The sequence below is a fragment of the Clarias gariepinus genome, chromosome 2 (genome assembly GCF_024256425.1).
Source record: "Clarias gariepinus isolate MV-2021 ecotype Netherlands chromosome 2, CGAR_prim_01v2, whole genome shotgun sequence".
Taxonomy (NCBI): Eukaryota; Metazoa; Chordata; class Actinopteri; order Siluriformes; family Clariidae; genus Clarias; species Clarias gariepinus.
In genome coordinates this window covers 17,421,970-17,482,866 of record NC_071101.1, presented here as the reverse complement: position 1 = coordinate 17,482,866, position 60,897 = coordinate 17,421,970, and the positions used below count along the sequence as shown (strand labels likewise).

At 36.1% G+C, this 60,897-nt stretch overlaps 2 protein-coding genes across 5 annotated transcripts; both read left to right on the top strand.

The window, feature by feature from the left end:
• Positions 1-3,690: 3,690 nt before the first annotated feature.
• tcof1 (treacle ribosome biogenesis factor 1) lies at positions 3,691-18,189 on the top strand. The gene is made up of 8 exons (XM_053491143.1): positions 3,691-3,898; positions 7,484-7,539; positions 7,659-7,699; positions 10,535-10,590; positions 10,676-10,859; positions 11,999-13,480; positions 13,589-13,668; positions 14,392-18,189. Exons 1-8 carry the CDS (start codon positions 3,782-3,784, stop codon positions 14,428-14,430), a joined length of 2,055 nt encoding a protein of 684 aa, XP_053347118.1. The 5' UTR covers positions 3,691-3,781; the 3' UTR covers positions 14,431-18,189.
• Positions 18,190-22,669: 4,480 nt separating this feature from the next.
• On the top strand, positions 22,670-43,380 carry adad1 (adenosine deaminase domain containing 1 (testis-specific)). 4 transcript variants are annotated; one of them, XM_053484317.1, is made up of 13 exons: positions 22,670-22,781; positions 24,069-24,156; positions 24,481-24,680; positions 25,707-25,841; positions 27,882-28,049; positions 30,104-30,145; positions 30,277-30,399; positions 32,096-32,219; positions 37,785-37,955; positions 38,553-38,785; positions 38,909-39,140; positions 42,600-42,732; positions 43,008-43,380. In XM_053484317.1, exons 3-13 carry the CDS (start codon positions 24,503-24,505, stop codon positions 43,119-43,121), a joined length of 1,653 nt encoding a protein of 550 aa, XP_053340292.1. In that variant the 5' UTR covers positions 22,670-22,781; positions 24,069-24,156; positions 24,481-24,502; the 3' UTR covers positions 43,122-43,380. The 4 variants fall into 4 exon arrangements, with proteins under 4 accessions (XP_053340292.1, XP_053340307.1, XP_053340282.1 ...); XM_053484332.1 differs by lacking the exon at positions 24,069-24,156 and having other exon boundaries at positions 30,107-30,145; XM_053484307.1 differs by lacking the exon at positions 24,069-24,156.
• Positions 43,381-60,897: the final 17,517 nt, after the last annotated feature.

Genomic DNA, 60,897 nt, shown 5'->3' with positions numbered 1-60,897 from the left:
TATTTATTTCATGATTTGTTCTTCAGTACATTTTTTTTATGTTGCAGTGATGTAATGCGTCACATTTTCTGCAATCACATTATCAAGGTTTGAGTTTCTGTTTTTTTGGTCTCCAAGGATAACCTAGAATAAGTCATATTTATGTCGCACCTGCACTCCAGTAACCTCATGTAACCTTGTTTTAATTTCTCAATTTATTTATTTTTTACACAGGAGATATACTACGTGGCCCATAAGACTGGATGCAGATGTTTTTAAGCATTTAAGCATCTAGATTCATGTGATAATCATTTACCAATAAAATATACAGGGTGGCCAATGTATGTCAGGTAGACATAAATTACATGGCAAATACTTAAATTGACAACCTTTGACTTCATTCCTGTGTATACACTGAATACAATGCTTAAGTTTCCTAATGTTTTAGAACCGATGTTACATGTTAAGATATTTTCTTATAGCTCATATAAGGAACAGTGCCTAGGGGTCCAGACTTTTGGGCCACCATGTATATCCCTCCAACTTAGATTAGGGTTACTTGAATTGCTCTTGTATCGGATTCACTGAGACTATATTTTTCTCTGTGCCATAATAAACACTGTTTTGAATGTACCGTTGGACTCAAAATCTTCTTCGGGGTGGATTTTTCTTTACCAATGCTGTTGAAATGTGAAACTCCCTCTCTTTCTCTCTCTCTCTCTCTCTTTGACATTTTTGCCCTAAATTTAGGGCATTGACTTAAATGCCCTAAATGTGTGATTTTTTTTTTTTGTAAACTGTTCTTGTTAAAAATCAGAATTAAGTCCTGTTAAAAAATATTTGTCACACCTAAGTGACTGGAATAATCAAACATTTGGTGTAAAACTAACTCAGCGTTTCATTTCAAAAGAAAATTATACCAAGAAGTATTTTGTGACCTCAAGCTCGAGCGGGGCAATGATCTGAAACATACCAGCAAGTCCATCTCTGAATAGAAAAAAAAAACAAAAGCAAGGTTTTGGAGTGAGCTAGACAAAGTCTGGTCTTAAATCTAATTGAGATGCTGTGGCATGACCTTAATATGTGCCTATGGGGCCTGCTCGGGCCGTTCATGCCGTAAAAAAAAACTTTAATGCGGCTAAATTAAAACAATTCCGCGAATATGACTGGGCCAAAATTCCTCTACAGCTATGTGAAAGGCTCATTGGCAGTTAACACAAATGCTTAATTGCTGGTGGCATTTAAATTGGGGGCAATTATTTGTTTTACATAGGGCCAGGGAGGTTTGGACAGCTTTTTAAAAAAATTTAATTATCATTTAAAAACTGCAATTTGTATTTACTCAGTTATCTGTTTGATTGTAAAATTAGTTTGATCAGGAAGGGGCAAATACTTTTTCACTGCACTGTACAGTGCTGAATGCTTATACTGCAAAGAAACAATTACAATTGTATTAAATTATATAACATTTTGTTTCTTTCATTTCTTTTATACGTTTTTGCTCTTACACTATATATACTCAGCAAAAAAAGAAACGTCCCTTTTTCAGGACTGTGTATTTCAACAATAATGTTGTAAAAATCCAAATAACTTCACAGATCTTCATTGTAAAGGGTTTAAACAATGTTTTTTATGCATGTTTAATTAAACCATAATCAATTAATTAACTTGCACCTGTTTAACAGCTTACAGAAAGTAGGCATTTAAGGTCACAGTTCTAAAAACGCAGGACACTAAACTACCGACTGTGAAAAACACCCAAAGAAAGATGCCCAGGGTCCCTGCTCATCTGCGTGAACGTGCATTAGGCATGCTGCAGGGAGGCATGAGGACTGCTGATGTGGCTAGGGCAATAAATTGCCATGTCCGCACTGTGAGACGCCTAAGACAGCGCTACAGGGAGACAGGAAGGACACCTGATCATCCTCGCAGTGGAAGACCGCGTGTAACAACACCTGCACAGGATCGGTACATCCGAATATCACACCTGCGTGACAGGTACAGGATGGCCACAACAACTGCCCGAGTCACACCAGGAACACACAATCCCTCCATCAGTGCTCAGACTGTCCGCAATAGGCAGTCCATGAGGAGGAGATGCACTGCAGTACTTCAAGCAGCTGGTGGCCACACCAGATACTGACTGGTACTTTTGATTTTGAGCCTTCCTTCATTCAGGGACACATTGTGAAAAATTTTTAGTTTATGCCTTATGGTGTTGACTCTTTGAGTGTTCATACAAATATTTACACATTAAGTTTACTGAAAGTAAAAACAGTTGAAAGTCAGAGGACTTTTCTTTTTTTGCTGAGTATATATGCACTCATGTACATCTCCCACATGTTCCAGTAATTTCATTCCAAGTCAGATGGATTCAGGTGCCTCTTAAGTGTGCGCACACACACACACACACACACACACCTCAAACCCCAAGGCAAACACACTTGTTTCTTTTATTTTTAGACAAGGCTACACGGGGAAGCTTAGATCTCTAAACCTGTTGACTTGAGATTTCTTTATGTGGCTTTTCGCCCCCACATCTTATTCAATACCCAGCAAACTCCGATCTCTTTGTAATTAATAACAGTAATGTGTGTGTCAGCTCAGTATTTTTAGGTAGCATTTAAAAACAGGTTAATGTGTCAGAACAAAGAAGGCTAAGAAATCTTAAAAACCTTTGAGGAAAGGACAAATAACTGTTTTTAAGCAGTAATACAGCATGTCAAGGTAACTGTGGATAAAAATAATTAAAGAGATAATAATGGCTAAAAAAACATTACAGACATTTGTTTAAAAGGACATTTAAATTGATAATTTATAGATGATTAAATATATTTAAACATTTAACCATTATCTCTTGAAAGAGATAATGTAATTGATGTAATTTAATTAAGTACTCAGAGCACAACACACTTTTCCCTATCTATAGTATCTACTGTATATATATATATATAACAACTACAATGCCTGAAAAAAAAAAAAGGATTTTATCGAATCACCTTTAGTAGCCAGTTCATGTGTAAAGCTTATTCTGTTTCACAATTTGAGTCCTGAAATATGCATGTTTCATCATAGATTTGATACCCTGATTATTCAGTACATTCAGGTAGTCATCTGACTTTATTTTAATGCCACACTATAGGTTACTCGTGACTCCCTGGTACATCAGAAGTTTCCTGATTGGCAGTGTTTGCATACCCTATCCATTTTCCAATAGCTACTTTGAGATATAGCCAATAGTCCTTTGCTGGGTTGTATCTGTAACACGCTTACAGTATGAGATAAAAGTTGATGATAAAGCTGACACAGGTTCGACTACACGAACCTTCCAGTGTAGATAATGTTGTATCTATATATAAATAATGTTGCTGAGCCTAAACCTAACTAGCTAAAGCAACCTCAGATCATAACACAGTTATTTATTTATTTTTACCATGTATCTTCACCAAATGTTGCTAACATATAGTTAATGGTTTTGACAGTGTTTAGTTTTTTAACCCAGTTCCAGTAACTTTAAATCTTCTTAGTTTTCTTTGCGTGATACAGTCCAATAATTTTACACCTCTGTAATGGCGCCTCTTTTTTTTTTTTTTTTTGGCCAGGCCGTTAAGTTTAGCGAGAATGGAATGAGAAACTACATTTCCCGCAATGCAGTACGTGTGCAACGCATTCGCACGACGTCACGCCGCGTCACTAGTTCAAAGGTGAAATCAAGCATGGTGGTGATAGGAAGAAGCTAACAGAAAAATACAAATGCGACAAAGTTGATAAAATTTGTGTTTTTGTTGCTTTTTTTGCAAACATGACTTCAAAGGACTCTGGCATTTCTGAGCATGCGCTGACTGATCTGATTTATCGGCATTTAAAGGAGAAAGGATACAAGAAAGCCGCCAGCGCGCTCAAAAAGCATGCTCCTCAGGTCTCTGCCGTTTACTTTCAGTCTCTCTGTACTTCATTGTAATAGCGCTGGAGCTCCACAGACTGCAGGGACACTGTGTGCAGATGTTCCAGGGGTTCATGGTTTTGAAACTTTACTAGTGCAGAGTAGCATTAAACTTAGCAAGCAAGCGTGAATGCCTATGCGCGCGCATGTATGTATGTATGTATATGTATGTATATGTATGTATGTATGTATGTATGTATTTGTGTGTGTATGAGAGAGAGAGATGAAGACAGAAAACAGTCCATTTGATGTAGCTCACAGCTCCTGCACATTTAAGTTCTTTAACACCCCCAATTAAACTAATGAATCCCCTGTCTTGATGTTGAAGGGGGTGTGGTCAAGCTGGGTCAGGGGTGTGTGAACCTGTAGTGTAACCCATGTTTTAGAAAACGGGGTATTTGCATTTATGGATTTTGGCAAATGCCCTTAATTTTTTATTATATATAAATATTTTTGAATCTGAGCTCAGCATTGGCATCTTGTCCTTTTTGGTGTTAGACCCAGGGACTTTCCGATCAGTATTCCTATCCCTAACCACTGAGCTACCCCCCACCCCCCTGCCCTCCAAGTACATGTAGCTAATTTGTTCTGGGCACAGTGGTTATCGCTGTGACCTTAAACCCCCAAGGTCGAGGGTTTGATTCCCGCCTCTGTTCTGTGTGCGTCTTCTCCTTATTCTTTGTGGGTTTCCTCCTACATGCAAATTAGGTTAATCGGTATTTCCAGCTTGCCGGTGTGCGTGTGTGTGTATGTGTGGCCCGTGATAAGTTTGGCATCCTGTCCAGGGTGTACCCCACCTTGTGCCCTAAGTCTCTTTGAGGCCCCTGTATACAGAATAAATAGTATAGAAGATCAATAAATAATTAATTTATTGTCACAGATGAATGTTAATGCTTCTGTTCTTTTATATTACTGTAATTTCATATATGATCATATGATATTGAAGAGCATTCGGTAGGTAGATTTAAATATGTCCCTTATCCTTTTTTTTGGTGGTGGTGTAAATGTATATTTTCTAAAAGTTTTTTACTTTATGGCAGACTGTGGTTTATTTACCCTTCAGCTAACTATTATGTTTATTATTATGTAATTATTATTATGTTTCTTATTATTTTTATGTTCCTGAGAAATATATTTATAAATTGACCTTAGGATCCTAATGTCAAACATTCATTAGCTATATTGTTAAAACCACCTGCATTATATTGTTTAAGTTCCCCTTGTGCCACCCAAAAAGCTCTGACCCTTCGAGGTACTCTACTAGTCCTCTTAAGGTGCACTGTGATATAGTGACCCAAGCCATCAGAGACGTCCTATAAGTTACGAGTTGGGCCCTTCATGAGTTGGGCTTTTTTTTGTCCAGAACATGCCACAAAAGCTTGACTGGATTGAAAATCTGTAGGCCAGGTGAACACACAGAACATTTTGTCATGTTGCTCAGACTATTTGTGAACCATTTTTTCAGTGTGGCAGGGCACATTATCCTGCTGAAAGAGATCACTGACATTAGTGAATACAGTTGCCCTCATGCCGGGGTTCTTGGTCTGCAGCAGTGTTTAGGTAGGTTTGTTTCATGTTTAGGTAGGCTATATGTATTAAAGTAACATCCACCTAAATGGACACACAGTTTGCAGCAGAACATGTTCCAGAGTATCACATCTCCACCGGGCTTGCTTTTTTTCACTGGGTCTATCGCTCTCCCTGGTAAGCGACTCACATAATGTAGATGCCCATTGGAGTTTTTTTTAGCGGTGGACACTGGCCAAAATGGACATTCTGACTGGTCTGCGGCTGCACAGCCCCATACTCAGCCATACTTTTCCAGCAATTTATGCTACTGTACCTCTTCTGTGGAACTGGATGAAATGGTTGGTTTTGCTTTCCACACGCATTGGTGCGGCTTCACTACCCATGGGCCTGTTGGTACTTCACTGGTTTTCTTTCTGTGGACCACTTTTAGTAGGTACCACCCACTGCAGACAGAGAACACCAAAATATATGCCATTTTGGAGTTGCTCTGACCCAATCGTTTGCTTATCACAATTTAGCCCTCATCAGTGTCGGCCGGATCCTTACACTTGCCTATTTTTCCTGCTTTCAACACATCAGCAACGAGAAATGACTGTTTACTTGCTGCCTAATGTAATCCCCACCTTGACGGATGCTATTGTGATGAGATAATCAGCATTGTTCACGTCTCGCTGTGGTGGTTTTAAAGTTTTGGCTGATCGATGTAGGTAATTTTTCATTAGTAGTCTTTATATTTTAAGAAAAGGTTTTTGTTTCAAACATCAGAAACCACAATTTGTACGGGTTTAAATATATTAATTCATTTATTGCATTTAAACATGAAAATATATACCTTATTTTAAGCAAATGAGACTTCATATAGCTAAATAGGTGTACATTTACATACTTAAAAGCAAACTTAAAATCTAGCCCTTCGATATTAGACTTCTATATCAGTGACTAACTGCAGAGCCACTACTGCCCACTACTGCCCAGCTGCCTCAAAACTTTATTTTAGTCTCTAGAGGGAAAAAAACAGAACAGTTTGTTAGTTTATTTAAGCTTAACCAAACCAAATCCACAGATGTTATTTTATGGCTCTGCAACCAAGTGGCTGAGGCATTCTGTTTTTGTGTTGTCTGTTCATCTGTTTGTTTGTCTGTCTGAGATATTTTTGGTGCCATAATCTCAGGAAGGTGCAATTCCTGTCTGTAGGATTTATATAAACTTACGTTAGATTTTGGAACTGATCTAAATTAATGAGGTCACAGCAGGGTCAAATGCCTAAATGTCTAAAATATTTTTTTAATATAAATTTCTATTATTTTAATTCTTTGTGGCATACGAATTAAAGAAATAGCCCAAACCCCAGCCACTGGATCAGTTCCGTTCCCAAGCTCGGATAAAATGGGAGGGTTGTGTCAGGAAGTGCATAAAACCTGTGCCAAGTTGTGGTGACCCCTCAACGGGAGCAGCCGAAAGACTAACAACAACAACAGCAACAACATTTATTAAAGGGACTTCTTTTTAGACATGATTCAGACATTTGACATTGCAGGTAATTTTATAAAGGTAAAAAAGGAAAAAGAATCACTTTTCGGCTATACAGCTTTATTCTGTATACAAAGTGGCGGGTGGTCTAGAGCCTGTCCCATGAGACTTGGGGGATAAGGCGGGGTACACCCTGGATGGGGTGCCAATCCATTGCACTGCACATACACACACTACGTTCAATTTGGGAACAGTAATTAGTCTAATTTGCATGTCTTTGGACTGTGGGAGGAACCCGGAGTACCCGGAGCAAACCCACCAAGCACAGGGAGTATATGCAGACCTCCTTGCACACAGACCTGAGGCGCGAATCGAACCTGGACCCTGAAGGTGTAAGGCGACAGTGCTAAACATTAACCCACCATATTGCTTCATGATGTTTCTTGTTATTGGAAAATATTTTTGCACAATCAGATTAATTTATCATTATTTTTATTTCAATCAAACATATAGAATGACTTTTAATGAATGACCAACTTTAATTTTCTTCTAACTATGCAGGTAGAATCTACGAATGTGAAAGTGTCACTTGATGATATATTCAAAAGATGGATGAGGTAAGAGAATGATTAAATACAGTGGTGTTAAGTTCTAGAGTTTGCACAGTGCATATGGACTGGAATTAGAACTAAATCTTTCTAAATCATGTTATAAAATTAACATTTTATCTTTGCAGTGAGAAATGGGAACAGAAGTGCAGTGAAGGAACATGTTCAGGTACATTATATGAAACATTTACATTCAAATAAATGTTAGACATTAATATTGATTATCAATCGTACACCAGTAAACTAGTGACAGGATCATGGGCACTCAAGGCACATGCTTTTCAGAAGCAAAGGCTAGTTTGTTTCGTCTGATTTCACAGAAAAGCCATGAGCGAGATAAAAGGAATAGTATTAACACTAACGTTCTGGTGCCAGACACCACAACAGACTCCCAGAGGCTTACGGGAGCCCAAGCTTTACAGACGGCAAAAGGTGAAGCTACACAGTCCTTGGCATAATTTTTGCATTATAATGGTTGACTGATCAGTGTACAGTCAAGTGCATTTGCAAAACCCTTCAAGCACCGTGATGAAACATGATGTCTCCGGAATCCCAGGAATGCAAGACCAAAACTTAGAGTAAACTAAAGTTCATTTAGAGTTACCAGCCTCAAGAATCACCAATTTTTAACACCTCAGATTAGAGCTGTTATAAAGGCTTTACAGAGCACAAGTAAAGCCAGCTGTTCTGAGATTATTGCATATTTTGGATGCCCTCAGCATTGTTGTACAAGGTAGAAAGAAATAAAAATCAGGAATGACCATGGTATTATAAGGGACGTCCAAACTTTTGACTAGTCATGTGTATTTCGTGCCACATGGATGTTTGGCAGGGGCAATAAGCAATACAGCATATTGTTTCATTTGATTCAAGATGAAACAGTATACTCAACTTAGTGCAAAATAAAGTAGGCTAGTGAGATTCTAAAAAGGTAGCTCCCTCTTTGTCTAAAAAATTTCATAAGCATGCTAATGTTACTAAGCTTGTATTACCCCACTAAATATTTATGTTAAATAAAATATAATATTGAAGAGCTTCTAATCTGACCACAATGCAGACTTACTATTGACCATATCAAATTTGTGAAACAGCTGTCAGAAATCAAGGCAGGTTGCCTTGTTGGAATTTTTGGAGGGCATCAGTAAAGCATTTAAAGCAAATCCCCTCCACCTGGGTTGAGGTCCAACGTCTCTCAGACAGGTAACGACCTTAAGAGCAGGAACTGGCTTCAACAACCGAGCAATTCCACAACTACTGAACCTGTCCATTCCTTAGAACCGTATGTTGTGATGATCATAGTTCTTGACAGATGCAGGCCCGAAGATCAGCATCTAAGGCTCCTTCTTATTTGTGGATAGAAAATACCGCACATTAGACAGAGAAATTAAACTGACACGATATTCTCATTTTACAAGATTTCTGCCTGGCTGTACTTGTATTCAGGTGATGGATCTGTCTGGTGTCACTTTAGATTGACATTTGGCTCTAGTGTAACACCGCCACATGCCCTGTACTCTCCTACTGTAGCTTATCTGACTGCTGTAAAACTTTGAACAATAGTTTTTATTCTCATACTTCCTTTAGTTATCTTAAGTTTTCTTGTGATGAAATTTGGCTTTTTTATTTTCCTACAAAATGCATGTAATGAGAATTTAATTGTACTCAAAATGCAGAGAGACCATGAGGGTGACCAAAGTGGTAAGAACTAGAGAATGTTGTACACAGCCTGATTTAGAGACTTTCATGTGAATCTCTGAAACACATCAAAATCTCACTCGGATAAATCAGGAATTTTGCATTTATCTTTTCCTTTGAGGTTATCAGACCAAGCACTGGGAGTCACATGTAAATTCTGTTACTTGTATGTAGCAAATAACAGCTACTGTAGTGCGCCTATTTTATAAAGTTAAATTCTGATTTAATATGAGATTAACTTTCTTTTTCACAGAAGCCTAAGTTGCCCTACTGTATATATAGCTCTATAAATAATTTCCCTCACAACTATTTGAGTGTTAGATTTATTAAGGTTCGTATTAGTCTAAAAATGGTTAAAAATAATTTAATTACTATTAAATAAAAATGTTAGTGGTAATACATATGACAATGGCTTGTACTAATTCTGCAGTTGTTTAACATTTGTGTATTTTTGGGATAAGATAGTGGAAACCAGACGTATAGATACTATCTACAAGTTATTTGATGTCCTTTATCTTTGACTTTTGTGGTATTTACTGCGGAGTGAGAATGGAAGGTGATTCAAAGAAATATAGAAATGTCGCTGGAGAACTTGACTTGTTTGTGTGGGCGTCTCTGTTTTATTTTTGTCACATTTTGTATGACTCTCATATGCGTCCCCAATCAAAAGTAAACCGTGCTAATAGCCACACCCCCAAATTCCAGTATCAAAAATCATCTAACTGGATGCTGATGGGAAAAGCACCCTTCTGGTGCCAAAAGTTGAAATATGTTGTGTAGACAAAAAAAAGCTGCTTGCACTTACTATTCTGCCATTTGTGCTGACTGATTCAATGTGTTATCAGGCCAAAAGCAAATTAGCTGTAGAGAAGTTTATTACAGGTATTAGAGAAGTTTAGGTGAATGTAGAGTATTATAGAATCGTATGTAGAGTTCCTTCATGTTTGCGAGTAGGATTAAAGATACTTGTGTAAATGGAAAAATCTGAAGGCTTACATAACGAAAACTGAAATTATTGTCTTACTCTGCTTAGCGTGACTTTTGGTTTCTTTCTATTTGAGTGTAACCAAGTGTGTGTTTTGCATCTCTGTTTTTGTTCCCCAAAAGTAGGAAAATACCACCGTGTAGGATTTGCCGTCATTGTTTTTCTGATATCATGCTGATCTAAAACCTACAAAAAAAAAAGCAATAATCATAATTTTAAAAATCTCTTTTCCAGTGACCTGATTTTTATTATTGTTAGTACTTCAGACATAACAAGAACCTTATCCGTCTTTTTTGTTTTTCTTTCATTCAATGTCTAAACCAGAGTCAGCCACAAGTGCAGCATGCAACACCAGTTCTGGGAAGAAGGTGAAATCCCAGGTACAATGTAAATAGCATGTCCAGTTTATTTATTTATTTTACTCACATCTTTTTTTAGACATTATTTTTATCTTTATCTTTTTAGACATCATCTGCAGCCAGAAATCAGAAAAAGAAAAGAACTGAAATGAAGACGTGTAAAACTTCCAGTGGTGCGGAAATTCAGAAAACAGAGCAGAGCTCTACAAGTCGAACAACAGGGGAAGACTCAGACTCGGACTCCAGTCTTGATTTTGAGAAATGGAAGAGACTGGCTTTACAGTTATCAGGTTAGAGAGGAAAAACAAATCAGGTTATGAACATAGTATTTTGACTTTGTAATTCTCTTGAGCAGTAGTGCATACTGATTCAGGTACATCTTTTGCAATCTGTTGCCATGCAGTGTGTAAGCTCCCCTCTCCTCTGTACTATAATGCTCAGCGAACATCTCAGCTGACATCACAACCAGTGGTGCACCATTCTCAAAACAGAAATGAGACTAGCATGGAAGTGACATTATGATGTGTTTGTAGTAGTGATACAAGTGTATCAGGTACCTGTATATGTAGTGTAGCTACAGTTTCACTCATACCAAAACCATGTGTGTGTGTGTGTGTGTGTGTGTGTGTGTGTGTGTGTGTGCTGTAAATCGTAATATATATATATATATATATATATATATATATATATATTAAGTAGATGGTGGTCTGTTCTATAAATGAATCAAATAGGGGGTGAGGTTGACAAACTACAGCAGTTAGTAATTATGTTTTCTGTGCACCTGTATGGTGGGTTTTTTTTATGCCAAAAAACTGGGTACTGAATGTAAGCTATCAAAATTCATTAATTAAAAAGCCCAAAATCCTGAAAACGTTTCAGCTATTGGAATCTCTGATCCTTAATGATTAACAGATAATTTGTTTCCAACTTGTGGAAGAGACACACGTGTGTGGAACACAAGTCGTTCACAAACTTCACTTTACACATTATAGGAACTCAGCCCTGAGTTGCCACAGCTCTGTATAGTCCTGACCTTTGGGTCATTAAAAGGGGTTCATGGAAAACCAGTATTTCAGGCGTAAAGCAGACAGTTAGATCATGGCTTCGGCGTACCAAGAAAAAATTCTACCTCGATTGTCTCCAAGCACTAGTGAAACTCTGGAATAAGTGCAGTAGTGTAGCAGGGTATTGTATAGAGAAATAAATGTAGTTTTTTGAACTGGTCTTAGATCTAAAGTCCAGGTTTGATTTTAATTCCTCTCGTATATTTCATTCTTAAATGATGACGTACATGTCTGTGATGAGAGGAATTTCTGTAAAGTTTATTTGACATGTCCAAGGTTAGGGCAGCTGATAACTTTGATCAGTACAGTCATCAGATGTATATAATATAATATACAATACTATATTCTTACTTTTTTGTTGCCAGATGCTGATATTGCAAAAATGGATGTTTTGACATCTACTGCAAGTTCCACAAAGAAGCGAAAGCCAGCACAACGTAAAAGAAAACAAGACCAAACAATAAAAAGCAACAAAGCTTCAGCCAAGAAATCTAAAGTTAAAACCACCACCAGCAGCAGCACAAAAACTGACAAAGTTGGAAGTCCCTTAAAACCAGCAGCTTTAAGCATTTGTGAATCAGACAAAGTTCAGTCTTCATCTAATACAGCCGTCTTTACAGAACCTAAAGTAAAGAGTCCTGAAGGTAAAATGACTACCAGTCTTTCAGATCAAGCGATGACCCCTAAGACAGGTGTAAGTAATGGATTTTCAGAGAGTGAAAAAATTACTGTTAAACGCAAAAAAAAACATAGCATCTCAGAATCTGAGAAAACGGATGATAACTCAGACCCCAATGCAATAGATACACCATGTAAGAAAACAAAATCAAAGAAACATGCCAAACCTGGAAGTTTAGAAACTCCTTCTAGGGTTACCGATCCTGAAGCCACTGTTCAAAAATCTCACTGTGATCTAGATTCAACTGAACTTTCCGAATCTCACAGGTCAAAACAAACAGGCAATACTAAAACTAAAAAGGATAAATCTAAAAAAGATAAAATTGTGGCACCTGTTCATGTGGACATTCCTATACAAACAGACACAGAGGATGCCACTGGCTCCCTAACATCAGACGAGTCAAAAATACATCAGATTTCAGATGTTAACTCGGCTCAGACTTCCCCCAAGAAAGCTAAGAAATCTAAGAAATCTAAAAAATCTAAAGAACTTAAAGAAGCTGAAGATGTGGCCATGCCTTCTGCAGAATGTCAGCTCGAGAAGAACCACTCCAAGCCTCAACAGGCAGAGTCCCTATCAACAAGTGTTGTGGAGTCGGATTCAGTTGAGAAACGATCTAAGAAAGCTAAGAAAAGTTTATTTAAGTCAAATGGAACCGAAAAGCCGTCTGAGAAAATAGAAATTCAAGCTTCGACTGCCGTTTTAGAACCATTCAATTCAGAAACTCCATCTAAAAAGACTAAAACCAAGAAAGCTTTAGAAGCCAAACAGGATGATTCTCCATCTAAAAAGGCAGTTGTGGAGGAAGGGGGAAAAGGTGAGGCCACACAAAGCAGTTCTTTAATATTAGATCCTACTGGCAGCCTTGTCAAAAAGAAGAAAAGAAAGAGGGCTGAAAGCTCTGGGGAAAACGTGCCTTCTTCAGTAACTGAACATGTCTCTAAATCATCAACTGAATTAAAAAATTCAGAAGCAGACAGTGGTCTCATACTTGAAAATCAAGGCCAAGAAAGTTCTTCAGTGGCGGAGGAAGGAAATCCAGAGCCAAAGAAGAAAAAGAAAAAGAAAAAAGATAAGGAGATGAACAAAAATGATGATAATGTTGAAGAGGTTGCACCAGCACCAACACCACCAGAGGAATCACTGCCAAGCAGTCAGAAGAAAAAAAGTATGACTTACATTATTTTATTTAAAACACTGATGCTAATCTTTTGGTACATAAACAATTGCTCTTTATTGAATACCTCTCTATGTCTGTTTGAATTGTGACGTTCAGAGAAGAAAAAAGAAAAACATAGAGATGAGGAGATGCTGTGCGTGTCCACTCCTGCTTCTGAAGAAGTCTCACCAAAAAAGGTAAATCATGCATGAGCGAACAAATGTTGAGTCTTTGGAATTAGTGGAAATTCTTATGTCTGCTTCATTTCCAATACTTTCCAAGAAAACAGCCTGTTTCTGTAGCCCTTCTACCAGACAATGCAGTGTGTGTGTTCGTGTGTGTACATATTTCCCATTACTAAACTCTCCCAGATTAAGGTTCAGTTTAATGGTAAAAAAAAAGTGGTAGTTTAAAAGTCGCTATACCTTATGAAGGGTGCATATTTGGAATTTTTTTTTAAGTTAGACAATATTTACTGGGATCACAAAAAAGGAATAAAAAAAATGAGTTAATGAATTAGAAAAACATTGTTAATGAGTTAATTAATTAGAAAAAGTGAATTGTAATTGTCAAAATCAAATTGTGATCGCTTCCAAATGAAAATCTTCATTAACCCCATAGAGCTTTTAATTTGTGAATAATGGCTATTAGAACATGTTACCTGGCTTTAAAAACTATTGTCTTAAAGTCCACTTTAGGAAAAAATATATTTAAAAAGTGAAAGAAACTTTAATAGGGCAAAAAACGTTTTGGTAGAAAAGAATCATCATCATCTTTGGAAATAATGCTATAATGGATACAGTATAGGCTATAATAAGTGTCATCTCTTCATGCACTTTTGTATACTGTCGATCTCTATTCTGGCTCCATTAATGAAAAGCTCCAGTAATAATCATCAATGTATTGTCTTTATTGTTCAGAAAAAGAAATCGTCAGAAAAAGGAGAAGAAACATGCTGATCTGTCAAAACAGGGACTAATTTAAAATGAAGACCTGATTCAGCCTCGGAAAAAGATGGACAAAATTAGAAATAATGTTATCAAAAAATATTGTAAATTCCATCCTGTATTTGTTTATGGTGAAGGTTTGTGATTTCTGCAGAGGCCAAGTTTGTGAAGTATTTTATTGTTTCATGTCAACTTCATTTTAAATACCAGTTTTTATATAAAGGTGCCTTTTTAATATGTAAGATGAAAGTTTTGCCATGCGTTGACACTGTTTTTTTTTTTTTTATTAGAAAAATGATCATGGAAACGTTTAAGCAATTCTTTAATGATAAATAATCAGACTATATTAAATATAAATGACCTGTTCCGATGCATGTTACTGTACATGTGTTCTATATTTTTATAAAGTTCATACTTTATTCATACTTTACAAAAATTTGTGTTCTTGTATGATTTCATTCATGCTGATTTCAGAGTGTTAATCCCAAACCATTACAGTTCACGGCATTCTTGAAGTTGACTGACTAGGATGAGCTTTCAATTAGTCACAAAAAATGTTCTCCAAATCAGTGTAGTTGTGACATGCAACCTTTTTACAAGCAAAATACTTGAATAGCTCAACTTAATTACAAGCGTCAATGTACAGTGTGACGATTTATTTCTTTACATGTGATGAATAATAAAAGAGCTGCATACGTAGATCAGGATTTCAGTTATATTACAGTAGATGTAAGCCTGTAACTGCAGTGTAATTTTGTAATGAACGTATAGGTAGTAAAAATTGCAGAGACACAAACTTTTAGTTAGCGCTTGTCCACACTATCATTTAAGTAATAGGGAAGTTGAAAGAAACTAAATCATTTATTCAGTCCATATGTAAAAAAAAGACCAAGGAATTATTGTCACTAACTAAAGAAAAAATCTCCACTCCTAAAAAAAAAAAGGCAAATTATTGGTCAAAGATTTGAAATTACCGGAACTGTATAGTGATTTGTTGATTTGTGAAGGATAGTGCTGAACCATCAACTTTCTGGAAGAAATGTGGTTGGAGTAAACCATGACTGGAGATCACTTAAACACTTGAGGTTGCATCAACAGTAAAAACCATAGCTGTGTTTAATTGTGAAAGTAAGAGCATTTCCATACACACACAATGTGATGAGAACTCTCAGGATTGGAACTAAACAGTTTTGGTGCCCTAAGAAAACAACTTGTAGTGAGAAAACATGTCTTATGTTTGATACAAAAATAAAGATTGGATTTTGGAGCAATGGAAAAAGGTCATGTGATTTTAAGTTCAGATTGATCCTTTTTTAGAGCTATAGGTGTCACGTGTCACGAAAGAAAGCAGCGCATGAAGTGATGTGTGCATAGTGACCACTGTACAAGCCGGTGGAGGCAGTGTTAAGAGCTAGGGTTGCTTCAGTTGGTCAGGTCTAGACTCAGCAACGTTGTGTGGCAGCTAACGACGTAAATGTACTGAATGACCAGATCATATAAATAAAGTTTTCCTACTCTTATGGCACAGACATAAATCAGGATGCAGACTATGAAAAAGTTGTGCTGCGAGCGTGAGGAATTATTTTCACACTAGAACTTTCGAAAAAAGTACTGTTATGGGACAATAGGTAAAGACTGAATGGTGTGATGTGGCCCTACAGAAAGTAGAGTTACCCTTACTACCTAAACATGGCATTGTTTTCCCACAGGGTTTTATGAAGTCATTAACATTAGATACCTTTATATATTTATTTATATTTTTATGTTTATTAAACAATACAGCTTACTTAAAAAAAATTGGTCACAGTCAATTCCCAACAGTCTCTCTGTTAGGGCTCTCTCCCATCAAAGTCACAAGTATCAACCAGGTCGGGTAAAAACTGCTGCTCATGCAGTGATGGGGACAGCGTAATGCGCTCAGAGGAAAGCGCTATCCGCCCCTTCCACTTGCATGAGCTTACAGAGACATGATGGGCTAGCTAGAAACTGTTGAGCTTGTCTGTGCAGATGATTTCCTGTTACAGACAATTCTCACAAAAAAGTTTGGAATCCTACCAAAAATATTTAACATTTATCTCTATCTGATTATAGAATGAGCAGTTCTTATAGAAAACTAATCTATTAGTATGTGTGCATTAGTATATATCTGTGAGGTAAATTACACAGCACCATTGTCAGTATGTAGGGCTACTATAGAAAACGAATTAGTGCGTTTTGACCAATCACACTAAAGAATTTGGCAGCACTGTGGTATAACTTACTTTAATGTATAGCTATATACTATTTTATGTCATCATCCAGTCATTCTGACACAGTCGATTATACACAGTATTAGTATTTAATTTGCTGTTTCTCAAGTTTACTGTTCGCTAGTGCTTGTTAAAGCATGACACTTTACTAGAAAGAATTACCCATTTACCACATACAGTCAATTTTCTTAGAATCCTAAAATAATTCACATATGTAGTTAGACCCATATCAGGCAAAAATTTACAAATTAGTTATTATTAAGAGTGAGTAGGGGAATCAAGGCTCGATCAACACACAAGCAATAAATGGAAATAAAATTTTATTTTCCGCTTAGCGATTTCTGATGGCAGAGTAGATGATTCATCATTTCTTTAAATGTTCCCATACGGAAATGGAATGTATTATACACCAACCTAGCCGACCTAAATCCTCTTATGACTAAATCGTCAGGACAAATGTGAGTGAAAATAAAACCATTTAGGGGAAGAAGGGTAATCAACTAACTATGGTTGCATGCCACACAACCACAGAGTTGTTTACATCAACAGTGTGTAGATTATTAACACATACCCAGTCCCTCACTGATAGAATTATTTATGAGCGTTGGATGCATGTACAGTAAAATAGGACAGTGAGACCAGAGCATCATCTCGGTTGATAAGTTCAGACGTAAATGTTTGTGTATGGAAACAAAACACGTCACATTCGTATTGAGGTTTTTCCAGGCACTGATATTAGTGCGTATGCACATGTGTGGGCTTTCTGCCATTGAGGTGAAAAGTGCTTCCGTTGTATGTTTCTTTCTATAAACTGAGCACCCCTATTCGCTCATTACAAACAAATTCTTGTTTGTTAAAAAACCCACCCAGACAATATACATGAATATTCTTTTAGAACCTCCAAATATGTCCACAGGGATGCCTATTTGGTATACAACACATGAAGTATGAGGGGACTCCCCTGCTGAGCACTGAAAAGCGCTTAGGGTAGTGAATAGTTGGTCTTCTAGCAGTGGTTGATAATTGTTTCCATAGCTAAGGGAAGTTTTGCATCTATCAAATTCACCACATGCTTTCCATTTTAAAGGATTGTATTTACCACTGCAGGATAAAATCTCCATGGCAGATTATGAAAAGAAAATCACTTTCCAAATGGAATGATGGTACACAATACATTCTAATAATAATTAATAAAAATAAAATTCATAACATTAAAAAAAATCGGTTTTGATAGTTCACATAATCTAAGACTAATCATACGAAATTTTAAAGAATATTTAATTTGTTTTTGTCCTCAGATTGAAAAACTAATGTATTATATATGTATTCATTGCATGTATGTTGGCCAGATTGCTGTTGGAAAAATAAAGATAAAATCACCTGGCCTTTTTGATTCCTCTTTAATAAATTCTGTGTAAAAACCCCCACCGTTGGCCTTTCCTTACCTACAGTGAAGGCCTCACTTTTCTGCATTTACTCAGACCACCAACCCTTTCACTTTTATTCATATGTCATTTCCTCTCATACTTATGGAGGCATAGTTCTTACTTATCCAAGGGGGTGCTGCATGTGCATAAACCTCAAGCACCAAATCGAAACTTGGCTGATTGTATAGTGCTTTTTTCATTTAAGAATTGCTCTGCCTTTTGTGAAATTGAGTGGAAGTTTCCACTGGTGAATCTTATAGTCTTTTTTTTTTTTTTTACTGTGTTCGGGCCTCTAAATGTAGAACAGTGACCAACAGAAGCAGGGAATTTCCAGCCCCTCTAATCATAATGCATACAATAAATAATGTCACATTCTTTGAAAACAGGCTGGTCTCTTTCATGTGGGTTAAGAAATTTTAGCTAGCCAAAGTCAGCTTTGCTTCTGTTGGCCTCCATTAAGATTAATAAATATTTTACCTGCACAAAACAAAGGTTTGCCACAAAAAAGTCACTTTTTATGTCAGGTTTTGACACTAACAAGACCCAAGAAGGTAAAAAGATAAAGTTCATACAGATGAGGGTATTATAAAAAACAAACCAGATTAGAGCTGCTGTTACAGAAAACTGTATTCATAAATTCCAAAATATATCCAAATCATATTGGAGGGTCGATTGGCTGCTCCTGGGTGTGAAAAGTATAGATAACTACACATCTTTACTGTAAGTAAAATATGGATCAAATCAGGGAGACCCAATAATTTGGACAGCAACTTTCTCAATTTTCTTTCAGCGGTTGAAGAGCGCCATACTGCCCTTTCATTACCATCACCTTTTTCAGGGAAATGTTTGGTATGGAAATAAAGGAGTTTTAGTCCATAGAATCATATAGTAAATTATTTATTTAATCCATAATAAATTAATATTTACATGTATGGCACTTCACAGATGCCATTATACCAAGCAACTTACAGAAGTGTCTTGGAATAACTAACAAATGTGTATTTTTAGCTAGCTCAGGGGTTTTGAGTACTAAGAAAACAAATCACCAGATTTTTAAATGAATAACAATGTGTTTGTTTAAGGGTGTTGCTGAAGTGATAGATAATATCTACTCTTAATCTAAACACAATCAGAGTTAGTTCGCTGTAACACCCAGTTTTGCTGACAGTTGCTAGTCTTCCTTGCGAGATGATAGGTCCAGGCAAGCAGAGCTACTATAGCGTCTTAAAGAAAGCATGGTGAAGAGCGGGCTGCAATAAAAGATCTAAAACAGGTGAGCGTTGGTCCGTTGGAAAGCATCAGTGTTTGAATTCTGATGCAAGTCACTACAGGATGTCAGTGAATGCAATGTGGCAACGGGGTGGTATGGGTGAGAACTGGATGAAAAGTTGTGCAGCTACAGTACATACTGGATCAGTTCCAATAATTGGATGGTGTTCTTTTGACATTGATATGAAGTTGAATGAATAAAAACACCACTGAATGGTATAATAGCTAGGTAAGAAAAAAAAAAGAATCTAATGCCATTTGAGATTTTTAACCAGTTTTAAACAGGCGGTCCAAATGAAAATGTGAGGAAAGAGTTATGTTTGTTTTCCTGTTGGATATTCCAACATTCTAAAATTTCGGATTTGTGTGTGAGTGTGTGTGTGAGAGAGAGAGAGAAAGAGAGATAGAAATTAACTAATGTCCAATAACTGCCTTACACACAGGACTCTGGCGATTGACTCAAGACTAAGGAGACTTAGGGTACAAGGTGGGTTTCCTCCTGGTACTCAGGTTTCCTCTCACAGTCCAAAGACATGCAGAATAGGCTAATTGGCATTCCCAGATTGCCCATAGTGTGTGACTGTGTGTGTATGTGTGTGCCTTGCGATTGATTGATACTTTGTCCAGGGTCTGCCCCGCCTCATGCCCTAAGTCTTCTGGGACAGGATTCAGGCCCCCTGTGACTGATTAAAGAATAAAGCAGTATAGACGATGAGTAAGTGAGTGAATGAAAAGCTTCCTATACCCCTTATTGTGCAACACTTTCTTTACCCTGAATCCAGACATCCAAACAGCTCGTGTCTGCTGAAAACTTTTTGTTGAACTTGAAAATACAAATGTATTTCCTATCATCTGCCTGTCACTGGGTCTTTCTATGACTTCTGATGTTCGGGACATATGTGGCACAGGGACCTTCCTAAAAATTAAAACCATAATTCAGTATAAGGTTTTACAAGGAATTTGAGTCCGGCTGTTTGTGGCTCTCTCAAAGTAAAGGCCAACATAAAACAAGACACTATACAAGATACCAGGCACTGTATGTGCACATCATCCAATAACTATACAACTTATATATCAACTTCTTTGCTTCATTGTTATGCTGACGAAACACAGTTATATATCCCAGCAAAACCAGATGAGCAAAACCAGCTTACTAACGTTGAGCAATGGGCGCAGGACATACAGTAAGGGATTGGATGTTAATCAACTTTATTTCGCTTTATCCTTTATCCAGAAGTTCTAGTCATAGGACCACATAAAGCTAGGAGTAAGATTTTAGATCACACTGTAACTTTAGATGGCGTTTCTGTTTCATCAAGTGCAACAGTAAAAGACCTTGATGTGATTATAGATCCCAGCCTTTCATTTGAAGCCCATGTAGATAATATTACCAGGATAGCATTCTTTTACCTCAGAAATATTGCCAAGATAAGAAATATATTGTTGCTAAACAATGCAGAAAAACTAGTTCATGCTTTTATCACCTCTAGGTTGGATTATTGTAACGCCCTACTGTCTGGTTGTATAACTAGGTGCATATACAAGCTTCAGTTAGTCCAGAATGCAGCAGCGAGTGTTCTCACTAGAACCAGAAGATATGAGCACATCACACCTATATTGTCTTCACTCCATTGGCTCCCTGTGAAATTTCGAATTGATTTTAAAATACTACTCTTGACATATAAAGCATAAAATGGTCTCGCGCCGCAGTATCTGAGTGAAATGCTAGTGTCTTATGATCCGCCACGCCTACTTCGATCAAAGGATGCAGGCTGCTTGTCAGTACCCCGTATTATTAGCTTTTTCTTACAAAGCCCCAAAGTTATGGAATAGCCTTCCAAATAATGTTCGGGACGCAGACACAGTCTCATTGTTTAAGTCCAGGCTTAAAGCCTATTTATTTAATCAAGCATTTTTATTAACAGATTTTTCTTGGGTAAAGGAGCAGATCTTTGGGACTCATGGACATAGAGTATTATAGTGAACTGGTATGTTTAGATGCTGTCCTCCCCACTCTCATTGATCACTCAGGTTTGTTTGGAGTCCTCATTTCTGTGTTTCCTTCTGGCTCTCCCTTTTAGTTATGATGTTATAACTAAATTAGTCCTGCCGGAGTCTCTGCTTGCACTCTACACTAAATATACATTCACATTATGCATTATGTGACTGTGACCAGTCCTAACTGTTCTCTCCTCTTCTGCTCTCCCCTCTCCTGTTCTCTTTCTCTTCCCTCTCTCCCCTTCTCTCTCCTTCCCTCTCTCTGTCGAGCTACACATATCGTTCCTGAGCTGCCAGTGATCCAGACTCCCTCTGCCCTCCGGACCTGTCTGACCCATCGTGGTGCCCCGCTTCTAGTTGGAGTTCTCGTTGCATGGATGCCCCGTGTGCCTCTTTGGGATGAGTCTGGTGTCTGGGGACGGTTTCACTCTACCATGAAGAGGGTTCTGGTCTCGACTGGTGTTGACAGCTGTTTCTCTAAGGACTTGACTTGGCTGTAGTTGCTCGATAGTTCAGGACTGGAATTTCCTACAAGTCTACCTGAGTCTCCAATAACTACCTGGACTCCATATTACCATCAATTAATATCAACTGTTATAGCTGAACTGGCTAACACACCTAACACACAGTATGAAAGCAGAACAATTCCTGCTCTCTGTTTTACCCAAATGAGGATGGGTTCCCTGTTGAGTCTGGTTCCTCTCAAGGTTTCTTCCTATTACCATCTTGGGGAGTTTTTCCTTGCCACTGTCACCTTCTGCTTGCTCACCAGGGACTATCCGACCATTTTGATTTATACACATTCACATTCCATACAAACTTAAATAATTATTTTGATTGTGTAAAGCTGTTTTGCGACAATGACAATTTGTAAAAGCGCTATACAAATAAAATTTAATTGAATAATAAATAGAGATCTTTAGACATCTTGTGTGTGTGTTTTTTTTTCATCTCTCCCAGTTCAGGCTTAACCGGTAAGTGTATCCAGGTGTTTGGTGCAGATACAACAATATACAATAATTCTCCTTCTTTTAAATCATCTTGAGACCTAACAATTTAGACACTCTTCTTTTTAAACCAAACAGTTAATAATAATAATAATAATAATAATGTTCCCACTACTATAACAATACAAGGAATCTTTGCAACCAGAATTTAATTTCTATTTGTTCCAGTTAAACGTCATATATTTGAACACTGCTACCTCACACATTCAGCATACAAAAAGTCACAAGCTCTACATCCAATCGACTTTAAGGCACAATGTCAAATTGATGTCTATTCTCTGTACAAGCACAATAACGTGACCATGCAGTGCGTCCTTCAGAGTGAATGGAGTAATTTGGGATCGAGCCTAAATTAACCGACGCTCACAAGTGCATTTTACACGACAAGAAAAAGTAAAACAACTATCTATACTGTAAGCAAACAAACAAAAAAGATTAAGATTACTTGATAGTTATTGTAATGCAATTGAATTAATGCTTCTGAGACAAATCCTTATTATATTTAAACTTGCTGGCTAGTAGCTGAGCTAGACTAGCACAGAAATTGCGTTCGGCTAGCTAGCTAATTAATTACACCATGTGCTATAACTTTAACGCGCTGTGTGAGCGTTAATACTTGTCAAACGGTTTTAAAATTGTGTAGATTTTGTTAGAGCTGGTTGTATGCTTAGAATTGTTTGCAGTATCTGTAAATGTTTAAAGGCTATTTAGTTTGGTCGCAGATAATTAGCAAAAGGAATTTGCAAGCTAGGCTTCGGTCCAAACTGAGAGCGCGCTGCGGGAAGGTTCGTTAGACGGTTGATGTTCGTTAGATATTTGGCTTTCACGGATTTTAAACGGAAATGAATCCTTATGAATTATTGTAGCACAAGAATAATGTAAATAAAAGAGGAATTGTTATATTTCGAGATGTTTGTAGTCGACATAACAAAAATATTAATTAATAATCTCGTGATGCGCTGCCTGTCTTAAGGGCCGAGTACAAATGACATGCACTCTGTGAAAACGTAGGAAAAGTACGGTCAGTGCCCGAGAGATATTGGCAGGTGCTATTAATACTGCATGAAGTGTAGCTGAAGTATATGCATAATAAATTACTTACTCTCAGCATGTCACAATAACTCTTTCCCTAGTCAAACTATTTATAATTTCACCATTGCAAATTTTCCTAAAGTTCCTTTTGTGTCAAGTCTCTCTCGCCATTCTAGCAACATGTCACACAAGCTTTTTGCCAAGTTAAAACTCTCTATTGAAAGTTATATTCAGTTACTGTTAAATTACAGTGCAGTGAAAATGTATTTAATTTTTTTTGCATATTTGTTATAATTCAATGATTCAGATCATTAAACAGATTTTAGTATGATATAAAGATAACCTGAGTAAATACAAAATATTTTTTATGATTATTTTATTTAATTAACACAAATGTGTTAAATAACCAAGAATATGTTTTATATTTTTAATTCTTTAAAGTAGCCACCTTTTGCTTTGATGACAGCCTTGGCACACTCTTGGCACTTTCTCAGTCAGCCTCATAAGACAGTAACCTGCAGTGGTTTTCTAACAAATAGCTTTTAGATGAATGTGTTTTCGCTTTACTTAACACTTAGTTTTTTCCATAACATGGTTTTATACAGACGTTGTAGCAACACTTATAGGGCTATTGATTCAGTACCAACTCTTTTTTTTTTTTTTTGTAGAAGACAACTGATCTAAAAGTTAAAAGGCAAGGAATGTTACAAATGAACTCTTAAGAAGGCCCACCTGTGTTGAAAACCATTTCAGCTGGTGAGAGAATTTCATGAGTGTGCCAAGCTATCAAAGCTAAATGTAGCTACTCTGGACAATTTAAAATATAAAACATATTATTTTCTTTTTACTACATAATTCCATACATGTTTTTTTTATATAGCTTGAATGTCTTCAGTATTAATTTATAATGTTGAAAATAATTAAAATAAGGAAAACTGCTGGAGCATAAGGTGTGTCCAAACCTTTTCCTTGTTTTTTAAAGGTGTAAATAGCCAACATGGCAAAAATGAAAACTTTAATAGGTTTTTCTTAGTATACAGAAAGTATTTATCCAAGCTTCCATTTTTTCATCATTTACAGATTACCTTCCAGCAGCTAGAGGATGTTGGGACGAGGAGGAGCGTATCGTGTGTCCAGAGGGGCCAATTTTGCTCAGATTGTTAAGAGCAGCATGGCACCACTGGCCAGCTTCAATGCTTTAGTTCAGCGCCCTGCTTCTGAACCCACCAATGCATACCGTGGTTCACTGGATCAAGCCTGTATCTCCCCGCCTGAAAACAGCTGAGTCATGAGAAGCAGATACTGTTTAATAAATAGAGTTAATTGCGCTCCTGAGTATTGAATTTACTTCAACCATTTGGGCCTAGCTGGAGCATTATGTATTTGTTTGTGGACAACTGCTTGAAATGTATACTGTCCACTTGTATTACAGTTTACATCCATGTCTCAATCTTATATTTGGTTACTTATAAGATGTTTCCTATGAAAGCATATTCAAAAAATGTAAATTGAACACATTATAACCTGCCTGTTGATCCCCTATCTGTTGACCCCATGTACCCCGTTCATTCACACAGTGCAACACATGACCAAGTCAGTAGCACTACTCTTCTCTAAATGTAGTCTTCTCTCCTGATTCTAATTTAAATTCAAATTTTATTTGCCACGTACACAGTCATACACAGTACAATATGCAGTGAAATGCTTTTTCGACTACCAGTTACCTTAAAATAAAAGCTTAAACATAGGAAATAAATATAAATAAAAGGTAATACGGTAGAAAATAAAGTTAACTGGTAAAATATACCGTACAAGTAAAAATAAAGATATATTGCAGTGAAAAAATGAAATTAACTAGTAAAAATAAAATATACTGTGCTAAGTAAAATAAAATAAAAATATACTGTACAAACACTGTAAGAACAAAATATATATAATATAGAAATATAAAAGAAGAAAATAGAAATTTGTCCATATAATTAATGTAAAATGGCTGAGGTGTGCAAATATGCATAAAGTGACTTCTTCATGCATAAAGTGATTTATTCCTGATCATCAGACAGCCCGCCCTAATCATAGGATGGCTGGCATTCAGAGAGGGTAAATATTATGACATGATTAGAAGGGTCGAGATAGTACTGCCAGATTGGCTGTTTTCGTACAGGATTCAAACTGGGAAATTGAGTGAACGCTTTTTTGTTGAACAACTTGTAAGGTCAAAGCTTCCTAGTTTTTAATTCCAAATTCATTATTTATTATCATTATGAAGTCACACTTCTTTCTAATGTGACTTTTGTGTTCAACAGGCCCCAAAGAGAAAAATATCCCCAAAGAGCTGATTGACAGGTACAAGAATGGAGAGACTCATGCTGTGTCTTTCCTTTACCAGCTCTCGCAGATTCTACAGTTTCAGTTGGAGATGAAGGAGACGGTAACTTCAGGTATTTCTTATTTTTGCCATGTAAAGAGGCTCCAAAAAATGTATACATACTTCAACAGTTTTTATCCGTCTTCTTTAAAAAGTTTAATTGTTTTATAGCAACAATGTGTAGTATTTTGTTTACTCTAAAGATGTCGCACAATTGTTAATGCTATCATGCGAACTTGAGAAGAGAGGCATACATGCACTTTTTTTTTTAATGTTGAAGAGTGTATACTCCTGTATTTTTGGACGCGGCTATATTTATTTATACAGTGCATCTTAAGAACATTTGAATATCAAAAAAAGTTATTTCCTTCATAATTTGGTCCAAAAAGTGATTGATTAAATTATTTCATATCTTATTACATTATGGCTTACAGCTCATAAAAATTAAAAATCCAATATCTAAAATATAGTTGCAAGCAACGATGAGCGGGCCCGGGCACCCTGTGCCACTGGCCTCGAGGGTGTACGGATAACCTGTGTGTTATTTGTGCGTGTTAAGAACTACAAAAAGCCGTCGCTGCCTGGGTGCACCTCACAACTTGCGAACTTCACACAATATGACGTAATAGGGATGATGTCAGCATGGGCCCGAAAATATTTGTCATGTCAACTGTGTGTGTTTGTTTGTGTGTGTGTGTGTGTGTTTGTTTGTTTGTGTGTGTGTGTGTGAGAGATGTGAGTGTTAACATTTTTGATGTGTGTGTAGAAGAGGGGGAATTTTATATTAAGACCTCCAAAAAGGTGTGTGTGGGTATGTATACATGTGAGTGTGTGATGGATGCATGCGTGTATGTGTGTGTGTGAGAGAGACAGATGTGAGTGTGATATGAGAGTGTTTGTGCGTGTGTGAGAGAGTGTTTACATTTGTGATGTGTACGTGTGTAAAATAGGCTGCAGAGGCTGGAAAAAAAAGCATTACACTTTGTTGACTTATGCTGAAAGTTATTAACCACTTTCAGCATAAGTTCAAGGCATCGTCACAGCTGACACTTAAAAATCAGCTGAGATGTAGAGATATTAAAAATCCCTCTACAATTTTGCTATTAGATCACATAGGCTCGAGTTGGTGCCGATCGTATAAATTTCCTAGGAGGAGTATATCAAAGTCCATCGGGTGTGTTCTTTCGAATGACTTCCTGTTGAGTTGAGCTCATGACATGCAGTGTGAAAGTTGTTTGGCTCAATGAGCTCAAAATGTGTACTGAATTTCGTATTCCTACATACAAGTGAGTATAAGCTATGCAGCAAAATCTTGTGTGAGGGGTTCTGATGCCTGTCTGTCAATTTTTAGGAGTTTTTGAGCATGTTAAGACCCCTAAAAAGCCCCAAAAGATGGGGAAAAAATCCTTAGGAAAACAAGAGGGTTTTTCTGGCACCCTGTAGTCAAAAAAGGATTTACCGTAGAGAAATGTCTGGCTTCTTAAGTATGTTCATTTATTTATATGCTTATGGTGCTAAGTCCTGTTGAAAAAGGAATTTGGCATCTCTCCACTTGACTCTGTGAGGCTTTCCCAAGTCCCTGAATCAGCTTTGCTTGACAATCTCTCTGAGGCTGCGGTCATCCTATCACACTTTCCTTTACAGTTACATTTCCCTGAATATGATTTAATACAGCCCTCTGCAAACAGCCAACCTTTTCAGCAATTACATTCTACAAACTCGCCCCGTGGACGGCGTTGATAATCGTCTTCTGATTAACTGTCAAGTCAGCAGTCCTTCTTATGATTGTGGTGGCGTTTACTTAACAAGACAGAGAGATACATGGTATTTATACTGTATAAATTATAACAAAATATTTTAATATTTTTTAATCTTGTCCTTTTGATTTTCATGAGTCGTAAGCCATAATTATTCAAATTAAAACGCAAAAGGCTTGAAATATTTTACTTGATAAATCATAAATCTAGAATTTGAGTTTCTCTTTTTTAATTAAATCACAAAAACATAAATAACCTTTTACCAATATTGTAATTTTCTAAAATGTGCCGTATATTTCAGTTTATTGCCAAAGTTACAATATAAAGGCATCCCCTTCTATTTTTTTTCTTTTCAGGAGGAGTAATGGGTTTCTACTTTGCATTCTGTGCTGTGATTGATGGAGTAGAGTATAAGACAGGGATGGGCATCAATAAGAAGCAGGCCAGAGCCAGAGCAGCTCAATTGGCCCTAGAGGAGCTACTGCCTAATTTGGACCATGACACTGTATCACCTAAATCTTCTGGTAAACATTATCTAGTTTCGTGGACGTTTTACAGCTTTCTATTATTTTTCATATTTCGATATTCTACTAATTGAAACCTAAGAGATTTGTTTTATTTTTGTGCAAGTTTTCACATTGATTAAAAATTTACAAATCATTTAAGTTACAGTGTGTACAAAGGCATGGATGCTCAGTTTTGGCCTTGTAGTGGGTGGATTAGATACATTTATTTTGTACTTGAGGTTTGAGACGTCTTGGTATGACCCTTTGTTGGGAACTTTTTCAGAGACCAGGAGACGTTGGGATATCATTCAAGCAGAAGTTACTCTTTATTGAGAACTCGCCGAGCGTTGCTGTAGTCATCCAAGTCTGACCGAAAAAACTTAGCTCTGGAGAGTTTATACTTTACAAGATGGAGGGATACAAAGAGGTGGAGACAATCTAAACAAAGCATAGTCTAGTACAGGAGTCAGCCTGGTAACGGAAGTTCCCCAGCCCTGATCTCATCAGCATAACAGTGGCTTTCAAATGCATAGGTGCTAATCTAATCAGCCTGACAGTATCACCCAAACCTTTACATTCTCATAGAGACAAAGGCATAGCCTGGCCTTGAGATTAGCATTCACATTGACTTTGTGACCCTACCCAGTGGTCAGGAAGTACATAAAGACAAAAGGTTAATGTCTCTGACACCTGGGGTCCAAGACTTGATCTTCTTAGAATGTCACCAACTTTACCTTAAAATGTAAAACCCAATGTACATAACTTGTTCAGTTTATATACCATTACGTTGGAAGCTAGATTTAACATTTTATAAATTTGTAATCCTACACCTTTAAACATCAATTTAAAATTTAGATACGATATGTATGCGATAGAAGGTACAACATACCAATATTAAATTGATAATCTTGATATTTTTTCATAAATCTTTGGAATTTAACAGCAAATTAACAAAATTACAACTCAGTGTATATATGGGGGGCAATCTCGCACTCCCACATAAGTCATAGCAAGCCTAGCCAATCGTGTGTGTCTGTGAGTTTAGACAGATAGAATAATGCCCAGTGCCATGTTTGACAAAACCGAACAGCATTTCAACAGAATCACCTCGCACACATTGTCAAGCATGGCAGTAGAGTGTCCAGTGATGATTTGGACTTGTTCTATTTTGGACCTGGCCACCTTGAAGTCACTGAGTTGACCATGCACTTCTGCGTTATACCAGAGTACTCTAGAGGCAAATGTGAGGCCATCTGTCTGACAGCTAAGGCTTGGTAAAAATTGGCAGGACAATGCGGAAGCACACAAGTAAATCTACAGAGTGGTTGAATAAAATAAAAAATAAAAGAATCAAGGTTTTGGAATGACCTAATCAAAGTCCAGACCTTATCACAACACAAAATGTTGTGGTTTGACCTTAAGAGAGCTGTGCATCACTGAATGCCCAAAACCTTAATGAACTGAAGCAATGTTTTATAGAAGAGTAGGGAAAAATTCCCCCACAATGATATGAAAGACTGATGAAGTCATACAGGAAATTATTTCTTTAAGGTATTGCTGCTACAAGCTGTTAAAACTTGGGGAGTACTTAGTATTGCCCACATTTTTTTTTTTTTTTTGGCTTTAAATAAATAATACATTTACATTTACATTTAGGCATTTGGCAGACGCTCTTATCTAGAGCGACTTACAAAAAGTGCTTTAATGTTTACATCATTGATAATAGCATGATATAATAGCATGTTGGAAAAAGTTATATGTTATTCGTCTGTGTTTAATATTTCCCTAATACTGAGACCCACAACGATCAAGTAAATATTCAGATTTTACACAAAAAAACAACAACATAGAATTAAAAGAGGGGATACTAACTTTGGGATGTTAACTTGTCATCTTTTGAAAATGTTTAGTTTAAGTGTAAACATAGACATAGCTGATAGTGGACAGTGTTGTTGCATCAAAATTTTAATTGCTTTGCTAATTGCTCTAAATGCATTTAAATAAATTTCTCTATTCATTCATTGTATTTGGTGTTCCATTGTGTTTAACTGTGCATGTTGTCCGGTTATCAGCAGGCCCTCCTCTTCTACAGGTAAAAGAGCAAAGTGGGACTGGTGAGTGTATTTTTATTACTCTATAATTTATTCATTTAAAACCGTAAAAAGCAAAAGGAAGAGCCTTTCTAAGGGTATTTAACTGAAATAACTCAAGGGCTGATTTTTATTTTGTGTGTCCAAATCAAAAGAAGAAGATCATATTAAAGAACTGGTTCCAGCTGCTGTTAAGGATGTTTTCTTCAGGCTGATAGACAGTTATCCAGAGTTTTCTGGTTGTGGTGAAACAGTAGCTGCATTTGTACTTCATTCTTGTAAGTTTAAATTTTAATTGACTTGCTAAAAGTCATCTTTTTTTATTGCCGCGTAACACGTTAGCAGTTTGAGTACAGTTAATAAAATTAGTTTAATAATTAATTTTAAGAATAAATTTTTGGGAACATCCCAAACTAACATTTTTAAATTAATTTAATTAACACTCACTATTTGTTTTACAAACTAGGCCAGCACACTTCCTGTTGTTTCTGTGGTGATAATGTAATCTTGTAAAACGTGAGCAGTTTTTTTTCCTATCAAAGAAAGCACTCTTTTGAATAGAACAGATTTTTACATCGTCCTTTGCAAATAATACAACTTATGCTGAGTCAAAAGCATAAAAGTAGTGCCAAGTCATTTCACAAAAGTGTTATATTAAGTTCTACATGCGACACTAATGAGAAATATCCCAGTAGTCTGTATCGATCGAGTGTATCAGAGAACAACATTTCTGAGATTAACATTTATATTTCTTGGTTGGATTTTGTTTACTGAGTGTAATTTTTATCTTGTGCACTTCTTTCAACTGAAAAAAAATTCCCATTAATCGAGCATGTACACGTGACCACAGCTCAAATGTGCAGTGGCCTAGATTCTCCCTAATGGTTTGTTGAAGGTCTTAACTGTGAAATTAATTGTAGTTCTTGTAGATACTTACAATGAAAATATATCTAAAATATCTATTTAAATATATATTTATTATTCTTCCATAAGTGACTTCTACTTTATCTTAAGCATGGGTAAAGATTTATGTTTATGCATAATTTAGGTTAATAAGATGATACTCCAAAAACAGCAAAGTATTAGAATGAGCCTAATAAGCCTGAAATTTCAAGTTTATTTATCATGTGCAGAAAAATTCAGTGACAGTTATTTGTTAATATAAGATAAGGTAAAGTGAGAGCATGAAGTAAAATTATTATAAATATACAGTGCAAAATTATATAAACTGTATATTTTAGTGATTGTGCTGGCTTGCCTTGCAAGTAAGTAAGTTCTTATTATTTCTTATCATCAAACCCGCAATAAATATTAATTTCCTCCTCTTCACCCTGCCCTCCTCTCTTTTACTTCTTTCTTGAATTTTGTTATGCCACCAAGAAACCAGAGACTGTAAGCTCCCCAGTCCTAACGATGTGACTCACAAAGCATCATGACGTTTGCAAAATCTGCTTATAGGATTAGTTCATGTGGAGCACAAGCAATACAAGTCCCTGTGTGAGAGCAGTTACTATGGAAACAAAAATGTATTTGAATGTTTGGATTAAAAAAAATAATAACGCACACCCCCTGACCAATTGGACTTAATCTTTAATGCTTTGCGCTGCAAAGAAAATAAATCAACACTTTTCGACCAGACAGAACTGAGAATTCAGGAGCTGTGGTATAAAAATAGACAAGCAGTATATACGCAAGATAAATGCAACTGAAAGAAACCTCTAAGACAAGTTTGTAATGTTTCTGAGATGAGATTAGATGAGTCAAGATGTTCCCAGAGCTTAAATAGACCAATAAAGGCTGATCAAGTGCTTTACAACTGTCTATCTAAAAGCAACAAAACAATGCCTACCTTTTTATATTTGTATGTTTAGTTATTTATATTATATTATATTTGACTCAGGGTTAATTTTCTCATAAGTTTATTTTTAAGTACTGGTTAACATTAATTCAGAGCTCTGCTATGTCTAACTACAGCAACTGGATGTGAAGTAGTGGCTCTTGGTACAGGCAACTGTAACACAAAAGGGAGTCTGGCACCTCATGGACGCATCCTTCATGATTCTCATGCTGTTGTGACTGCAAGGAGATCACTCCTGAGGTCAGCAATCTTAATGCACTTTTTAGCCATAATATACACTTTATTAGCAACACCTGTACATTCATGCAGTTATTTAGTCAGCCAGTGGTTGCAGCAGTAAAATGCCAAAAATCAAGTAACAGAGATCATACTTTTTTTAAATTCAGATTTTTACTGAGTATATCACTATAACTGATGTACAGTTGTATGCAAAAGTCTAGGCACCCCTTGATAAATAACATTTTTATTAAAAAGATCTCTCTTGAAAATTTAAAAAATCCACAATATTTTCAGTAAACATTGATGCATAGTTACTTTTTGTGTCATAAATTGAACAGAGATATAAAAAATAATTTGGGCACCCAACATAATCAGTACTTAGTAACATCTCCTCTGCCAGATATCACAACTTGCAAATGCTTTTTATAGCCAGCTAAAAGTCTTACAATTCTTGTATTTGGAATTGTCTCCCATTCATCCTTGCAAAACGCTTTTAGTTCTGTAATGTTCTTTGGTCGTCTTTCATGCACAGCTCTTTTAAGATCTGCCCACAAATTTTTTAATGATGTTTAAATCAGGGGACTGTCATTTCAAAATATTCAGCTTGTCCTGTTGAAGCGCTCCTCTTTTCAGCTTCAGCTTTTTTATAGATGGTGTGATGTTTGTTTCCAGAATTTACTGGTTTTTAGTGGAATCTATTCTTCCCTCCACCCGTGCAATATTTCCTGTGCCACTGGCTGCAACACAACCCCAAAGCATAATAGATCCACCCCCATGTTTTATAGTTGGCAAGGTGTTTTTTCATGAAATGCTACTCCTTTTTTTCTCCAAACATGCCTTTGCTGATTGTGGCCTAAGAGTTCTATTACAGTATATCTTTATCAGTCCACAGCACTTGCTTCCAAAATGCATCTGGATCCTGTAGATGCTCTGTTGCATACTTCTGACGTTGGATTTTATGATAGGGATGCAGGTTTTCTTCTGCTGACTCCTTCATGAAGGTCTAGTCTGTGCAAGCATTGCTGCACAGTGGAACGGTGCATCACCACTTCTGAGTCTGATAAATCTTCCTGCAGGTTTTTTGCAGTCAAATGGGGGTTTCGATTTGTCTTTTTGACCAGTACCAGTTCTCTCAGAGTTTTCTTGGTCTTCCAGATCTCATTTTGACCTCCATAGTTTCCCTGAACTGCCATCTCTTAATTAAATTTTTCACTGTGGAAACGGCAAGCTGACACCGCTTTGCTATCTTCTTGTAGCCTTCCCCTGCATTTTAGGCACAGTCTTACACAGCTGCTTAGAGGAACCCATGGTTGTTGAGTGTCCACAAGTGTGTGCACGAGGTTGGAAAAAGTCAAAGTATTTGTAAAGCTTTACAATTGGTATTTACTAATGACAGCTGTTGCCATGCATCAGATCTAATGAGCTGATTAAGGTCTGAAACCTTATAAAAAGAACCTGAGACTCTGGTACTCTTGGGGTGCCCAAAGCTTTGCACAGTGCCATAATAATTTTTTATTTTTGTTCAATTTATGGCATAAGAAGTAACTATGCATCAAAGTTTGCTGAAAATATTGTGCATTTTTTCCATTTCCAAGAGAGACCATGTTAACATATTTTCAATTTAAAAAATCACCAAAATCAATTATTTATCAAGGGGTGCCTAAACTTTTGCATTAGACTGTATATACACACGTGTTTGACCATTTGCTTTTGACATTTGAGTCATGCGTTTGTTTAGCTATAGATTTCCTTCACTAGAATTTACTGGTTGTAATTTACAGATCAAAATCCCAACATTACTAGGCTAAACACAACCAGTCAAATGTTTGAAAATATCATCTCCTTCAGTGTTTTTTTTTTTCTTTATTTTTTTTTGTATTATATTCTTTATTAATTAGTTTTTATACTAAAGACCACCAGACAATGAAAGAACTTGGTATAGAGTTATTCCATCTCAAATCAACCAATGGAAGAGAAATTTTTCACCATCACTTCTCAGATTTTGCTGATTTTTTTCACCAATTGTTGGTATTGCCATGAAAATATAAACCCCCAATTTTTTTGTCCCAACTCCCACTTGTTAAAAAATGGCAGCCATCTTGATTTTTGGCCTCGACGCGCTTCGAGACGTGCCCCGCCCCTTTTTGAAATCCTCTTTACCTTGATAACTCACTTGCTATATGTCATATGGAAATGAAACTGGGTATATGTATGTAATTTTTCATCTAGATTCTGCAATCAGAATTTGGCTATCTCTTGTGGTTATGGAGATATTTCTGAAAAACCATTTTTTGGGGGTACCTCTTTTCGACCCCCCCCAGAACCCAAGGTCTGCATGTATATGTGTTACTCAAAAAAATAGGGGTTACATCACATCACTTTATCTTGAAAATAAATAAAAACCAGGGGTGTGTTATGCCCTGTTTTATAGAAATCATCAAAAAATTAATTGTCCAGGTTTTGCAAATGTTTTACGATTTGATACACATTTTATATATATAGAATGTACATGGATCTACACAATAGGCCTTATCCACTAGCAAATGTTTCATTTTATGGTGGTACATGTAAGATACATGTACTGTATCACTGTCAAACAGTATCCTGTAACTGAACCATTCAGGTTCATACTGATCAGAAAGTTGAATTACAGTATCTCCAACCAACTCCATGAGTGACGCACTCAAGGAACTTGGTGATTGCATCATCTTTTTCTTGGTACTAATTAAGTGCAGAAAAACAAAAGCAGGTGAGTGTGTTTCATTTATGTTAATTTATTAACTGAAGCTTTCCAATGTAGTTTGTTATCTTAATCACAATCTGATTACAAAGACTTTATGGCAAAGCTTGTCTGTTCTTTGGATTCTCGTGACTATATGTTGCACAGGTGTGAGCAGTGCCCCCCTAAATTAAAACTTTCTGATTATCTTGATTAGGGCAGGGCAATGTGGCCAAAAGTATTTATCACAATATATATTTGAAAATTTGCGATAATGATATAACTGATGATATGATTGACACGAGAGAAAATACTTTACAATTTCAAAACTTTATTAGTGCAAAAAAAAAAACCATCGATTTATTTTCATTTAACAAGCAGCTGTTTGTATGTGCATTAAAGCTATATAAAATTTTAACAGTGCAAATCCAAATTCCACACCACTAAAGTTGCACCATTCTCACAAACTAATTCTGGTTCATCTGTTTCATTCAACGATCCGCTTTCGCCCTTCTTATTCTAAGAATGGCTGCCGCCATGCTTTTTCCGCCATAAGCGTTTGGAAACAAAGGCACTGCGCATGCGCGGTTTACCCATATTCTATCGCAATATTTCATTTTCTTATCATTGCCTAACATTGTACCGGTATTACCGTGAAAGGTATTATATGGCCCAGCCCTAATCTTGATGGTATATTTGAAAATGCTGATTGACCAGATGACACTGTTCAGTTCAAGCAGTGGAATCATAAAATCCATGGCAAAATTTCTGACATGTCTTTGTCAGTGTCTGATTTCATTATGAGACTTTGTGAAAAATGTGGCTCCTGCACAGCTCATCACTATACAGGCAAGGTCCAAGCTGCTTATTTGAAAGAACTGAAAGAGAAACTTCCCATTGGAAAGGAGGCTGTTATCCTCATGGATTTTGCCGAATGCTATTCTTTCATTTGTCAGGATGCTGTTCAAGGTTTTCATTGGAATACATCCCAGGTGATTCTGCATCCCTTCGTGGTTTACGATACTGTAGGGATGGTAGTGAAAATGATGGTTTACTAAGTTGCTAAAGTTTTTGTGTTGTCAGTAATGAAAGGGAACACAATGCTATTGTTGTTCACAAGTTTATTAAGGTTTTCATGAATCCACTGAAAGTTCTTCTACCAAATTTAAATCATGTGCATTAATTCTCAGACGGTGCAGCCAGCCAGTACAAGAATTATAAAAAAAAATTACAAATTTGTGGAGGCATTTCCTATCAAAATGACTTTGGTAGCTACAAAGTGCATGCCTTTCCTAGTTGATATCATTTGTGTCACTGCAACTTGACAGGTCTCGTACATGTACCCTTTTGGTCTTATTCCATGAACTCATTTTTGTGGGCTTTGTTCTTCCAGAATCAGATACCCAGGATATTGATGAAACAAAAACTGTGATTGGTCCTTTCAGTGTAGAGAAATGAATAACGTCATTATCAGTCTTTGACTAGATATGCATTACAGAAAATTTTGAGGTAACTTTAATTTGAAAGGAGCAGATTTTATGAGTATGCATTAAGTATTCTACGGATATTGCAGTTTTATGATTTGACACAGTTCAGTGTGTCAAATTATAAAATGTTGCAAAACTTGGACAATTCATTTTTGATGATTTCTATAAAACAGGGCATAACACACCCCTGGTTTTTATTTATTTTCAAGATAAGGTGATGTGAAGTAACCCCTATTTTTTTGAGTAACATATATACATGCAGACCTTGGGTTCTGGGGGGGTCGAAAAAGGGGTACCCCCCAAAAATGGTTTTTCGGAAATATCTCCATAACCACGAGAGATAGCCAAATTCTGATTGCAGAAATTACATACATATACCCAGTTTCATTTCCATATGACATATAGCAAGTAAGTTATCAAGGAAAAGAGGATTTCAAAAAGGGGCGTGGCACGTCTTGAAGCGCGTCAAGGCCAAAAATCAAGATTGCTGCCATTTTTTAACGAGTGGGACTTGGGACAAAAAAATTGGGGATTTTTATTTTTTAAAGGCAATACCAACAATAGGTGAAAAAATCAGCAAAATCTGTGATCATGTGGTGGAACCCACTGGTTGATTTGAGATGGAATCACCCTATAGTATTATGTAGCACTCTAAAAAGTGAACAACCTATAATATGTTTTATTCCGACTCATGGCATTCTCTCATCAGATTTATGAAGTAGTCACCAGGAATTGTTTTCAATCAGTTGTATTGTGCGGAAAAAGTGGGATACAGCATTAATATCCCTATTAGCGCTACTAAAACTACTGTGCAAATCGATATTATAGCATATATTATAAAGGTCAGTCAAGCTGAAAAATCTAAATGTTTTCCCAAGTGCAGTTGCCAAAACCATCAAATGCGGAAATGTGTCCAACAAAGGTTTTAATAAAACCGGAGTATGTATAAATTTTGACTCGCATTTTATGTCACACTCTAGTTATTTTTATAAACTCTATTACTGAATCAGTATTTATTCACTGTTAAATTTCATTTGGTTTTTAATGCCCAAATCCTTTCATTTTCAGTAAAAAATTATTAAAATTCAGTAAATATGGTACTTGTGAAATAATGTCACACACTGTAACATTATATTGTGATAAATGCAGAATCCAGTTTTTGAACAAAGTTTGTTCTACTTATGCCAGTGTAGTAAATTGCCTGTTAAAATGTGTTGATATACGGCTCTCTAGGAGTTAATATGATTAGCTCTGATGTTACTTTTATGAAGTATTGTCCTAACACTATAGAATTTGTTTGTTATGGAAAACAGAATAATGTCGAATGTTGATGTTTAATGAGTTGAAGCTCATGTTGGATTTATTCTGAATATCTTTTAGGTACCTGTACAGGCACCTGCTATTGTTCTACAGTAGAAATCCTGCGCTGGAGGAGAAGTCAGTTTTTCATTTGGATGAGAGCACCAAACTCTTAAGTCTGAGGAGGGAATTCACCTTAAATTTGTACCTCAATCAGCTGCCCAAAGGAGCTGCCCAGATGCCTTCTCGTCTGTACGGTGTTATACACTGCCCAAGCTAGTTACAAACCTGTTTCACTTTATTTCTAAATTAATGGAGTTCATTTCAGGATTTAGTTTTTAAATTAAATACCATACGTGGGACCCTGTATCCAGTACTACTTATACTATATATTATTATCACACACTGTTATAGTGCCTACAGTACATAGAAAGCTATTGAGCACTTTACTATTAGGAACACTATACTAATAGTGCAGAGGGCCTCCGGTCTTAAAACTGCCACAATTTTTTGAAAAGATCATTTAAGGTTCTAGCTTATGTTCTCACATGATTACATCACATTGCCTGCTAATTTTTCAGATGCACTTACATTTCATTTTTTTGATTATGCAGACTATTTGGAATTTGGAGAGTCTATGATTTATATTTTATTTTCCTAAACAAGCTACTAAATTAACCATGACTTTAGTGATATAAGTCACTAATACTAGTGTATTTAGTTAAATATTGACTCATACCCACCAAATTTGTCAGAATTATGTCTCAATTGTTTTGTATCCCTGTTAGTTGTAGTTCTTAAATATTATTCTTTCCTTTAAATATTAGTCTTTCTCCACTCTCTCTCTAGTCGTCTCAACCCCCTGTCCATCTCAGCTTGGGAAGTAAATAATCAGATTGGTCTGCATGTGACCGTAGATGGAAAAGCCTTTTCCGTGTTCTCTTCCACACATGACCCGAGTGGGTCTCGTGTCATCAGCATGTCAGCTACTGACAAAATCACACAGTGGCAGGTTTTGGGCTTCCAGGGTGCCCTTCTCAGCCACTTCATCGAGCCCATCTGTGTCAATAGCATTCTTATTGGTAAGTGCTCCAGCTGGAAATAAGAACAGATTTTTAAATGCAGGTTGTATTGTGTGAACTTAAATTTTTGTTAGTAACCTGTGCTTAACTTTTTATATTAACACAATGTGTGTTTGGCTTTAGGTAATGAAAGCTGCAATGATACACGTGGCATGGAGGTTGCAGTAAAGAGAGTAGATGGCGTCACTTCTAAGTTGCCGATGTATTACAGTGTGCATCAGCCACATATTCTCCTGGTGCCCTCTGTGATTCCTACAGACACCCACAGCACTCAGACATCTCTCAGCCTCAACTGGAGCCAAGGAGATGCTTCCCTTGAAGTTGTAGATAGTGCAGAGGGCAAATCTGTGGAAAAGTGAGTTTGTCTGATTTTATTTTCGTACAGTGTTTTTTCATTACAGACATTCATGCAAACAGTCTAGTCAAGGGCAAAATGTTGCATACGTCTGAACGTTTTTTACAGTACAGCGCAGGAATTTTGGTCCATTGCTCCTGGCAGGAATGGTGTAACTTAGGTCTGTTGGCTTCTTTGCTAGGCTCAGCATGATTGACAATAGCATTAGGAATTGCAGATAGATACTAGGTGTGTCACAATTCATATCTATTATATTCATAATAGATTTCTCGCCTAAATGTTTTTGTGTGCCAGCAAGTCCATGTGTTGGGATGAAGAAACTGCCCCCTACGAGTACATATTAAATCACTATGCGCTAAAACTGTAGGAAGCTAACAATTCTAGAGTCAGATTTCACACATTACTTTTCCATGGCGAGTGGTGAAGAGAGGCAGCGGTACGAAGAAGCACCGTCGTCTTTCAAATCACATTTCACATTTCGGTTTCAACATTGAGTAGAACGGCGAGGGAGAAAAAACAAAAAAAAAAATTACTGTTTGCAAATGTTGTTTTACACGTGTCGCCTACTCAAATGGAAACACCTTCAACATGACTACACATCTGCATCGTCATTGTAACTGCAAACCGCTCCTGGCTTGCTGTAGAGAATGTCGACAACCTTATTCTTTTTAAAGAAGAACTTCAAAATACAGGAATAAATAGCTGACCTAAAGTGATATTGCATTTTGCATTCTTAATGTAGTCTACTGCATCAAATTCAGGTATGTATATTTGAACTGGTCAGTTTATGTTCGCAGGTATGTTTATATAAAGTAGTGAACTTATTTAAATTATTTAAAATTATTTTTTTATGGGCTACCAGCAGCAGTGAGCTGCCAGTTTAATTAATTAACATTTATTTATGTATTTTATATCATACAATACAACAAAAATGTGTATACCTGTTTTTTTGTTTGTTTGTTTTTTTGGGGGGGGGATTATAAGGAAAATAAAGAAATAGTTTTAGAATAAAAATATTCTTTTTTTTTTTTTTCTCAAATTCTAACTGTTCAAGTAAAAGTAGCATAAAATACCTAAGAATGGACTGAGACAGATATAATATCTGGTTGGAATTAATGATTAATTTTTAGACTGTTTTGTAGTCCCATACGAACCACATACTGTTTGCTTTCTGATTTTAGAGCAGAGCCACAAAACTTAATTTGCCTCTTGTATTCCAGCATCCCTTGTTCATGCTATTAAACAGATAAAACTGTTGAAGGTCTTTGCTCTCAAAACATGAATAGAGACTTGCACTAAGAAAACGAATGTATAGTATTTATCAGGTGACTTCACACTACAAGAATTCAGGTATTTTTGGTACTGTTCACTAACAAGCACATGTTTGTGTTGTTTGTTTATCTATTTTTTTATATTTGTTTAATCCACTTAGTTACAACTAAGAACTCATTACGTTTACCTGTCCTGTTAACTTTTTTATATGTTTAAAAAAAAAAAAAAAAAACAGGAACTTAATGGCAATGTCTGCTAATGTCTGCATCTAGCAGGTCCAGCTAGCTCATAACCATGTTTAAATTTTTTTCTGTTGTGTAAAGAGGTACAGGATCACTGTTGTTGGGGGCAGTTTTCTTGCTGTCCTGCTGTTTCCTAAAGTCAGTCAGTGATTTTTCCAATCTACCAAAACAAAACCTCCCCACAACATGATGCTGCAACCCCCACGCTTTACAGTTGGGACTGTGTTGTTTGGTTTGAGGTAAAAGCTTTACATGTTAATATGGCAAAACAGCACAGTCTTTCTTTCAGCTGGCAAGAAATCACTCCACATGGTTATGGATTAGCTGCAAGCATTTGGTCTTCAGCTCTTTCACAGGTTCCTTCCTTTGTTGCTGACTTGAGGTTGAGTGGAATCTTTTAGAATCAAAGATCTAAGACCAAACCATTTATCACTGAGAATTAATTTGTACCTCTTTTCTAAACATTGTTTGTTATACCTTATCAGAATAGGCTTTATTTTATAGTGTCTGCAAATGTAGCCTCTTTTGTAGCCACAACACAATATTAATATATCATTTTTTTCCAAACCGTGTATAGAGACAGATGTTAGAAGCTTCTGTAATTGATTTGCCACATAAAATGCATTGTTACATAAGATGTGTGACATCATAAAACTGAGATAGAGTATCTGCCATATTAGTCATGCTCTGAAGATGGCTACCTGTGCAAAGTGCTTTAAGTACTTCAGATACATGATTTGTGAATTGACTTTTCTCGGATACCTTCAAAATATACACATATTTCGGAACCATACACACATATATACAAACACACACACACACATACAGATAAGTGTTCAAATTTGTTGAGACATTTGTGAATCAATTATTTATGTAGCAGCAAACAGACTAAATTAGCTTAGTTGGTGCTGTCTCGAAACAAACTTCATGACTCTACACCACTCACTGAGATTAGTGGAAGATGTGGTATCACTGAGATTATGACAGTGCACACCGAGAATCAGATCCTCTACCACTGATAACTACAGAGCTAGTTTAGTAGCAGGTAGCTAGCTGGTGAGCTAGTATGGATAACATGAGGTCATGGTGATGTTTTCAAAAAGCAAATTTAGGATTATTCATAAATCCAAGCATTTTTAAATGAGTGTTACAGTGCAAAGATTTTCCTAGGCCATTCTTAGTTTATGGGCAAAAAATGTTTTGTACAATTTATTCTCCATATATTTTAGGTGTATTTTAAGGTAAACTTTGCCATAAATTAGTCTTTATGAATACATATTTATGTATCTATGTATTTGTGTGCAAATATATCTAGTGGTGGCATCGTGGCTTAGTGGTCAGCACTGTTGCCTTAAACCTCTAGGGTCTGGACTCGATTCCCACCTTGTGTCTGTGTGCTTGGAGTTTGCATGTTCTCCCCATGGCTGTAAAATGGGAATACGTAAATACCATTGTACTTTATGGTCCCTAAATGGACTACCAAGGTTCTTACTGTGTGTGTATATATATATTAGTTATATATAAACTTGTTACAGGATCATGGGGCACCCATGCTCACCCATACCTGCAGGGACCAAAAGCAAACCCATCTGGTCTCATTTCACAGAAATTGCTGAAAAAAGTAAATGTTGGCAAAGCTCCACCCAAGGCATCGATCACTACATTCCCGCTATCAGACTTCACAGCACTTCACCAGAGGTCTTGTTGAGTCATACCTTGAGTGGACAGCGTTGCCCCAGTGGTACAAGGGGAATTGGCCTTAATGTTTTTCATTGTAATGTTATAGCTGATGGTTGTATGTGTGCAAGTAAAGTGTATGAAGCATATGAGGCTAATCACTGTTGGCCAAAGTTCTCTTGTTGTTCGGACTTGCTTATTTCGTCAAGATGCTGTTATTGTGTCAATCTTATCTTTTTTTTTGTGTGTTTGTGTGAATGACTTTTAGGTCTCCCTTTAAAAGTGGCCCTGCTCTTGCTAGTCGTCTGTGTAAAGCTGCCATGCTAAGTCGTTTTAACTTGGTAGCGAAAGAGGCACAGAGAGAGGAGTTGCTAGCTGCAGTGTCCTACAGGGAGGCCAAGGTACGTTGTTATAGGTCAAGATATGTTCAATATAATAGTTTCTCCACAAGTGCAATAATGACATGCTTGACAGCAGTATTAAGCTTTATTTATCTTATAAAAAAATTGCAATTCTAATAATTTACTTTAGAATTAAGAGTAATTGGTTTCAGGTTTTTGCAAAATATTGGATATTATGATGGAGAAGTAATAAACAGTCATATTAAAATGTCTCATTAACTACAGTATAGCTCTGTCGGTGTAATCCTAGTTGCCTATTTGTTTTAAAAATGCAGATGATGGCGAAACCCTACCAGGAAGCGAAAAGTGTTCTGAAGTCCTACTTGGCCACAAGGGGCTATGGACAGTGGGTTGAGAAACCACCTATAAGCGATCTCTTGATAAAGTGAGAGCCAGTCCACATATCCTGTCCTAGCTTTGAAACATCTTTGAAAGAAAAAGTTTAAAAATTCAGTGACAAATGTTAAATTTTTATAAATGTTCTGTTTAAAAAATATTATGTTTAATAGTTGTGTGTGAGAGACGATTTGTTACGCTTATTTTGTTGAATGTATGTTTTTGTTTGTTGATTCCTCCCAACAGAGAATGTAAAACTCAAATAAGTGGCTTAAAAAGTGATATTGAATAAAATGAAACGTTCTCAAGTTAGCATTGTGAATTGACGCATTATTTTTATGACTTATTCTTATTTCATATATATATATTACATTTTAGGTAAAAATCTTTTTAAAATTATGTTTTTTTTAATCAGCAGGGTAAGAAGGTAGAGGTGAGGTAAGTGTTTTTTTTTTATGAAGTAGTGCTGTTAGTTTCGAAAGGTTAGGGCCTGAGGCAAACGCGCGTCCTCTCTTGTTACTAGTAGTACACAGGAAACCTCGACTTCCTGTCAAAAGTGATACTGCAACTAGATGCCTTCAATATTTTGTGTGTGTGAAAGAGACAGGATCATAAACTTTTTCACTTTTTGCTTGCAAGGAAGGAAGAGTTGGGCATGCACAGGTAGCTTTTAAGATTATAGTAATGTTTATTTATAATAAAGTAACGTTTTTCGCTGTATATAACCAACTTGATCTTTTATTTTGTAGGCCCTTTGTGCTTTTGCTTTATGCATGACATTTTCCTTTAGCTTAGTGCCTGCTGTGTGTATGTGTGCAGAGACATAGGAAATAATCAGCTTGGGCAGTTCTCATAATAATGCTTTACTCCTCATATATGATTATAATGCAGCACAAAAATGACTTGGTGGAACTGCGTTGATGAGTCTGGAAAAAAAAATCAGATGCAAGCGAAAGATATAATTGTTTCCTGCCTGTCTCCTACGGTTATGTTAATGTTATTTAAAGCTTGTAAGATCACTAAGTGCAGTGAGACAGATTTTGGTTGAAGGCTGTACATTAGTGTTCTTTTTTTTCCCTAAGTAATTTTTTATATAGTTTATTGTAAGTAATATGGTTAAATGATACAGGAAACTCTTAAAAGTAAATTTGTCTGCAGTTCTTTGCCCTGAAAATATGACACCCACATTATATATTGATGGATATTAACTAACTTTCTTGGGATTACATGACATGTTTAGTACTGATAGACGTGATAATAAATAACATGCATTATTGTTAAACCTAATTACAAATGGTGGTGTTAGTTGCCATTAATTAATGATTAAGGTATTAAAGGTTTTTATTATGTTTAAATAAACAAACATATTGTGTGAGATGTTTGTCTCAGACACACCCTCTCGTTTTTTTTAACAAGAACTAAATATAAGTGACTTTAGGCATGTGTGATTTCAGGTGCTAATTATTATCAGTGCTAATTATTTGTTGTAATGTTGGATTGCGCATAGAGTCACTTTCTGCTGCAGCACATGTTTGGAAGGGAAATATTGATCATAATATGATGCGGATATGCACCCACGTCATAACTTTTTCTCCATGCATAAGGAAATCAAATTTTTTTTAAACAAAGATACCTTGGGTAATATCCATGTGACGCGCATATAGAGATCTGATAAATGCCTACATTGACAGTGGGTGGGGCTTGTACCCTTAAAATCAAATAGGCGCTACTTTAAAAAAAATATTTCTATTCCAGGCTGTCAGTAGACATCTTAAGCCTAAAGTACGTTAGGGGCCAATGTTTGATGATTTCCTATTTCCTTTTCCTCTCTTGTCTAGTGTTGTGAGGCATAGTAAACATATTGTATTCTATTCTTCAAAATCATTTCCTGTATAGGTGTTACTTTTGAGAAACCAACAAACGTCTGTTAAACGAAGGCTTATTGTGTAGTAAATTATATAGTGAAAAAATAATAATAAATTTAGGGAATCTCTTTCTGAGCATTTAATAATAATAATAATAATAATAATAATAATATCATGCGTTTAAAGTCAGTGGACCTATTATTTCCCAGTAATGTTGATGCTCAGACAAGTACTGTTGCTCTTTGTTGCCTTGATGTAGGGCAGTTATTTCCCTTGGAACATGACTGACTCATTCACAACTTATAAAGCTTTGTGAAAGTAAGACTGAGAGGAGTCTGCAAAAAGACTTACTGGTGCCTTTGTAGAATGGGAATAAGCAAGATACAAAGATTTTTATTAAAGATCTGTGTTAAAAGTGGAAGCTTGATTTAGAAGGCCGGGTGGAGCTTGATGTGTGATGTTTAATAAGAATGATAAAGGTCGTGTCCAGATATGGAAATAGTGGGCATGAGTATTATTGGTAAGAGTGGGTAAAGGTAACTTCATTTTCCGTGTCCCGGCCCCGTAGCCACGTATTACCTTTAAATACACTAGGGGATTTCCCTATGACGTCATGTTAATGTCCACAGTGGAACAGCTAACAATCTCTTGGACTACCTAAAACTGCCTAATTTTTTTTTACTTACTCATTTTATTTACTTATTTTTTAAGTCAGTTTTTAGGATCTCCCCTGGTGAAACTTTGACTCTCCACATAAGTGATGCTGCTTTTCGGGTAATTAAAAGGGTCAGCTATATAAACTGACGGAAGATGATCCTTTAATATGTTAAGTTCAAATAAATGCAACTCAACTTACAGAACAGCCTCTCTTTATTTTTCACATCAGATGTTAAAGTTAAATAGTTTAAATAAATATATAAATACATAAATATCAAAACAAACAACAAAAAGCTTATTTTAAGTTATTAGTGCATTTCCCGCACAGCAAGGAAGAGAACCGTGTTCATAGAATTTCTTCATGGAAGTTACATTCAGTAGATACCACCACAGATAGTCTGAGAGAAACTTTTTCAAGCTAATATCAGGAAAATTCCATACTGTTATTACATGGTAACATTGTCACTGGCTGTTCAGCATTTGGAGCAGGGTCAGGATGTTATCGAGGAATTCGTTATATGGCTTTTGTTCTGACTCCTCACAGGTGCAGTTCGTAGAATTCTAAGAAAAACGAGATACCCAATTAGCAGAGTTTTTGAATTATTATTAATATTGTCAGTCTTTACTGTATTTCTTAAATGTATTTTTAAGCCAATCTACAGTTACTTTAAAAAATTACTTACTTTATTCTGAATGCTCTCTTTCTGAATGCTCTTTTTCTGAATGATCTCTATGCTCTCCTTTAGCCTGTTGACGGTGTTGACAAGCTCGTCATCAGTGCTATTTTCGCACTCACTTTTGTATGTTTCCAGCTCTTGAATGGAGCAGTTCAGAGCACTGATGGCGCACTGAAAAGGAGAGAAAGAGAGAAAACATAGATTGTTACCACCAGTAGAAAAAAGACAGTCCACAATTGCCTCTTGCACCTTGTCAATTTAAGCTCATTATAATTAATCAGTCAATTTCAGAGCAAGATTTATTGGTTCAATTTTTTTAATTTCAAGCTGCTCGGGTGAACACACTACTATCTTAGGATTTGTCATTCTTGTAGTAACCTTCTTCATGTGTGACTTTTCAGGTAGCTTGTCAGAAAACAATTTATTGCAGTGAAATGTTAGTTGCTTACATTGTTAATGCCAGATAGACTGTAGAAAGCTGAATCACTTGCACTCTGTAATAAGATAAGAGGTGACATCAATAAAATGTGCCATAGTAGGTCTATTAAATAAAGTTAATGAAATAAATACTGGCTTGATGGAGTTTATAGTAAAATACTTACACAGCCCATTTCCTTGAGTTCTTCGATAAGGTCCTTTATGTCATCATATTTCACATTAACCTCCTTGTCTTTAGTGATGGGGGCAGCTGTAAGGCAGTGCAGCAGAGTCACAGTCAGCAACAGAATCCAGTGTAGAGACATGGTGTCAATTGAATAATTCCTCTTCAGTGTTGTCTTCAGTACAAGTTTGAGAGATTTTCTAGTTGAGTGATACCGGGCCTCTTTATTTATACTGTCTTTGTGGAACATGAATGGGTGGGCAGATATTAGCAGTGTAATCAGCTAGCAATAGAATTTTTTTTTCCCTTTTGATGACTGTTGGGATTTTCTTCCTCACCCCCTCCCCTTCATTTGTTTGTGTGTGTGTGAAAGAGAGAGACAGAGTAAGTGTGTGAGTAAGGGAAAAGAGAGAAAGAGAGAGAGTGTGTGGTCCATCTAGAGGAAGATAAAAAAAAAACATTTCCTTGCTCTGGCAGTCGCTAGCTGAGAGTGACAAAAAAGAGCGTGATAAAAATTCTTTGACTCTATTTTGATAGAGGTAAATGTGTCATGATGATGCGTTTGAAATAATCTGTTCTATATGTCTACGCTATTTTCTATGTAATGTGCTGGCACTCTTTCAGATTTAGAAATGACATAACTGATAAACAGGCTCAGGTACGCAGGTGTTATGATGAGTAGTTATGTGAATGTGTAGCACAAACGGGGTTTTCCCTTGTCTTGGGAAACCCAGCTTTTGGGTTACTGTGATCATTTAAAGCATATGACTAAAGATGCGCTAAAAGCAAATGGAAAAATGGGAGAAAAGTGACCACTATTGAGTTTTAACCGGCTACAGTTTTTTGTCCTTTCCTTGTTTTCCCTTCTTTCCCTGAAATATTTTGTTTTCACTTCTATAAATTCTTGGGACAGCAAGCCTTTTTTTTGCTTAATTCTGTAGGTTCTGTTCTAACATTCTTCATTCCATTTGCTTTGGTTTTGTAAGGAATGTTACCTGTTAGCATCTAGATCTGTCTTCGTTGTTTTTAAGTCATCATCGTAGTACCTGTTAAGCAGCTTGCCTTCCAGATGTTCCATAATGGCTAAAAGCCCTCGCTAAACTATTATTGCAATTTTTTTACATTTAGTACATAATATTAAAATATTTACAACATAATATTTTAATTAAACATATTAAATGTAAGAAGTAAACTGCATGAATCACATGCATGGATTTACTACTTTCATATAATGCATTAAGCCACTAGTCAAGAATCTGGTTCATGCATTTGCTTTAATGCGTACGATGCAGAAAGGGGGTTTATAGATGAGTGATGCTTCTGGCACATGGTCTACCACAAGTTACCTGGGAATGATGAACGTTTACACTTAGCCATCTACACCAACCTTTAGGCAAAAAACGATTGGATAGTGGACAGTTGTGTCCAGTCATGTACATGGAAGCAGGTAATTTTTTTCTCTTCTTTTTCCACATCTAAAAGATTTTAGAAAGCATAATTGTCAATCAGAAGGAGAGAATTTACCGGGGTAGGAAAATATTACCAGTACGTTTTCTATTTTTGCCGTGTTTTTATTATCTGCTAATTCATGAATAGTTCTAGTATCCTCTACTGGACCAATTTTGCTTAACTTAGTCCTTAGTCTCAGAATTAGAATTACTACACTTTTCAGATATTTCTTCTACTGTCCTTTTCTTTTGTGATGTAGCCTTTTCCTTATGTTATTGCTTGACTCTTCAAATGTTTCAGTTTTTTTAATATGAATTGCTAGCATAACTCACAAAGTGCTGCATTAATTGAATGAAAAACTGTACAGCTCATGGTAATGAAATAAGGAACTGCTCTCTATGGCAGGAAAGTAAAAAAATCACTATACTGCAGGTAACTATTAGAGCGTACTCTCTGGGGACACTTAAAGTTCCTTTCATGAATGCTAAATAGATTAATAATTATACAGTTTAATTGAATAATTTACACTAATCATCAGGGTTCATTGAACAGTATCAAAATTAATTAATAAAAAATTGTTGACTTGAGTCTAATTCGAACTTAACTCAGGTACAAGAAGGTAACATGGAAAATGTGTCTTTAAATCTACATGGGGCATCCCACTGAGTCAGATTAACCTTTGGGTGTGATACGTAGTATCATGTCTTATCTGGCCACTTGTAGGATTTTCTTTGAAATCAATCAAAAATGAATTGCCAATAAAAAAAAAATCTTCTGTGTTCATTATGAGTGAGCCTAAACCACAGGGTCATTTCCACCTCTGTAGTGGTTGAAAGGTTATCATTCATGGACAAAAGACTCTAATGCCTCTGCAATCCTTAGTGTGAATATGCAGCATGGTACAAAATAGAAATTTGTTGACTGAGCTGTGGCACAGAAGTAAGACACAGATTTAGGAATGATGTAACCTGATGAGGTAAATGTTGTATGAAGAGGCCCAACATGACATGAATATAATAATTTATTACTACACGTCTCAATCTGTGCGCTGTTAAAATGTTTTTTTTTATAGTGTAGACACCTCCTACAGTAAACTCTATATAATTGTCCTTACATTTATGTATGTTTCCACATATCTCTTCAATTTCTTTATTATTCTGCTTAGGTCATGTGGATCATCTGCCACACAAATACATCTAGTCAATTATTTGTTACAATGAAAAAAGAATTTTTACAACAATTAAATCAGAATAAACCTTTTAAAAACTTTTTTTTTTTATCACAGCCAAACATCTGGCCTAAATTTCCTGTTGTAAGTATATCACTAAAAACCAATTACAGGTTAAAATCCTAATAAGAAAAGACACTTTTTTATGTTGCAATGACATGGGATTTAGCTAGCTAATGTAAAGGTAACATGTAATGTAATGATATGATTATACTAATAATGTAACTACTGTTTATAGCTTATAGTGTAATCATGAGGAAAGTCATGTACTTTTACATAAATGCTGTCTCAATCTCATTAATTCAACTTGGAATCATTTTTAATTACATTCTTAATTGCATTCTTTGTGTATATTTGTCTTTGCATTTTTCAGTGAAGGTGTTAGATGAAAGTGCTTTTGTGTTACACTATTACACAATCTGTTGTGACATATTGCACAATATGTTGTGACAAATTACAGTTTTGGGTATTGTTTAGTGGCCAGGGGTGCCTTGCTGGCCTTTAATGATGTCATAGATGTGTAGGGAAAAAAGTGAGATTTAAAAAGTACACATTACCAGGGAAAAGCCTCTCTGGCATCCTTTAGGTGTGGGTGTCCTGGGCTGATCTGTGTCACTGGACCTGTCACGGAAAAGCAATTTGCACTTCTCCAGGGGGTTTCTTTCCGCTCGTTATCTCTATCTATCTTACCTTAGTGTCATAAACTGAAAGTGCTAAACACCATTACTAAGGCTCTTCCTACCATGTGAAACCTCAACACCACACTTTTTATATCCTTTCAAGAATCTTTTAACCAGAGATTATAAAATAGATAATTGTATCCAAATGCGATTAAAGAAGAGATTTTCCTAACCCAATACACTTAAAGACTTTCTTCTTTAAATACATTCAGATACAAAGATGTCTTTTGGAATTGTCAAACATATCCTTTTGATCAAAATTACATACTTTTGACTTGTATATTGTAACATTTATGTTCCAGAAGGTCTGAGAAATTAGTTAATTTTTTAATCCAATTGAGCAGAGGGTGTTGATTAATTTTCCTTCTTATTATTATCTACAGGGAAGGAGAAGAAGAAAAAGTAATTGTTATACCTGAAACTGAGCTAATTTATGATTCATGACATTAAATGTAACACTAAACATCAAAAGTATATGTTCTGTTCATTAAGAAATAATTCAATTGCGGCTGTTGTCATATTGGTATGACAGAAATATAAAACCTCAAGACATGCAGTTATAGGAAAATATTATAGCACATCATAACACCATGATGCAGCCCTGTCACTGAGCATTGTGATGTTACTAATAAAAAAAAAAAAATGCACATCCTGTAACAGAAGAGTGTACGGTCAGGTGCAAATTAAATAATATAAAATTAATTCTACAAAAAGGGGTGAAATTGGGTGTATTGTTTTTAAAACTATAGGGTGTATTGTTTTTAAAACTATCCCGTTTGTTCATTGTCATTGGATTCCCATTTAATGCTTAATGAATTTAAATCGTAGAACTCAAAAGATATCAAAGATATTTCTTTACGCTGTCCACACTCCTAGGTCCTCTCACAAGAACTCTCAAGAACAAGAACTTTGTTAGCTCAACACTCAGGTTTTTAGTGTGGTTTTGGTCTTTGAGCACGGTCTTTAATCATTTCTACGCAAATGCAAAATAATAATAAATGAATATAACAGGTTTCAAAGGACTTGAGCATGTTGATGTTTTTTTTTTTTTTTTTGGAACAAAATTGCTTCATACAATGCATATGTCTTATGCAATACATTGTGTCTTATAACCGATTTCTAAAAATGTGCTGTAATAAAATCTGGGCATGTTAGACAGTTGTACAACAAAATTGTGCTTGTGTATATGTGCCTATGTTGTTTGTGATTTTATTTGACAGCTATTTTTACCTATAACACTTGAATATATTTTTTCTTGGATTGCCTTTGACTTTTGCATAACTTTTCCAGTATGTGGAAAGAAAATAGTGAGAGTGAAAGATGGCAGATAGATAGGGAAAAGCCCTCTAGTACTTTCAGAAAAGTAGCATCTGAATCACAAGTGTCATTTTGGGCCAAATGGGCTACTTTTGCCATGGAAATATGTTACACATCTTTGGGGTTTCTGCATAAATTAGCTCTAGCCAGTGGTTGTATAATAATTTCAAGGAACATGGTTCTGTATGAATGTGTCATTCTATTTTTAATGTTCTTGATTAACATTTACAAGAACACACCATGTTAAATTGGTCGCATTGTAAAACATTTTTGTTAAAGAATATAATTGGTTCTTCTTGTGAGGATGCAACTAAAGAGAAAACACCAGCATAAACTGGCCTATTAGGAGGTCAATTAAGTTTAATTCTGTTGATTTGCTAAAATATACAGGCAGATACTCTCAGTAAATGGTATTATAAAATAAAATTAACATCTTATGTCATATATGATCATATATGATGGCTTAACTAAGCAGTTACAAAAATTAATAAATGTATAAAATAATTTGTAATTTTTCATTTATGTTTTACATGTGTTGTTACAAAATGTTCTTCCTTCGACATCCTCTAAACTTTCTTCTGAATAAACTATTTCTGACTAATATGCAGAATATACTGTACTCAGGTGTATAATAATACTAATCAGCTTTCTAACAAAGCTGCTTACGAGTGTATTTACTGGGGTTTAAACACTTGCCGCCACCTTATACCTCTGAAATGTTAACAGACTGGCCAATTTTAGTGTACACTTGCTCAGGGTAAGGAACCTATTTCTTAATTGATTGTTGCATTTTATATTTATATGTACATATTTTACTGACCAAATAACTTGCCTCAATCTTAGCAGTGTGGAAAAAATAAATATTAGGGAAAAGTTATTTGACAAGTAGAAAGTTTCAGTCACACAGGGAAGCCTGTGTAAAACATGTGGGCGTGAGTGAAAGTTGACAACACCACTGAAGTATGTCAGACAGATTAATATTTTTTTTAACTTTTTTAAAGTCTGCCAAATCACAGCAAATATATTATTTTGAATGTGCAAAACTGATATTACTTGGATGACTTAATAATTTATTACTCCTACGGTCTACTCCTTTTTTGCCATTTCTTGGTGGATTAACCCTTGCCAGTCAAGGCGTCTTGCTTGACTGACACACACACTTACAGTACACATTCAATCATACTGTATGAGCGATTCCAGCATACTTTGGATGTCTTTAGACTAGAGCTAGTTAATTAATTAAAAATGTATTAAAACCAGCATTCACCTCTAATTGATGTAATCTTGCACATGTCAATTATTATTTATTTTCTATAATGCTTATCCTGTACAGGGTCATTGGGGGCCTGGAGCCTATCCAATGAGTCATGGGGCACACTAGTTAAAGTACACCCTGGACAAGGTGACAATTCATTGCAGGTATCACACGCACTGCGGGCAATTTGAAAATAAGTCAACCTAAACTGCATGTTTTTGCACGTCTCGTTTTGTTGGTGCCAGGACACAGTGTTAATCACTATACCAATGTGCTGCCTTTAATAATATTATTATTATTAATAATAATAATAATAATAATAATAGTAGTAATCTTTCATTAGAAAAATAATCGCTGCTTATTTTTACCCTACAAACCTTATCAGTGAACTGTGAGGGAGAAGGAGAGAAAAAAAAATCATCATTTTTTCCGTCTTGTGTGCGTATATAAATGTTCAATGATATTGATTTGTTCCGTGAAACTTATTCAAGGTCATATCGCCCAGCACTACTTCAGACCGTGGGAAGAGACAAAAGCACCTTGAGGGGACTCACCAAGCATGGGAAGATCATGCAATCTTATTAGAATTATTTAAACCATGTAATTAGCTTAGCATTAAGTTTATATACCTTAGGGAATCATTTTATATGTGGCCTCCCTCAGTAAACAAACAATGTCTGATGCTTCTGACAGTTAAACTCATACTTACTGAACACTGATATTTTAAATATCAGTAGATTAACTAAAATATAAACTCACTTATTTATATGGATGTTGCAACACAAACATTAAGTAAGCATACTATAGACATATTGCCACACAAACAGTGAACTGACTTGATACTTCCTGTTTGTTTTGCAATATGCTTACTAATGTAAGATGAATAATTGTTGAAAACATTGTTTTTGACTGTCAACTATCAACTATTTAAATGTCAGACAACACATCTGAGGGTGTTGGGTCTTTTTAAAAAACACTGTCCACTTATTAATTGCTTCGTTTTAAAATTGCACTCGTTCTTAAATAAGAAGTCGGTTCATGGCTAACACAAGCTGCAAAGCTAAGTAGCTTCTAACACAAGGCTGAATCTCAAAACCCTTTATAACCCCTGATCAAAGGCACGACTTGGTGTGTGGAACAAGGGATTGTGCACCCTATATTTTTTCTGTGTAACTGCATGTTGTTTGTATACAGCCTCTACCTCAGTAAGATAAAGACCATTAAGTTACTGGACCACTGTTGACTGGGGTGCTTGATTATTCATCCATCATCTGTCAGCTAGGTGACAAAAATTATTTGACATTTTAGCGTGTAAATCAGAAACAGTTCTGGGGAAGTCCTGCTGAGGTAGACCACTGTCTTAAAATATCTTGCCAGCTCATCATTTGGTCAGAAAATGGAGATTTTTTAATGGGAAAGGTTTGTTTATGCTAATTATATATTATATTAATAATATATATATTATATATAAAATTATTTGTCCTATTATTTATCAGACTAAGGCTCTGCAGTTGGCATTGCCATTACATACAAAGTTATACCTGTACAGTCATGGGCATATGATCAAAGGGAAAGTGATTATATAACATGACTGCAGCTAGGGGTAAAAGAGCCAAAATATATATATGAAAATCATTTGTATAAAACCTAAACTTAAGTGTGTTAGATTGTAGAGTTAAGAATTGTTAACATGTTGAGGCATGTTAGTGACATATTACCTCTGTCAGCATGGTTATAGAACAGTAATCTCATTTAGAGTGTTCATCTGTGTAGTATGGTAATGACTCAGTGTCAAGGCATCAATATATGTTTCATGTTTACAGTATAATTCTATTTTTAGCAAACCGCGGGATGGAGTTATGAGAACATTATATAAATGCTACAGAATACATGTGAATTTTGTGGAGATTTTTGTGTAGAACTTAGTACAGGACGAGGATAGTGGATGTTGTGTAGATGACGGTGCATAAATTGTGTAAATTATCTGTAGATGATATGGAATGAGGTTGTGTGGGTGATAGGGATTTAGGTTGTGTGAATGATGTGTTGATTATACATAATGAGGTTGTGTGCCTGATATGTAGATAATGTGAAATGGGGTTGTTTGAATGTTGTGGAGATGGTACGCAATATGGTTGTGTACATGTTGTGAGGATGATGTGGAATGAGGTTGTGCGAATGTTGTGTAGATGGTATAGAATGGGGTTGTGTGAATGTTGTCTAGACGATGTTGGATGAGGTTGTGTGTATGTTGTGTAGACTGTATTAGATGAGGTTGTGTGTATGTTGTGTAGATAATATGGGATGAGATTGTGTGAATGTTGTGTAGGTGATATGCGATGAGATTGTGTGAATGTTGTGTAGGTGATATGCGATGAGATTGTGTGAATGTTGTGTAGGTGATATGGGATGAGATTGTGTGAATGTTGTGTAGGTGATATGGGATGAGATTGTGTGAATGTTGTGTAGGTTATATGGGATGAGATTGTGTGAATGTTGTGTAGGTGATATGGGATGAGATTGTGTGAATGTTGTGTAGGTGATATGGGATGAGATTGTGTGAATGTTGTGTAGTTGATATGGGATGAATTTGTGTAAATGTTGTGTAGGTGATATGGGATGAATTTGTGTGAATGTTGTGTAGTTGATATGGGATGAGATTGTGTGGATGTTGTGTAGTTGATATGGGATGAGATTGTGTAAATGTTGTGTGAATGTTGTGTAGTTGATATGGGATGAGATTGTGTGAATGTTGTGTAGGTGATATGGGATGGGATTGTGTGAATGTTGTGTAGGTGATATGGGATGAGATTGTGTGAATGTTGTGTAGGTGATATGGGATGAGATTGTGTGAATGTTGTGTAGGTGATATGGGATGAGATTGTGTGAATGTTGTGTAGATGATATGGGATGAGATTGTGTGAATGTTGTGTAAGTGATATGGGATGAGATTGTGTGAATGTTGTGTAGTTGATATGGGATGAGATTGTGTGAATGTTGTCTAGGTGATATGGGATGAGATTGTGTAAATGTTGTGTAGGTGATATGGGATGAGATTGTGTGAATGTTGTGTAGTTGATATAGGATGAGATTGTGTGAATGTTGTGTAGGTGATATGGGATGAGATTGTCTGCCTGTTGTGTAGGTGATATGGGATGAGATTGTGTGAATGTTGTGTAGGTGATATGGGATGAGATTGTGTGAATGTTGTGTAGGTGATATGGGATGAGATTGTGTGAATTTTGTGTAGGTGATATGGGATGAATTTGTGTGAATGTTGTGTAGTTGATATGGGATGAGATTGTGTGAATGTTGTGTAAGTGATATGGGATGAGATTGTGTGAATGTTGTGTAGGTGATATGGGATGAGATTGTGTAAATGTTGTGTGAATGTTGTGTAGTTGATATGGGATGAGATTGTGTGAATGTTGTGTAGGTGATATGGGATGAGATTGTGTGAATGTTGTGTAGGTGATATGGGATGAGATTGTGTGAATGTTGTGTAGGTGATATGGGATGAGATTGTGTGAATGTTGTGTAGGTGATATGGGATGAGATTGTGTGAATGTTGTGTAGTTGATATGGGATGAGATTGTGTGAATGTTGTGTAGGTGATATGGGATGAGATTGTGTGAATGTTGTGTAGTTGATATGGGATGAGATTGTGTGAATGTTGTGTAGTTGATATGGGATGAGATTGTCTGCCTGTTGTGTAGTTGATATGGGATGAGATTGTCTGCCTGTTGTGTAGTTGATATGGGATGAGATTGTGTGAATGTTGTGTAGTTGATATGGGATGAGATTGTGTGAATGTTGTGTAGTTGATATGGGATGAGATTGTGTGAATGTTGTGTAGGTGATATGGGATGAATTTGTGTGAATGTTGTGTAGTTGATATGGGATGAGATTGTGTGAATGTTGTGTAGGTGATATGGGATGAGATTGTGTGAATGTTGTGTAGGTGATATGGGATGAATTTGTGTGAATGTTGTGTAGTTGATATGGGATGAGATTGTGTGGATGTTGTGTAGTTGATATGGGATGAGATTGTGTGAATGTTGTGTGAATGTTGTGTAGGTGATATGGGATGAGATTGTGTGAATCTTGTGTAGGTGATATGGGATGAGATTGTGTGAATGTTGTGTAGGTGATATGGGATGAGATTGTGTGAATGTTGTGTAGTTGATATGGGATGAATTTGTGTGAATGTTGTGTAGGTGATATGGGATGAGATTGTGTGAATGTTGTGTAGTTGATATGGGATAAGATTGTGTGAATGTTGTGGTGGTGATATGGGATGAGATTGTGTGAATGTTGTGTAGGTGATATGGGATGAGATTGTCTGCCTGTTGTGTAGGTGATATGGGATAAGATTGTGTGAATGTTGTGTAGTTGATATGGGATGAGATTGTGTGAATGTTGTGTAGGTGATATGGGATGAGATTGTGTGAATGTTGTGTAGGTGATATGGGATGAGATTGTGTGAATGTTGTGTAGGTGATATGGGATGAGATTGTGTGAATGTTGTGTAGTTGATATGGGATGAGATTGTGTGAATGTTGTGTAGGTGATATGGGATGAGATTGTGTGAATGTTGTGTAGGTGATATGGGATGAGATTGTGTGAATGTTGTGTAGGTGATATGGGATGAGATTGTGTGTATGTTGTGTAGTTGATATGGGATGAGATTGTGTGAATGTTGTGTAGTTGATATGGGATGAGATTGTGTGAATGTTGTGTAGTTGATATGGCATGAGATTGTGTGAATGTTTTGTAGATGGTACGAAAAAAGATTGTGTGTATGTTGTGTAGTTGATATGGAACGAGGTTGGTGGAATATTGTTTAGATGATATTTGCATTTGTTTTTACTTTCCCATTAAAGGTCCTTTTTTAGCTTTATTTGATGGATTTTTATGACATAATTCTTGAACAGTATTTTGCCACATAGAGTGATGTCACTAATACTACTGTACTAAAGCTGTTTTGGTAAAATTCTGTTCTGTTTTGGTAAAGTGTTGTTGTTTTGAGTTAGGCAGTGTAATCTTACATAGTGAACATCCTTGAGATGTGACAAAAGCAGTGAAATGTCATTATGCTGTTTTAGGAAATATAACCATCTTAAAACATTGATTAGTGAAATTAGTGGTCCAGTTCCCACTGTTATATAATTCGCCCTTTAGCCATGTTGGTTACGTGCCTTTGCTATGCCCAGGCATGTTTGTTAGATTACATCAGGATGGTTATTAAATGGTGGTTACGATGATCTCATATGACACAGATCTGTTCACTTCTGTAGTCAGGGAATGACTCAGTGAACAAACATTAATGTTAGCTAAAACTCCACATTTAACCAGCGAACACGGCAGGGTGCTAAAAAGTTTATTTAATGCTTGTATGTTAGGACAGCAGTTCGAACAGTGCCAGGATGTTTTTCAGATATTTTCAAGATTATGTGCAGCTGTTGTGGCAGTCCATCTAAAATCCCCAGTTGGAAATCACTCAGTGCACCTGTCAGCACATCTGCAATCAAAGACTTAAAAAAAATAAATAACATTGTTTTGAAGATGTGCTTTCCCCTGCTTACTTTGCAGACTTTGCAGGTGAGTACAAAATCCACACTTTAAAAAAAAAAAACTTAGGGTTATTATGTTATGTTATGTTATGTTATGTTATGTTAGGCTTAGTTCACCTGTTAAGGCATTGGACTACTGATGGGAAGGAGTTTTAAACCCCAGCACCATCAAGTTGGGCTCTTGAACAAGGTTCTTAACCCCCAATTGCTCAGATGTATAAAGCTAATATATAAGCATATCTGCCAACTGAGGTACAATAAATGCAAAGGAGAGTTTGAGGTCTTTGCTTTTGTGGTGTCTTTCTTGTTTTTTACAGTATATTAATTGAGGCTGTAGTTGCTTCCCTGCATCTGACCTTTTCTGCCGGTGTTTGCAGCATAGTTTCACTATCACTATGCATGGAGTGGCTCTCACCCAATCCACCTTTCATAATCGAAAACATCATGTTGTGTGACAAGCTACAGCTGTGTTCAGTGCTTTAACTGCACATAAAACCAAGGCATTGAGCTAAAACCTGTGAAAGTCCAGTTACATTAAATGGTTGGATACAAAGATCTGGATGAGCAACCGTTACTGAATTGTAATAACAGTTATCTGTCAATCCTTAACTATTTGTAATTAGTATATAATTATACATGAAAGAAAAATAGAAGCACTTGTTTGGTTTCATATCGGCCTTATTGGCTCTGAAAAGATGAGTCATTGCTTTGATTTTGATGTGGGGAGAATAAATGCAAGTCTTTGTACTTTTTTGTCTGATTTTCCTGTAGATAATTTTTTTGAGTGAAATTAATAAAAGCTTGTCTCTAGCACTTTCAAATAATTTACATATGTTGATTATCTGCTATGTGAAGAAGACATACTGATTTGTGATCTATGCCAATTTATTTTCATGTGTTGATCTGCTCTACTATGTTAGACAGTTCTATAATGCTATTGTTTTTAGTTTATTCCACTGAAATATTTTCGGGGTATACATTTGGACTGTGGTCTTCCAATTTCATTACTCTTTCAAAATTTTAAACACAATGAAAATTCTCTGTGGCCCAGTTAAAGCTATTCAAATGATCAAGGTTCAGTCTTGTCATGATATACAACTTTATTTATTTTTGTAATCTCTTGAACTGGAAACAATTAGCACACCTTTATTTTAGACTTTAAGTGTTGTTCTTAATCACACATCTGATTAATTACATATCCTGATGTTGCTATAGCTTGTTCAGAATGCTGCCAGGTAAAAGGAGGGAAAAGATATGTCCTCCACTGGCTCCCACTTATGTACTGCATTGGTTTATAAAGTGCTGAATGGCTCAACACCACTTTGCATCTTAGATCTACGCTTCTCTTATACAAATATTAGTTCTGTTAGATAATATGATGAAGTGTAGCGTATGCGTATCATACCTTCTTAAGGTTTAAAGGTAAGCATGACTGTTACTGCCTCAAGGCTGTGCATGCTTTAGCTATAATAAGACAATATCAATTGATGAGATTTTCAAGTCCCAGCTGAAATCATACTCCTTTTTATGTCTTTGATCCTACATAAGAGATGTGGCACCTGTTGAATCCTAAAGAGCACTTTATTTACTGAGCTTGCAGGCATGGATCTACTATTTAGGGTTCACACTAGTTAAATATAATGTCTAAGCCTATCACTCTTTTAGGGTTGTGTTAGGCAATTGTCTTTTAAGTTTGAGTGCGAGTTGAAAGATGTGCATACAACACACAACCCTGTTCAGCAAACAAAGCTGTTCAGCATTCCGGTTGATGTCAGTTGGTTTAACAGTGGTTTTCAAGAAAAGACTGTAACGGCAGTAGAGAACCACAAATCATAAATTTTATGACCATAACTGGTTTATTAAATGACAGAAATACACCAAGAAATCTGCTTATGTAGAAAATGCATTCAGATGCAACAGACATTGTGAAGTGTTGCGTAAAGAGAGAACCACTAAGAAATCGTTTCCCCGGTGATGAGTGGGACAGAACTGCCACAGGCAGTGGAAGTGCTTGTTAAGCATATGATTTTAATGGTCATGCTGTTTGATACATATACAGACAGTTCTGTTAGCTGAAGGTATACTGTACAGTATTTAAATGTTTTCTTGGACTGCTCACATAACATGACCCTTACACTGCACAAAATTACTGAGAGCTCCATCAGAAATATTTTTTTAAATTAATTTTCACACATGATTATCAAAATAAATGTCCAATGCAGATTGATGATTGATTGGACAAATCAGGGTTTAAAATGGATCAAGTATGTACTCAACATATGACTAGTTTAAAAACAAAGGTTGTAAAGTACAACAGCTGTGACGCCTCTGAGCCCTAATTTAAGTTCTAACATTTCTGCCAGTTTGATCCTGAGCTGGAGTTGCCCTTAGTGGAATTTCATATGTTTGCCTCCGGGCAAGTATTTTCCTCCCATATCATAAGAGTTGAAGCGCACGTGTTTGAGTGTGCATGTGTAGTTACGGAAGATAAATAAATATAATGAATTGCTCCCAAAATGACTATCAA

Coding starts and splice junctions, on each gene's coding strand:
- tcof1 (XM_053491143.1), top strand. CDS start 3,782: ATGACTTCAAAGGACTCTGGCATTTCTGAGCATGCGCTGACTGATCTG. Junction 3,899..7,483: donor TCAAAAAGCATGCTCCTCAG/GTCTCTGCCGTT, acceptor CTAACTATGCAG/GTAGAATCTACGAATGTGAA. Junction 7,700..10,534: donor CAGTGAAGGAACATGTTCAG/GTACATTATATG, acceptor TGTCTAAACCAG/AGTCAGCCACAAGTGCAGCA.
- adad1 (XM_053484307.1), top strand. CDS start 24,503: ATGTTGGGACGAGGAGGAGCGTATCGTGTGTCCAGAGGGGCCAATTTT. Junction 28,050..30,103: donor TGTATCACCTAAATCTTCTG/GTAAACATTATC, acceptor TCCGGTTATCAG/CAGGCCCTCCTCTTCTACAG. Junction 42,733..43,007: donor TGTCCTACAGGGAGGCCAAG/GTACGTTGTTAT, acceptor TTAAAAATGCAG/ATGATGGCGAAACCCTACCA.